Raw genomic sequence first — 72,089 nt, forward strand, 5'->3', positions numbered from 1 at the left:
AAACCCTTTCCAAGGAGTTGGGCCTACCTGTCTCCACTGTTGGGAGCATCATCCGTAAGTGGAAGGCTTATGGAACTACTGTTAGCCTTCCACGGCCAGGACAGCCTTTGAAAGTGTCCTCCCGTGCCGAGGCCAGGCTTGTCCGAAGAGTCAAGGCTAACCCAAGGACAACAAGGAAGGAGCTCCGGGAAGATCTCATGGCAGTGGGGACATTGGTTTCAGTCAATACCATAAGTAACGTACTCCACCGCAATGGTCTCCGTTCCAGACGAGCCCGTAAGGTACCTTTTACTTTCAAAGCGTCATGTCAAGGCTCGTCTACAGTTTGCTCATGATCACTTGGAGGACTCTGAGACAGACTGGTTCAAGGTTCTATGGTCTGATGAGACCAAGATCGAGATCTTTGGTGCCAACCACACACGTGACGTTTGGAGACTGGATGGCACTGCATACGACCCCAAGAATACCATCCCTACAGTCAAGCATGGTGGTGGCAGCATCATGCTGTGGGGCTGTTTCTCTGCCAAGGGGCCTGGCCATCTGGTCCGCATCCATGGGAAGATGGATAGCACGGCCTACCTGGAGATTTTGGCCAAGAACCTCCGCTCCTCCATCAAGGATCTTAAGATGGGTCGTAATTTCATCTTCCAACAAGACAACGACCCAAAGCACACAGCCAAGAAAACCAAGGCCTGGTTCAATAGGGAAAAAGTCAAGGTGTTGGAGTGGCCTAGTCAGTCTCCTGATCTTAACCCAATTGAAAACTTGTGGAAGGAGCTCAAGAATAAAGTCCACATGAGACACCCAAAGAACCTAGATAACTTGGAGAAGATCTGCATGGAGGAGTGGGCCAAGATAACTCCACAGACCTGTGCCGGCCTGATCTGGTCTTATAAAAGACGATTATTAGCTGTAATTGCAAACAAGGGTTATTCCACAAAATATTAAACATAGGGGTTGTATAATAATTGACCCACGCTTTTATGTTTAAAATTTAATAAAATTCTGAGCAACATAACTTTTTGGTTTGTAAGATTTATGCTTCTGTTCATAAAACCTATTCTCGTTTGCAGTTTGAAGGCTCTAACTTATTTGCATCTTATCAAACCAGCTAAATCTGCAGGGGGTTGAATACTACTTGTAGGCACTGTATATGATCATTTGATTTGTTGTGCACTTTATTACTGCTAAGAACTTACAGGCAGGTAGTTGCTAACTCTGCCCAGCAGTGATTTCTGCCGCTCAGAGCTGTCATGGACCGCTCCTGGTGGCGATTCTCCTGCTTCCTGTGACATCACGGCGATAGAGCAGCGCCTTCTCTTCTTCTCTGCTCTATCGACAGGGCCTCACTGACAACGTCATGCTGACTGACAAATAGGCAGCAGTTACCCTGCGTCAATCAGCATGACATTTGGAGTGACGCCCCGTTGATAGAGCAGAGTGGAAGAGAAGAAGTTGCTGTGTAGACATGATTTCGCCTGAAGGATGACAATGTCACCCCAGGTGTGGGAAAGACTAAGCGCAACACAAAGGGAAGAGGGAAAGGGAGCCCAGACTCTAGGAAAGGGGGAAGTGGAGACCTCCTAGGCTGATGTAGTGTCACCCTGTCTCTGTTAGAATCCTCCTGTTTAGTTTTTTCTATCTTGTGTTTGCGGTCACGTGACCATATGCCTATATATTCCAGCTCCGCCCTTCTGGCTTTGCTGGACTTCAGTGTTGTTTGACTGTCTCTCTAGCCAGGTGCTTCGGTGCCTATCTCTGTCTAGTTCGCTTGGTCCTCTGGGACCTCTAGTACTTTTTGTCAGTTTGTCTTTTGTGCTCTGCAACAACTTCTGTTTAGGAGGTGTCCCTGTTTTGTCCGAGTCCTTAGTTCATTTAGGGACCCCTCCCTTAATTCTATAGGTCTTCTTTCAGACTAGCCAAGGACTAAGGCGGGTCTGTTCACAAGGAACAGGCAGCCAGCTACATCGTAGGGATTCAGCTTAGTCTTACTGTAGGGACAGCTTTCCCCTATCTTTCCTTAGTTTATGTTGCAGACCATAACAGTCTCCACTAACGTCCCTATATTGGTTCTTCACCAATCGCCACACATGTACCTCGCCCTGTCTTTCCCTGGCGTTAGGCTCAGGCTAGGGAAGGGAGGGGATGAGCACTAGTCGATCCCCACTGACCACTAAAGACAACAAAGGAGGACAAACAAGGGAAAATCACTTAGCTTTAGTCGACTTCTGAGGATGTTGCAGACAATAACAGTAAGTCCAGCCCAAAAAAAACTAAAAGGAAAGAAATATTGGGATCAGTATGGCTTCCGTACAGGATTTGGCTCAACGCCTGCAGGGATTGTCTCTGGAGGTGGCCGAGCTTCAGCAACACATGAGTAGCTGTCCTGGAGTGCATTTTGTCGAACCCAAGGTAGGACTCCCTGATGGGTTTTTTTGGTAAACAACAAGATTTTTTTTCCTTTAAAAATGCTTGTTTGTTATATTTTCGTTTGAGACCAAGATCCTCTGGGAATGAATCACAGTGCATTGGTTTTATTATGTCACTTTTGCACAAAGAACCACAGGGGTGGGCCTTTTCTCTCCAGCCTAATGATCCGTGTTTAAGTTCTGTTGAAGAATTTTTTTCTGCTATGGGGCTATTATATGACGATCCTGATCGAATCTCATCTGCTGAATCAGAACTTAGACATTTGAATCAGGGGTCAGATGATGTTGAAAATTATTGAACACACTTCAGGAGATGGGCCTCAGAAGTTAAATGGAATGATTCTGCGCAGAGATGTTTGTTTCTTGCTGGTCTGAGTGAAAGGGTTAATGATTTGCTAATTGCATTCCCTGCACCAGAGACTCTGCAGGAAGCTATGCAGTTAGCTGTTCGTGTGGACAGGAGACTGAGGTCCAGGGTTAATGATGTAAAAACTCCTGTAACGTCAGGTCCTAGTTCCCCGAGAGTCTGCTCTGACAGCGGAGAACCAATGGAGGTTGGGGCGATGTCGCTCCGCTCTCAGGAAAGAGATCGGAGATTCGCCGAGGGTTGTGTCTTTATTGTAGTAAAGCTGACCATTTGATTAAGTATTGTGAGCGTCGCTTAAGTAAAGAAAAAAAAAGGTCAGTTACACCCGTATAGCTTGTTTACGCTCTGCAGGAGTGTTTCTTTCTGGGAGTACTACTCTACAGGGAGATTTGATTGAATTTCAGGTATTTGTGGATTGTGGTTCAACACTTAATGTGATTGATAAAGGGTTTTTGGAAAACCTTAAATTGAAATCCAAACCTTTGTCATCACCTATTTCTGTGGTTGCAATTGATAACACTCCTTTGAAATGTATTACTCACAAGACTGCTGCATTTCCTCTCACTATTAAAGGAGGTCACCAAGAAATTTTGGACTTGGTTGTTTTGGATAATTTGCCCTCTCCAGTTGTTCTAGGATTGCCTTGGTTAAGACTGCACAATCCTTTATTGGACTGGTCTACTAATGTGATTAAGTCTTGGAGTCCGAAGTGCTATGATAAATGTTGTAATGGTCGCATTGCGGCTGTGGAAAAAGGGGAATTACCGGTAAATTGCCATTAATTCCTGACTTGTTTAACCAGTTAGTGGGAGCCAAGTGGTTCTCCAAAATTGATCTCCGGGGGGCATACAATTTGTTACGTGTGAAGGAGGGTGATGAATGGAAAACTGCTTTTAACACTCCGGTAGGTCATTTTGAGAATCTGGTGATGCCTTTTGGTCTTACCAATGCACCTGCATTTTTTCAGAACCTTATTAATGACATTCTGAGACCTTTGATTGGTAAGAATGTGGTTGTGTATTTGGATGACATTTTGATTTATTCACCAGATCTCGAGTCCCATTGGCAGAGTGTACGTGAAGTTTTGCAGTTATTGAGTGATAATTCACTCTTTGCTAAGCTGGAGAAATGTGAGTTCGCTGTGCAGAAAATTAGTTTTTTGGGCTACATTGTCTCCAGCGAGGGCTTTGAGATGGACCCTGTGAAGGTTCAGGCTGTGCAGGAATGGCCTAGGCCTATTGGTTTGAAATCTATACAGAGATTTTTGGGTTTTGCCAATTATTACAGGAAATTCATTAAGAAATTTTCTGTAATTGTTAAACCTCTAACCGATCTCACCAGGAAAGGTGCGAATACGGCCCAGAGGACTACTGAGGCCATTGAAGCGTTTGAGTATCTCAAAGAGAGGTTCAGTTCTGCCCCTATCCTTATGCAGCCTGATGAGACCAAGCCTTTTTTGGTCAAGGTCGATGCTTCATCAGTGGGGGTCGGAGCAGTTTTGTCTCAGGAGAACAAGGGTGGAGTACATCTTTGTGCCTTCTTTTCGAAAAAAAATTCGGAAACCGAACTGAATTATGATGTTGGAAATCGGGAGTTGCTGGCTATTAAACTTGCGTTTGAACACTGGAGTCATTTTTTGGAAAGCTCTAGATTTCCTATTCAGGTTTTCACAGATCATAAGAATTTGATCTATCTGGATGCTGCCAAGCGCTTGAATGCCCGTCAAGCTAGGTGGGCACTTTTTTTTTCTTGGTTTCATTTTTCTGTTACCTATATCCCTGGTACTAACAATGTTAAAGCCGATGCTTTATCTCGCAGCTTCTCTCCTACAGTCGGTGCCGAGGAGGAGGAGAGCATTTTGCAGAAAGGAGTTGTGGTGGCGGCTTTGGATTCCGTTTTGGAGAATGGGATTCTGAATGCTCAAGATGATGCTCCATCTAACACTCCCCATGGGAGGTTGTTCGTGCCTAGAGCCTTTAGGAGAGATTTGTTTGTGGAGTGTCATGAGTCTCGGTTGGCAGGTCATCCAGGAGTTTCGGAGACTAAGAGACTTATCAGTCGCAGTTTTTGGTGGCCTGGATGGCAGAAGAAAGTCATCATGTGGGTGCATCAGTGTACTGTGTGTGTGCAAGGTCAAAGGCTTCACATACTCCTGCTGCGGGGTTGCTTTGCCCTCTGGAGATCCTAGTGCGCCTTGGACGCATCTCACTATGGATTTTATTACTGATCTTCCTGTGTCCGAGGGTTTTACTGTTATCTGGGTGGTCGTGGACCGTTTTAGTAAGATGTGTCATATGGTTCCATTCATTAAGTTGCCCTGCGCCAAGACACTCGCTAAGGCGTTTGTTAAGGAGATTGTCAAGCTCCATGGCGTTCCCACGGATATTGTTTTTGATAGAGGACCTCAGTTTGTGGCTCGCTTTTGGCGTGCTTTTTGTGTCAGGTTGGGAGTCCATTTGTCATTTTCGTCTGGCTATCATCCGGAGTCGAATGGACAGACTGAAAGAAAGAACCAGGATGTTGAACAGTTTTTGCGTTGTTTTGTGGCAGACAATCAAGAGGTGTGGTCTGAGTTTCTGCCTCTCGCAGAATTTGCTTTTAACAATCATACATCCTCCTCTGCTGGGTGTTCTCCTTTTTTTTGTTGTACTGGTAGACATCCGTCTTTTGGTTCGTTCTCCAAATTGGGGTCGGCGGTGCCGGAGGAGGAGAATTTTTCCGGTGATTTGGAGAGAGTTTGGACTAATGTACGTTGTAACCTGCAAGAGGCTAACAAGAAGTCCAAGAAGTATTTTGACAAGAAACGTAAAGAGGTTTTGTTTACTGTGGGTGACATGGTTTGGTTGTCCTCGAAGAACCTGCGGTTGAGGATTCCCTCTAAAAAACTGGATCCTAAGTTTGTGGGTCCATGTTAACCCGTCTGCTGTTAGGTTGGATGTCCCTACTTCCTGGAAGATTAATCCTATGTTTCATGTTTCCTCGTTGAAAAAGGCTGACGTATCTAATAGTGACGTCACTGTCACAGTTCCTCCTGTGGTGGAAGACGGCGAATATGAAATTTCTCGTATTTTGAATTCTAGATGACATAGAGGGAAATTACAGTATCTTGTCTCCTGGAAGGGTTTCGGTCCCGAAGACAACTCCTGGGTAAGGACGGATGATGTCTCTGCTTCTAGGCTTGTTAAGGCTTTCCACAGGAGCTTTCCTGATAGGCCTGGGCCTGGAGGATCCGGAGGATCCTCATAGAAGAGGGGGTACTGTTAGAACCCTCCTGTTAGTTTTTTCTATCTTGTGTTTGCGGTCACGTGACCATCTGCCTATATATTCCAGCTCCGCCCTTCTGGCTTTGCTGGACTTCAGTGTTGTTTGACTGTCTCTCTAGCCAGGTGCTTTGGTGCCTATCTCTGTCTAGTTCGCTTGGTCCTCTGGGACCTCTAGTACTATTTGCCAGTTTGACTTTTGTGCTCTGCAACAACTTTTGTTTAGGAGGTGTCCCTTTTTTGTCCCAGTCCTTAGTTCATTTAGGGACCCCTCCCTTAATTCTATAGGTCTTCATTCAGACTAGCCGAGGACTAAGGCGGGTCTGTTCACAAGGAACAGGCAGCCCGCTACATCGTAGGGATTCAGCTTAGTCTTACTGTAGGGACAGCTTTACCCTATCTTTCCTTAGTTTATGTTGCAGACCATAACAGTCTCCACTAACGTCCCTATATTGGTTCTTCACCAATCGCCACACACGTACCTCGCCCTGTCTTTCCCTGGCGTTAGGCTCAGGCTAGGGAAGGGAGGGGATGAGCACTAGTCGATCCCCACTGACCACTAAAGACAACAAAGGGGGACAAACAAAGGAAAATCACTTAGGTTTAGTCGACTCCAGACAAATGCGCACACGTCCTCTAGCACCAAAGAGGAAGAAGTACTGCTCTTGCTCAAGCGTTCACAAGGGATAATGAATATCACCAGCACCTCCCTCTTGCACACAGCAGGTATTTATACACCCAGGCCAGGGTGTTAATTAGCCAGAGGAAGGTAGCCCCTGGGTCCCAGAGATACAGCTTCTAAGAAGTTGTCTGTAATGCCAAATGAAGAGATCTCCTGCAACCAACTGCAGGGCGACTGTCCGTCACCTCCGACACACCCGTGACAGAGAATTACCGGCCAGAGCAGTCCCTGACCACTCTGAGCTGGCAGAGTTCGCCGCCAGGTAGAACAGGCAGATAGTTGGAAACTACCTGCCTGTAAGTTCTCAACCCCTGAGGGAAAAATAACATAAGTTCCGGATAACCTCTTTAATAAGAGCACAAAAATGGTAGACCTTTGGCCTCAGCTTCTATGAAAGCCAATCAGCATGTTGTGATCCCATTATGGAGGGAAGGAGGATCGGGGCAAAGGAAAGCTCAACTTCCCTATATCAGCTGCTTAGACCTCATCCAAGTAGCATAGCTACTGGTGGGGCAGAGGGGGCTTGGAGGGGCCCACCCAGAGCAACCGGTACTCCTAACTGTATCTGTATGTACAACACGCTGATACAGATAAACTCTACAGTAGAGCAGGGAGACATGGTCTACCTGCAATACCGCTTTCTGTTCTGTATGCCACAGTTCTCTTTAGGCTTGCAGCTGACAGAACGGCAGGATGACGCACTGGATGAAACTCGTGCAGAAACAGACGTAATTGTGCCAGGACTCTGACGCTCTGTGTGTGTCCGGCATGATGACATCACTGTGTTGATCCGCCATGGTCTGGAGTTAGGTGAGTATATGATTTTTTTTACTTTAATAATACCTGTAGGGGGACTGTGAGGCTTCATACAATGTGGGGGCATTATACTGAATATAGGGGCTTAGGCAGGGTATAACAATCACAGTAGCAGAGGGTGCGACCGCAACCCGGCCTGTGCGGGAGAGGGGCCCATCGACACCAGCGCCTATAACAGCTGGATATGCATCCAAGCACGCACATTGAGCTGGAGTACAGTACAGACCAAAAGTTTGGACACACCTTCTCATTTAAAGATTTTTCTGTATTTTCATGACTATGAAAATTGTACATTCACACTAAAGGCATCAAAACTATGAATTAACACATGTGGAATTATATACTTAACAAAAAAGTGTGAAACAACTGAAAATATGTCTTATATTCTAGGTTCTTCAAAGTAGCCACCTTTTCCTTTGATGAATGCTTTGCACACTCTTGGCATTCTCTTCAAGAGGTAGTCACCGGAAATGGTCTTCCAACAATCTTGAAGGAGTTCCCAGAGATGTTTAGCACTTGTTGGCCCTTTTGCCTTCACTCTGCAGTCCAGCTTACCCCAAACCATCTCGATTGGGTTCAGGTCTGGTGACTGTGGAAGCCAGGTCATCTGATGTAGCACCCCATCACTCTCCTTCTTGGTCAAATAGCCCTTACACAGCCTGGAGGTGTGTTTGGGGTCATTGTCCTGTTGAAAAATAAATGATGGTCCAACTAAACGCAAACCGGATGGAATAGCATGCCGCTGCAAGATCCCCAACAGTGTCACCAGCAAAGCACCCCCACACCATCACACCTCCTCCTCCATGCTTCATGGTGGGAACCAAGCATGTAGAGTCCATCCGTTCACCTTTTCTGCGTCACACAAAGACACGGTGGTTGGAACCAAAGATCTCAAATTTGGACTCATCAGACCAAAGCTCAGATTTCCACTGGTCTAATGTCCATTCCTTGTGTTCTTTAGCCCAAACTTGTCTCTTCTGCTTGTTGCCTGTCCTTAGCAGTGGTTTCCTAGCAGCTATTTTACCATGAAGGCCTGCTGCACACAGTCTCCTCTTAACAGTTGTTGTAGAGATGTGTCTGCTGCTAGAACTCTGTGTGGCATTGACCTGGTCTCTAATCTGAGCTGCTGTTAACCTGCGATTTCTGAGGCTGGTGACTCGGATAAACTTATCCTCAGAAGTAGAGGTGACTCTTGGTCTTCCTTTCCTGGGGCGGTCCTCATGTGAGCCAGTTTCTTTGTAGCGCTTGATGGTTTTTGCAACTGCACTTGGGGACACTTTCAAAGTTTTCCCAATTTTTCGCACTGACTGACCTTCACTTCTTAAAGTAATGATGGCCACTTGTTTTTCTTTACTTAGCTGCTTTTTTCTTGCCATAATACAAATTCTAACAGTCTATTCAGTAGGATTATCAGCTGTGTATCCACCAGACTTCTGCACAACACAACTGATGGTCCCAACCCCATTTATAAGGCAAGAAATCCCACTTTTTAAATCTGACAGGGCACACCTGTGAAGTGAAAACCATTTCCGGTGACTACCTCTTGAAGCTCATCAAGAGAATGCCAAGAGTGTGCAAAACAGTCATCAAAGCAAAAGGTGGCTACTTTGAAGAACCTAGAATATAAGACATATTTTCAGTTGTTTCACACTTTTTTGTTAAGTATATAATTCCACATGTGTTAATTCATAGTTTTGATGCCTTCAGTGTGAATGTACAATTTTCATAGTCATGAAAATACAGAAAAATCTTTAAATGAGAAGGTGAGTCCAAACTTTTGTTCTGTACTGTATATTGCGGTGCAGAGACCCGCTGGGTTTCTACACTGCAATACACGCCGCGGTCCATTCAGAGGCCGGCAGCTGACGTCGGCGTGCTTGTTACTAGCGGTATGTCAGTGGTTTTTCTGTTTTTAAGAAAACTGCAGTGTATTACTTTGTATTATTGTGGATGAGAATTTAACGACATCTCAATTTTGAGCTTTGGAGAAGAGCTACATCGGACATTGTCCATCACTGTGGATTTGCACATTTTGTTAATTTGTGCAGCAGTTTTTAAAAGTGGTTTTCAGCTCTAGGAAGACTTCTGGTGGTCCCAAACTTCTTCCATTTAAGGATTATGGAGGTCACTGTGCTTTTAGGAACCTTGAGTATTGCAGAAATTCTTTTGTAACCTTGGCCAGATCTGTGCCTTGCCACAATTCTGTCTCTGAGCTCCTTGGGCAGTTCCTTTGAGCTCATGATTCTCATTTGGTCTGACATGCACTGAGAGCTGTGAGGTCTTATATAGACAGGTGTGTGCCTTTCCAAATCAAGTCCTATCAGTTTAATTAAACACAGCTGGACTCCAATGAAGAAGTAGAACCATCTCAAGGAGGATCACAAGGAAATGGACAGTGACGCGCCCCTGGGCCTGTGTCGCGCTGCGTTGCGCACGCGGGAGCTTACCCGGAGCCGGATCTCTTGAGGGTTGTAGTCTCGTGGCGGCGACCCGGTCCGCGCCCAGGGAGTCAAACTGAGCGGCGATGTACTAGCAGTAGATGGTTGGTGACTACGCCACCCGTTGAATGCAGCTATGGAGCTGCCGCTGCAGGGCAGACCGCTGAGGCCGGTGGAAGGATGGTGCAGCGTGGATGGTATAACCCCCAACGGGAGGGGTATGGCCTCAGGGCAGCCGACGTGGATGATGGGGGTAGCAGGAACCACTCAGAGACGGTGCGGTGTAGTTCAGGGTCTTTACTGGTGACAAAGATAGACCCTCCCGGAGTACTTGCTAGTGATAGGGGCCTGGTCAGTCCTTGAGCAGATGGGATCTCCCCTGGCCAGGCGGAGTTGTAGGCCTTCCCAACTAACTGTACTCTTCTGGCTACCTTGCTAGAGGCGGGAATAAGTAGCCCACGTCCCTGAGTGTACCGTGTGGTGCTCACCCGTATGGCCGGTGACTCGGGGCCTTCTAATGGCTTCCGCTCCACGATGGCGGTGCTGGTCCCACGCGTGTGACCGTGCCTTCGGGCTTCTGGGCCAGAGGACCTGAAATCCTCTGCCGGACGGTTTCTGCTGCTGGGTAGGAGTTAGTCCCCACAGCCTCGGACTCCGGGTCCGGTAAGAAATCTTCTCAGTCAGGGCGAGCTCTGTAGCTGCCAGCCCCTGACTCGTTGTAACACTGCTCCCCACAGAGCTCCTGATGTTTCTTGCTATGCTGCTTCTCTTCTCTACTCTTGTTCTGTCTTCTTTCTCACTAACTCTGCCTCAGCCCCGGGTTTATATAGGGGAAGTCCTTCCCCTCCCAAGACTGGGCAGGAGGTGTGGCATGCACAGGATCCCTGACCAAAGGACCTCCCACCTGCTCTCAGACGTAATATCTCTATCACTGTGGCAACCAGACCCCTGGGGTGTCACATTCCCCCCTAGTGAAATTTAGTACTCCGGGACTAAACATATTTTTTTTTTTTTTTGAAAAACATAACAAGGTATAACAATAACAATACAATAAGAAAAACACATAAGATGGTTACGGCGTGTCCGCAACCGGGTGCAGTTTTGAAAAGCAAGGTGTCCATTTCACCAAAACAGGGAGACGTAACCAGGTAGGGGCCTGTCCTGCCCCGAGTCCTTAACAGTCTTTAGTCCATCCTGGGTTACGCTCCAACTATGTACAAGGATTCCCGGTAAATCCACCAAGGACTCCTAAAAAGAACTAGAAACACAAAATTATACACAAGCAACTATAAACAAGTAAACATTATAAGATAGCTTAAACATTTAGATCCTCCAACGTGCGGGTAGCTGGCCTCTAGTGGCCCTAGTGGACCTACGGAGCTGACTGTCTGGCCCTGAACTACAGGGTGTAGGAGCTGCCAAGGGTAAACTGGGCAGCTGTCCATGGGCCCTCTGGCTCACTAGGGGTATGGCATGCTCACTATAAGCAGAGGGTTGATTTTCCGGGTCTGCTTGTGTAGAGTCTTCTGCCTCCTGGACCGGCTGTTCTTCCAGCTCTACCGGTTGCTCCGTAGGTTCTTGGGATGATGGTTGGAGGAAGGTGAGTACGGGTACCACAACTGCACCATTGACTTGAGTCCAAGACCGAGGGAAGTCCCCGAGCACGGTACTAACCATATCTTCCCTTTCCTCTACGGGTCGATGGTCTTCTTGTTCCTCTTCAGGGTTCCTCAGTTGTTCGGGACACTTCTTCAGGTGGTCCCGGGATACAATGGCTGTGGTTTCCCCTCCGTCTTTACTGATGGTACAGACCTTCGGGTTTTCGTGGCTTGAGGGCAGTACGGTGTACGGGTCCTTCTCCCACTGGTCGTCCAACTTGTGGAGCCGTCTCTTCCTCTTCAAGACCTGCTCTCCGGGTACCAGGGGAACAGCGGGAGCATACTGGTTGTAAGTTTTCTCTTGTCTTTCCCTAGCCTGACAGAGACTTCGCTCCACGCTCTCCTGTACTCTCCGGTACTGCTGCTGCCTCTCTGTGTCCCAGTCTGTTTCTGGTGAAGTGTCCTCGGGTGTCAGGACTCCCATTTCCAGGTCAACAGGTAACTTACCAGGTCTTGCCCTCATTAGGTAAGCCGGGGTACAGTTGGTGGAACCTACCGGGATGTGGTTGTATAGGTCCACCAGATCGGGCAACTTTTCAGGCCACAGACTGCGTTCTTCCAGGGGCAATGTTTTTAGAAGATCCATTACCACCTGGTTCATTTTTTCACAAAGTCCATTAGTCTGCGGATGGTAGGGTGTCGTCCTTATCTTCCGGCAGCCATACAGATTGCAGAATTCCTGGAAGACCTCCGCTTCAAAGGCAGGTCCCTGGTCCGTCAGCACTTGGTCCGGGTACCCGTGTGGACGGCAAAAGTGCTGCTGGAAGGCTCTAGCTGCTGTTTGAGCCGTTAAGTCCTTGACGGGGACGACAACCAGAAACCGGGAGTAATGATCCACGATGGTTAACGCGTAGACGTAGCCACTTCTGCTTGGGGTCAGTTTTACATGATCCAAGGCTACCAGTTCCAACGGTTGCCGGGTGACGATGGACTGCAGGGGAGTCTTCTGGCTGGCGCGGTCCTTCCTTCTCAGGTTGCACGGGCCACAGTCTCTGCACCACTTTTCAATGGTTCCCCTCATGCCTACCCAGTGGAATCGCTCGCGCAGCAGGAACTCCAGCTTCTTCCACCCGAAGTGTCCAGCTCCGTCGTGGTATGCCTCCATCACCATGGCTGCGTCTCTTCGTGGCACCACTACTTGCCAGAGTAATTCATGCGTCCGGGAGTTAACCATTCTGCGGCACAACTTCCCTTTGTAAAGGAACAGTCGACTCTTCTCTGCCCATAGTTGTTTGGCTTCCTCCGGAGCGTCTGGTTCAAGGCGAGCCTCCGGCCGAGTCAGCATCTCCTTCACCAGTCGGACGGCAGGGTCGCTGTCTTGCGTTTCCGCCCAGTTGTAGTGAGGTAAGGGGTTCAACGTAGCAGCCTGCTTACTCCTTACCCGGTGGGAATACTGGATAGTCCCATGACGGTGGAACGCAGGGAGTTCAATTTCTTCCAGTCCCTCCGGATCTTCTCCTTCGTCCGGCAGGTTGGGCATCCTGGACAGGGCGTCCGCGTTAGTATTGGAGCGCCCTGCCCGGTATTTGATTATGAACTCGTAGTTGGACAGACGGGCCATCCACCTCTGCTCCAGGGCACCGAGTCTTGCCGTGTCCAGGTGTGTCAACGGGTTGTTATCCGTGTACACGGTGAACCGGGAAGAAGCAAGGTAATGCTTAAAGCGCTCAGTGACTGCCCATACCACGGCCAGGAACTCTAGCTTAAATGAGCTATAATTCTCGGGGTTCCTTTCGGTGGGTCGCAGTTTTCGGCTGGCGTAGGCGATTACTCGTTCTTTCCCCTGCTGGATCTGGGACAGTACGGCTCCTAGCCCGATGTTACTGGCGTCGGTGTAGAGGATGAAGGGCTGGCTATAATCCGGGTACGCCAAGATTTCATCCCCCGTGAGGGCCATCTTCAGCTGGCGGAAGGACTCTTCTTCTAGCTCTTCCCATTTGAAGGGCGGCTTCTGGTTCTTGGCCTTCCGGGACTGGCCTATCAGGAGGTCCTGCATAGGCGCTGCCTTTTTGGTGAAACCGGGAATAAACCTTCGGTAGTAGCCTACCAACCCGAGGAACTGCCGCACTTCTTTTACGCTGGAGGGGCTTGGCCATCCCTTAATTGCGGTGATCTTATCGGGGTCGGGAGCCACTCCGTCAGCGCTCACCACGTGTCCCAGGTACTGCACCTTTGGTTTCAGGAGGTGACACTTGGAGGGTTTCACCTTTAGGCCGTAACTCGCCAGAGCTTCGAACACCTCCGCCAGGTGTTTCAGGTGGTCCTCATAAGTTTTGGAGTATACGATGACATCGTCCAGGTACAACAGGACCGTCTCGAAGTTTCTGTGGCCCAAACAGCACTCCATTAATCGTTGGAAGGTTCCTGGGGCGTTGCAGAGTCCGAACGGCATGCAGGTGAACTCACTAAGTCCCATCGGGGTGGTGAATGCGGTCTTCTCCCGGTCCGCCTCTGCTACAGGAACCTGCCAGTACCCGCTAGTGAGATCCAAGGTAGAGAAGAAGTTAGCAGATCTTAAAGCAGCCAATGACTCCTCTATCCTTGGTAAGGGGTACGCATCCTTGTGTGCGATACGGTTGATTTTCCGGTAATCTACACACATCCTCATGGTGTTGTCTTTCTTTTTGACTAAAACTAGCGGGGCTGCCCAGGGGCTACAGCTATCCCGGATTACCCCAGCCTCCTTCATGTCTCTAAGCATCCCCTTGGCGTGTTGGTAATGTGCAGGGGGTACGGGTCGATACCTCTCTTTTATGGGAGGATGATCTCCCGTGGGGATGCGGTGTTCTACCCCCTTGACTCGCCCGAAGTCTAACGGGTGTTTACTAAACACTCTCTCATACTCTTGAACCACCCGGTAGACTCCCTGTTTCTGGTGGGAGGGAGTGGAGTCAGTTCCCAAGTGTAGTTGCTGACACCAATCCTCCATTACTTTCTTAGAGCCGTTACCTTCCTCCGGGTGAGATGGAGGCAAGGGTTCCACAGACTGTATAGAGTTTTGGTTGATGGTATATAATTTTGCTAGCGTGGCATACCGGGGCAGGTACACTTCCCTCTCCCCGATATTGATTATGCGAACGGGCACCCTCCCATGGCGTACATTGACCACCCCCCGTGCTGTCAAAATGGTGGGCCTACTGTCTGAGTAAACTGGTTCTACCATTGCCTGGTAATCTCTACCTCTCAGACCAATAGCTGCCCGGCACCAAATCATCATTTCGCTTTTTGGGGGCATGGCAATAGGGAAAGGGTCACACATTCTTACGCTACCAATCTCACCGCCGGAGAGTTCCACCTGTTGCCGTCGCATCAGTGCCCGGATCTCTTTCTGGAGCACTCGCTGCTCGCCGGAGCTGGCGTTCTTGGCAACCTGCTGTAGAAGGAAAATCACCTCTGCAAGACAATTCTCAATTACATTAGTTCCTAGAGTTATTTTTGGGTGTCTCTCATGTTTGTCAATGTCTACAATGATCAGTCCCTGTGCTGCCAGTTCGACTCTACCGATTTTGATGGTTACCTCTTTAAATCCGATCTGTGGCACGGGCTGGCCATTGCTGGCGATGATACTCAAGTCGTCGTCAGGGTAGCGGGTAATATCCGAGTCATTCCAGTACTGCTTAAAGAGCACGTACGGGATAGTGGTGACCTGTGACCCAGTGTCCAGTAGGGCACTCATGGGAATGCCATCCAGTACCACAGGCAAGACTGGACGTCCTCCCACATATCTGTCGCGCCAGTTCGATGGGCCTGGTGATCTTTTTCCTGGGGGTTGGCCCTCTACCCCAGGTTGTGCCCGTTTAAAGAACAGTACCTTTCCATATGTCCGGGTTGATTGCAGCGGCGGCAGATGGGTCGTCCGTCCTCGCTGTATCGGTCACTGGGTCTTCCTCTGGCCGGTGTGGTCCTCCTTGGTCGACGCCACGGGATGTCCTCCGGTCCGGATGCCAGCTGGATCTTCCCTGGGGTGGAAACCTGTAAAGACTGCACAGTTCGGGTTAGCGCAGCAACGCTCTTAGCTAGCTCTTGGACCTGATGGCGTAGGTCTGGAGCCGGGTCATTGTCCAAAGCCTGCGCATCAGCTCCCACAGGCCCTGCCGACAAGGGCGCCGCCTCCTGGTGGTAAGTGATAGCTGGGCGCCTGTGGGTCACAACGCCACCCGGTGCCGGTTCTCGGAGCACCCGGATGGCTCTGTCCTTGAACTGTGCAAAGTCCAGATGGGGATCCTGTAAGGCCATTGCCCGCAACTGGGTTCGGTGGGCATTGCAATATAAACCCTCTATAAATTGTTCAGTCAACAGCCTGTCCTCGTTTCCCACCCCATCAGGGTCGGTCTGCTTTATGGCCCTCAGGGCCTCTTGTAGGTTTAGTGCATAGTCCCTTATACTCTCATGCGCTCGCTGCTTGCACCCGTAGAATCTAAGCTTAATCTCGGCTGAGGTGCGGGTATCAAAGGTGTCCTTCAGCCGGGTTAGTATCCCTGCGACAGTCTTCCTCCCAGGTGGCCAGGATTTTACTTCCCTTTTGGCTGCCCCGGTTAGTTGGGCCACCAGGATGCTCACTTTTTGCTCTTCTGTGAGGGGGTACACCTGGAAGAGGCTATCCAGCTTTTCTCTAAAGTCATGCAGGGTATGTGACTCCCCTGAGTACTGGGGTAGCCAAGCTGCTCCCGGGATATAGGGCATGGTGAAGGGCATAACTGCAGCAGCGGTGGCGCTGGCGGGGGTTGAGGCAGTGAAGCTCTCCTCCGTATCCGACATCTTCCTCCCCCCTAGTGGACCGTGGCCTACCTCGCGATGATCCTGTTCCGTAGGCCGCGGCTCCGCAGTGGATCGTCAGGGTTGAGGACCTTCCGTCGCGCTCCGGTGACGTCGGCGTCTGCTGGGCTCCTTCCAGGACCTTACGCAACGTCCGGACGTGAGGCGGGGCTTCAGTTCTCGCGCGCTTTCGGAGTCCACGCCCCTCTTCTTCCCGCGCGGCGTCCTCAAGATGGCGTCCAATGGCGGGAAAACTCCACGGATGGCGGGAAGAAGGTCGAAGATGGCGCCGGATGGCGGGAAAACTTCGTGGATGGCGGGAAGAAGGTAGAAGATGGCGCCGGATGGCGGGAAACCTCCACGGATAGCGGGAATCTTCACCACTGGTAAGTTTGAACAGTCTTTGCTTTTCAGGCACGCAGTACCCGGTGGTTGCGGGCACGAAATCCTGCCAACTACGCCAAAGTTGACGCGCCCCTGGGCCTGTGTCGCGCTGCGTTGCGCACGCGGGAGCTTACCCGGAGCCGGATCTCTTGAGGGTTGTAGTCTCGTGGCGGCGACCCGGTCCGCGCCCAGGGAGTCAAACTGAGCGGCGATGTACTAGCAGTAGATGGTTGGTGACTACGCCACCCGTTGAATGCAGCTATGGAGCTGCCGCTGCAGGGCAGACCGCTGAGGCCGGTGGAAGGATGGTGCAGCGTGGATGGTATAACCCCCAACGGGAGGGGTATGGCCTCAGGGCAGCCGACGTGGATGATGGGGGTAGCAGGAACCACTCAGAGACGGTGCGGTGTAGTTCAGGGTCTTTACTGGTGACAAAGATAGACCCTCCCGGAGTACTTGCTAGTGATAGGGGCCTGGTCAGTCCTTGAGCAGATGGGATCTCCCCTGGCCAGGCGGAGTTGTAGGCCTTCCCAACTAACTGTACTCTTCTGGCTACCTTGCTAGAGGCGGGAATAAGTAGCCCACGTCCCTGAGTGTACCGTGTGGTGCTCACCCGTATGGCCGGTGACTCGGGGCCTTCTAATGGCTTCCGCTCCACGATGGCGGTGCTGGTCCCACGCGTGTGACCGTGCCTTCGGGCTTCTGGGCCAGAGGACCTGAAATCCTCTGCCGGACGGTTTCTGCTGCTGGGTAGGAGTTAGTCCCCACAGCCTCGGACTCCGGGTCCGGTAAGAAATCTTCTCAGTCAGGGCGAGCTCTGTAGCTGCCAGCCCCTGACTCGTTGTAACACTGCTCCCCACAGAGCTCCTGATGTTTCTTGCTATGCTGCTTCTCTTCTCTACACTTGTTCTGTCTTCTTTCTCACTAACTCTGCCTCAGCCCCGGGTTTATATAGGGGAAGTCCTTCCCCTCCCAAGACTGGGCGGGAGGTGTGGCATGCACAGGATCCCTGACCAAAGGACCTCCCACCTGCTCTCAGACGTAATATCTCTATCACTGTGGCAACCAGACCCCTGGGGTGTCACAACAGCATGTGACTTTGTCTGATCAAAGGTTCTGAATACTTATGACCATGTGATATTTCAGTTTTCCTTTTTTAATAAATTTGCAAAAATTTCTACATTTCTGTTTTTTTCAGTCAAGATGGGGTGCAAAGTGTACTTTAATGAGTAAAAAAATGAACTTTTTAGAATTTACCAAATGGCTGCAATGAAACAAAGAGCGAAAAATTGAAAGGGGTCTGAATACTTTCCATACCCACTGTACCATCAATAAAAATAGTGTAAAAAGATGATTACACACTGGTATGAAAAAGAGGGATTATTAGTGCCATATATTCAGTAAACTCCCAAATCCCTAATATCCATATTAGTTTTTTCATGCCACTCAAATTCAGCGCTAGAAAAAAAGGTGAGTATAAGTAAAATAATCTCATCCCCACCAAAAAGCGTGGTATACTAATATTCATATACCCAATATATCAAAAAGGGCAATATTATCCGGTGTACTTCTCGTCCCTTCCTTTCTTTGGACCCCCTATACACATTTTTACGATTATATATGTTTTTTGCAGTGTGCTGAATTTCAGTCCCAGTCTGGCCCTGAAAAGCTTAGTCTGTTGTACCTTCCTATATAGGCATCCAGCAAAAACAGTGGACACTACATGGTAAATGGTTTGTATAAATTGGAGCCTCTGGGTGATGTATGCCATAGTACACGTCAAGAAATAGCATCATCTGTGTAACACTAAATTGTTCTTAAGATATAAAAAAAAAATATCCCTAATAAATACATTTTCACCCTGTCCAGTCTTGCTGAGATGGAGCTGGGAGCAGTGGTTGTGACGCTCTTTAAGAGTTGTACAGGTATTATTTATGATCAGGTTTTATTGATGATACTTCATTAGGTTCAACACCAAAAGGCTGTTCTTCACATAACCTAAAAACATTACCACCCAATGTCGTCTGTAAGGAAATGTTGCCTCCCTCCCAGTGGTGTAAATGTGGGGAGGGCACAGTGACTGCAAGGACCCTGGGCGTTGGTGCAGCTGGCAGGATGGCATGTAGGGAGCGAGGATGTGGCACACTCAGGATGGAATCTTGGGAGCAGCAGGACTGATGAAGTGGAAGTCAACAGGGACTGAAGCAAGTTAAAGCACAGTGTGCACAGAAGGTGGAATATACCAATGTAAAGTGTTGAATCTCAATCCTAATACACAAGTGTGTGTCCTCATGGGCCTTAAATAGGATCATGGAGATGACATCACCGAACCACGCCGGGCAACCTGCAAAATTCATTGTGGAGCACAACAAGAGGGCAGCAGACTGACGTGAAGGAAGTGGAGCACAGGATAACCATGCATTGTAACACACAAATTTCCCAGGGTGCCAAATTATATGGGGATGCAAGAAAAAATAGCAGCAAATGAGATGACAAAAGCTGCATTGTCCTCTCCCAATAGTGTCACCTGTAAAACACAAACTAAAAAAAACACTAACTTTATAATAAACTTTAGGTTTCTACATACTTTTTCTAATCCTAAATATTGAGAAGATGGCCATAGGCATGAATAATGTTCATTTCTCACTAATTCCTCCAGCTGTATTAAATTAGAGGTATTCAGCCTAGTCCATGAGAAAAAGAAAAAGGTAGCACTCACCATCCTCTTAAAAAATCTTTATTTCATGTCCTTAAAAAACACTGCGGGAGAATCATGTGAAGACTGGATGGACGACAGCCGTTTCGCGCTAACTGCGCTTCAACGGGTCCTGTGTTGGGGAGGAGTGACGGGGATCCCATTTAAATAATTAATCTACCCACCTGATAGGGTTTGTCAAGTATATCCCCTGTCCATAGTGAGAACAAATACAAATTATGCCTCCATTACATTGTAACAAATTAAAACATAACATGTCAAAATATCCAATACCTGCAAAATCCTAAAAAGACAGTCATGTTGATTTTATTATTAAAACCTGTGGGACCCTGTGCCCGTGTGTGTAGAATCCACCTAGCTTCCCTCATCAGTAAGGGTATGTGCACACGGTCCGGACAGGCAGCGCTTTGGACGCAGCATACTTTATGCTGCGTCCAAAGCGCTGCGCTATATGAACGCAGGTGAATCCACATGTGTTCATTGAACCATGCGGATTTACTGCATTCAATACATTGTAGTGATCCAATTTCTTATGTGGAGACTAGCAACTCCGCAAGAGAAATTGACATGCTGCGGTCTGTAAAGATGCGCCACATGTCAGTTTCCGTGGGTGATCTGCAGGAGCACGGAGACGCATAGTGGACATGGGATTTCTACAAATCCCAACCACTATGCTCTAATGGCTGGCCGCTGCGGGTTTGACGCTGCATAAACACGCAGCTTCAAACCTGCTACGGCTCCTGATCGTGTGCACATACCCTAAGAGTTTGCGGAGATTACCTCCACGGGCTGGGAGTTGGACTCTTTTTGGTTCCACAAACCGCAGTACCTCGGGTTTCCCGGAATGCCTCTCCTATATATGTTCAATGAGCTTGTGTGAACCTTTACCTGTGGTGATTGAATTAAAATGTTCTACCTGAAATAGGCAAATTGCCTCTTCAGAGAAAAAGTGGACTTGCACTCTATAGCGCCCCCTATTGGAAGCAGCAATCCTACAAGTCACAATCAACGCTTTAACGAATCATGCAATATGACTTAGGATAAAAGCCAAACCAGTATCTCAATTTGCAGACACAGTGTTTTGGGCTGTTGGCCCTCGTCAGTGCAAAGTATGAGAACTGATTAGGCTAGATGAGAGGCTCTGGACTGAGGTCTAAGGGGTAACGTTTCTCCTTGTGGAGAGTGACATACCGGGCTCTGGCATGCCAAGGTAAGGAGGCTTATTCACCATGCAATGTTCCTCTGGGAAATTTAATATGCAAATTTCCTGTTCAGAGAAAAAGAGGACTTGAACTCTATAGCGCCACCTATTGGAAGCAGCAATCCTACAAGTCACAATCAACCCTTTAATGAGTCATGCAATATGACTTAGGATAAAAGCCAAATCAGAATCTCAATTTGCAGACACGGTTTTTCGGGCTGTTGGCCCTCGTCAGTGCAAAGTATGTTCTAACAAATGAACTAACCCAGGTAGAATTATTGGGAGGCAAAGAAAAACGGTATAAAGCAAAGACTAAGAGATTTATGTTTAGCTTCCGTTATGGATCCATGGATTGTCAGATAAGGACAGTGATAAATAAAAATTGGCACATTTTGGAAAGAGACAGAGAGATTGCAGACATAGTGGCACAAAAAACACTGACATCATGCAGGAGGAGTACCAGCATTAAAGATCTGTTGGTACATAATCGATTAAAAACAGAAAGAAAGAATTGGCTGCATAATTTGGGGCCGGATGGCAATCAGAAATGCGGCAAATGTAGTTTTGCTCATTCTATATGACATTACACATAGGGGATTTAGTCCATCAGGTTCAAACGTTTATCTCTTGTAGAACACGTTACGTGGTCGATATCATATTCTGCCCATGTAGTTTCTCTTACATCGGCAAATCCATACACCCACTATTTGTCCGGTTCCGTGAACATTTTAACTTAATCACCACAGGTAAAGATTCACACAAGCTCATTGAACATATATAGGAGAGGCATTCTATTTCTCATGGACTAGGCTGACTGCACTTTCTGCACCCGAGTCCCCATTATTCTAATGCAATCCACCTGTCCAATATAAGCATTCTTTGGGAACTTGAACCAGTGTCTGGTGCCAGCTTTTTTCCTCTTTTTGGCGACCACATTAGAAATATTGCCATCTTAAGGCTATGTGCCCACGTTGCATTTATGAAGCAGAAAATTTCTGCTGCATAAATGCAAGTCCTCTCCCGGAAAAACGCATGTGGCATTCCGCACGCGTTTATCGCGCATTTTTCGCGCGTTTATCACGCGTTTTCCACATGCGGAATTGCCTTGCATTTTTTATGCATTGGACTAAGGCAATTCCGCTTGCGGAAACGCAAAATTAAATGACATGCTGCGGATTTTTGAACGTGGCATAAACGCTGCGGAAAAATCCGCAACATGTGCATAGAACTTGCGGAATCCCATTGGGGACCATGGGGTGCGGATATACATGCGTTTTTCAAGCGTTTACGCTGCGGAAATTCCGCAGCATATACGCTTGAAAAATGCTACGTGGGCACACAGCCTAAACCTATACCGCACATCTGCAGGATATACATCCAGTGTGTAACAGATGCGGTTCCCACTAGCCCCGTTTGTTGATTCACAATGGCAGCTTTCCTTTTAAGGGTGAATGACAAGAACAATTGTTCTCCTGAGGTGGGACCTTCACCTCTCAGCCATTTATGTTATATCCTGTGGAAATGAACAAGCTGTGATCTGATTATCATCTAGGACAGGAGTCTCAAACTCTGCTAAGTATATGGGCCACACATAGAAAAAATGTGAATTTGAAGGGCCACATTCTTAGCAGGATGATATGAAATTTTTAATGATACCATATTGTTTTTTCTATACACCTTTTGGATCATTTTTGTCTTTTTTATTTTATTCTTTTAAATGGCATTCATTTTATGGGCTATGGTACAGTTTTATAGTTTTTACAAGTTTACAGTTTTACAGTTTTTCCAATTTTTATTTCCTTTTTATCTCCTAATTGGCCACATACAGTGGTTTTTTTTATTACAATTAGCACCATATAATAATTCTGACCAACTTCTTAAAGTAATGTCCCCATCTTGTAGTAGTTTCCCCATCTTGTAGTAATGTGCCCATCCCCATCTTGTAGTAATGTGCCCATCCCGGTCCTCATCTTGTAGTAATTTGCCCATCCTAGTCCTCATCTTGTAGTAATGTGCCCATCCCGGTCCCCATCTTGTAGTAATGTGCCCATCCCGGTCCCCATCTTGTAGTAATGTGTCCATCCTGGTCCCCATCTTGTAGTAATGTGCCCATCCCAGTCCCCATCTTGTAGCAATGTGCCCATCATGGTCCCCATCTTGTAGTAATGTGCCCATCCTGGTCCTCATCTTGTAGTAATGTGCCCATCCCGGTCCCCATCTTGTAGTAATGTGCCCATCCCGGTCCCCATCTTGTAGTAATGTGCCCATCCCGGTCCCCATCTTGTAGTAATGTGCCCATCCCGGTCCCCATCTTGTAGCAATGTGCCCATCATGGTCCCCATCTTGTAGCAATGTGCCCATCCTGGTTCTCATCTTGTAGTAATGGTCCATCCTGGTGTCACGGGTGTGTCAGAAGTGACAGACAGTCACCATGCAGTTGGTTGCAGGAGATCTCTTCATTTGACATTACAGACAACTTCTTAGAATCTGTATCTCTAGGACCCAGCGGCTACCTTCCTCTGGCTAATTAACACCCTTGCCTGGGTGTATAAATACCTGCTGTGTGCAAGAGGGAGGTGCCAGCGATATTTATTATGCCTTGTGAAGGCTTGACCAAGAGCAGTACTTCTTCCCCTCAGGTGCCAGAGGATGTGTGCGCATTTGTCTGGAGTCGACTAAAGCTAAGCGATTTTCCCTTGTTTGTCCCCTCTTGTTGTCTTTAGTGTTCAGTGGGGATAGACTAGCGCTCATCCCCTCCCTTCCCTAGCCTGAGCCTAACTCCAGGGAAAGACAGGGTGAGGTACGTGTATATATATATAGGGACTTTAGTGGAGACAGGGTGACACTAGATCAGCCTAGGAGGTCTCCTCTCCTCCCTTAACCTAGAGTCTGGGCTCCCTTTCCCTCTTCCCTTTGTGTTGCACTTAGTCTTTCCCACACCTTGCGTGACTACCGATCCCCATCTTGTAGTAATGGCCAATGCTGGTCCCTAACTTGTAGAACATTCAACTGAAAAGAATCACTGACTTCGGCAGGCCTCAGGAGCAGGCTGCAATCATTATGGGAGCTCAGGGGCTGCATGCATCCCTCGGGCCACGTTTTTGAGACCCCTGATCTAGGGGCAGAAATTTTTGCCACTTTAGGTGACAATTGTCAACCACAGAGCATTATACTGGGTTAGGAGCATATGGAGTTAGATGCAACGTTAACTTGATTTATACATGTCTACATTGTGTCTTATGTCAAATTCATCAGGTCCGGACGTGGAATTAACCAAAAAGTCTGTGTGATCTTGTCATAGAGAATCTCAGAAACTTTACTGTCACTTTAAATTGGTAAAAAAAAATATTATCCATTGACTTTAGCTAAATAGATACATTTACATCTATGTATTTTCTCTTTTGCTCATATCCATTATTCATTATGTCACTGTGTCCCTATGACTAATAGTATTAATGCATTTCACTCTGGTGACCTCATAGCATAAGAGAGTCGATGCTGAAAGCACCAATAAAATGCATTTAGTGAGCACTTCGAAACATCATAGATGCTAAATAGGTATAATAACCTGTCAGGACAGTGGGGGAGGAGAGCGGGCAATGGCTTGGCTTTGTATGGGGAAGAAATAAAGGAACAGATACATTTAATAACTTATCTTCATTGTAATCAGCAATTTATTGTTATATATAATAAATATACAAACAAACCTAAAAAATATAAAAACTGACCATTTGCACCTGTCAGTGTTCCTTCTCTTTAGGTTGTCCTCCTTTCTCCCGATGTTCATTGTACTTGTTTTTTGTCTAACATTATGCAATGACATGGATTCTTTAGCTTGAATCAAAATTGATTGACATTTACAATACAATTGTCTCTAGGACCAAACTTACAATTAAGCGTACACAAAGTAATGTCATAATACAGGAGTAACAAGCACCACAACAATGACATGGTGCATAGATAAATACAGTGAAGTCATTGGAAAGGGTTGCAGAACACAATGATGCCACAATTATGAGAAAAGAGTCTCTGATACAATATGGCAGCGCAGGGATGTCAGAGAATAGGAGTAATATAATCAGTATAATACAATAATGCACATTGTGATGTCACAGTACATGGGAAATAGACACTGTACAGTGATAGGATGCATTATTGCCCACAGTGATGTCTCGGGTAATGGTAAAAGGGGTGATACAGGACTGTGATATAATGACCTGACCTTAGCTCTTTTCGCTGCTTATATCTGGCGGCCGCCCGAGCTTATAACAGTTGATCAGTGGTTGTGCCCGCTATCGGCTGCAATATAAGTTGTGGTAATGACCACAGTGATGCCACAGCAGAGGGATAATAACCACAGCATCATAACAAAAGGATACTGTACACAGTGATTTCACTGTAAAAAAGTAACGAAGATGGTGATTTTAAAACAACACAGACATTGGTTGAAGGGAAAATTTGCCTTTTTAATTTCAGGGGACTTTTGAACGGAGGGGCACAGAAGAAGAAGTAAAACTGTTCCAGAAACAGTGGAGTAGCGCTGCCTGGAGGAGGTGCTCACTCAGTTTGAAAAAAAAAATGCAGTGAAATGTCTCCTTTAATCCTTGTCTTTGCCCTTGTGTTCGATTGCATGTTAAATAAAGATGATATATTACCATATTTTATGTACATGGGTGTACACATAGTGTTTTTTTTTAATGTGCCTCTTCCTCCATTCTGGTATATATCCCTTATCCTGGGCCCCATCCTGGTATATATGTCCCTTATTCTGGTATATATCCCCCATCGTGGTAAATATGTCCCTTAGTCTGGTATATATATCCCCCATCCTGGTATATATATCCCCTATGCTGCTGCTGTTCTTTAATGCATAGAAAAAAAAATTCAATTATACTCACCTTCCTTCCTCTCCGCCGCCATGCAGCGTCTTCTTCTGAAGCCGGCAGCTGACTTCAGTGTGCAAGCGACAGGAGCTTATGACGTCATTGCCATACGCCTCCAGTCACGTGCACGCAGACATCAGCTGGTGGCCTCTGATTGGCTGGCAGTGAGTATTGCTGCTCGCGGACCCGACTGGTCTCTGCGCTGCAATACACTTCAGTTGAATGTGCGTCCAAGGATGCACATCCAGATGAAGTTTGCACTGGTGTCGGCGGTCCCCCATCTGCATTATCATTACGCCCCTGATTCAGCTGACAGCTCTTTGCAGAGCTCCATTGCATTCTCCAATAGAAAGCCGTTACCAGACTCTTCTAGAAGTGGCTTATATCCTGGAGAACAAAAAGACCCGCTTTCAGAAATCCGACATGCTTCATCCTCATTGAACCTGAAATCATCTGTCGGGGTAGATGGGGGAATCAGCAGGCTCTAAAACACATTAGAGTGTTGTGCGTTCCCACAGATATTGGCGGTTGCTGTCTACGTTAGTCTAATGTGTATGGGGGTCTTTAGACAGGAAAATTGGTTGTGATCCCCAATAGGGACTAGGACTAATGTGGATGGGACCGTACAGCCCTGCAAAATATGGCACCATATAAGCAGCAACAAATAATTGCTTAAACAGAAATGTTTGAACCACTTGCCTGTTATTTCAGTAGCTTACATTTTGATGCTTAAATAGGAAAATATAAGTGTTTAGTAATTATATCCAGAATCGAAAACATTTACAAGTTACTATGTCTGTAGAATAACAAAGGCTTAGAAGAAGAGATACAATGTAACAATAAGTGTGTCACAATGTAACAAATAAAGTGTCAGTACAGAGGATGCCATTGATTTGCTGCTCTATCATGCAGCCTTTCTTGTTTTCACCCTGCGAGTGGGGGTGGGTATTTTGAAAGGCATTGCAGATAAATGATTTATATCCTAGATGCCAAATAGATAAAAATTACAGTAATTTGCATCTTGCAGCAATTAACGCTCACAGCACAATAAATACAGGAAGGTTAATTGTTTAGATTCCACTCCTCAACATTACAATAGCAGAAGCAGCATTCAAAACCTTTACATTACTACCATCCCCCAACTCCCCCCAAACTGCCTTCACTGTTATGTATTCATTGAGAATACAAATCAGTCTTCACTTTCTGTCCCATATAGGATACAAGCCCACAGGACCTTTCCACTGTGAACCTCCGCAATGGAAAGTCAACAGCAAAGTGAAAAACAATAGGATCTGCAACGATATCCGCAGTATAAATTTGCATAAAATCTGAAGCTCAGGTCAATTTGCAGATTTTGTTAGCGGCGTATTAATGAGCTTTTGTGAAATCTCATTCACAACATTGTTACTATAATAAACAGAAGATTTTCTGCACAAATCCACAGCAGAAAATCCGCTGAGTATATGCCCCATTATGTACCCATAAGGTGTCCATTTTCGATGTATGTGTTGTATCCATGTTTTCCACGGATAGACTGCAAACCCATTATTGTCTATGAGGTTGTTCACATATCCATTTTTTTTTTGCTGACTTTTTTGGAAAGATGTGCTTCAATCAGCAAAGATTTTTATGCTGACATAAACGAACCAATAAACCGACGAACTAGTGTTGTGTTCATTCATTGACTGAGAGTTGGCAGATTTACACTGGCTAAAAATCGAGAGAGCGTTCTTATGAACTTTAGTTTGGCGATTATCAGCCTGTGTAAATTGACCTTTAAGCAGCACCCTTTCCTGACCAATGGGGGGCAGTATTTTGAAAGATCTTCTGTAAATATCTCCACTTCTCTTATCATTTAGGTGACACCATTTAACTTTTCTCTCTTGGTTAGTTAAAAAGACTAGAAGCACTCCTATCTATAGCAGCAGAAGAGCATATCAGTACTAGAGATGAGCAAACCTTAAAAGGTTAGATTCGTTTCAGATCGGCGAACTTCCCGATATTCGCCGAACAATTCGTCGAACAGTTCGTCTAACATATCAGAATCCAATTGCATTCAATAGGGGGCAAAACCAAATGCATAGACAACACCTTCAAAGGGTCCCAAAAGCTGCAAAAATAGCTCAAATTTGGGGCAAACACTAGGAAAAGTGGCATCAAGTGACCCACAGTGCACATTTTAAAATTGGACAGCAGCACTCAGCCATAGGCCATGCATGAGGTATCAGGGTCTGGGCCAGCATTTACAGCTTTGAATTTATCTTCAAATGAAGACGAGGTGGGTGAGGGATCGGTGTAGGCCTGCTGTGCTGAGAGCCCTGATACCACATGTAACAGCTCAAGCTGATTTTCTGCTCAGCCACATTCAGATGGCACAAACCTCAGTTTCATAGAGTAGTATTGGTACAAAAACTTAAGGATAGTAACACGGGTAGTTGACTGAAAGTAAGTGGAGACCTGCCGGTCTGGGAGCCCTACTTCTACAGTCAACGCACATGAAGGAGACCCAACCACGAATCTCCACATTTCAAAAAATTAGGAGCAGACACCACCAAAGTGGCATCAACTTCACTAGAGTAGAAATAGTATAATGGGGACCGACACCTCTTCCAATACAGCTAACCGAGCACATGGAGACCCAATCAGGAGTCTCCACTTTTCAAAAAATTAGGCGCAGACACCACCAAAGTGGCATCAATATCACTAGAGTACAACTATTATAATGGGGCACTGAAACCCCTTCCACTACAGCCAACTCAGCAGATGGAAACCCAATCAGGAGTCTTCACATTTCCAAAAATGAAGGGCAGACATCATCAAAGTGGCATCAATTTCACCAGAGTAGAATTGGTATAATGGGGCACTGACACTCCTTCCACTACAGCCAACCCAGCACATGGAAACCCCATCACGAGTCTCCACATTTATAAAAATTAGGGGCAGACACCAGCAAAGTGGCATCAATTTCACCAGAGTAGAACTAGTATAATGGGGCACTGACACTTCTTCCACTACAGCCAACCCAGCAGATGGAGACTCAATCAGGAGTCTCCACATTTCAAAAAATTAAGGGCAGACACCAGCAAAGTGGCATCAATTTCACCAGAGTAGAACTAGTATAATAGGGCACCGACACCTCTTCCACTACAGCCAACCTAGCAGATGGAGACCCATTCAGGAGTCTCCACATTTCCAAAAATTAAGGGCAGACACAAGGAAAGTGGCATCAATTTCACCAGAGTAGAACTAGTATAATGGGGCATTGACACCCCTTCCACTACAGCCAACCCAGCAGTTGGAGACCCAATCAGGAGTCTCCAAATTTCAAAAAATTAAGGGCAGACACCAGCAAAGTGTCATCAATTTCACCAGAGTAGAACTAGTATAATGGGGCACTGACACCTCTTCCACTACAGCCAACTCAGCAGATGGAAACCCAATCAGGAGTCTTCACATTTCCAAAAATGAATGGCAGACATCATCAAAGTGGCATCAATTTCACCAGAGTAGAATTGGTATAATGGGGCACTGACACCCCTTCCACTACAGCCAACCCAGCACATGGAAACCCCATCACGAATCTCCACATTTATAAAAATTAGGGGCAGACACCAGCAAAGTGGCATCAATTTCACCAGAGTAGAACTAGTATAATGGGGCACTGACACTTCTTCCACTACAGCCAACCCAGCAGATGGAGACTCAATCAGGAGTCTCCACATTTCAAAAAATTAAGGGCAGACACCAGCAAAGTGGCATCAATTTCACCAGAGTAGAACTAGTATAATAGGGCACCGACACCTCTTCCACTACAGCCAACCTAGCAGATGGAGACCCAATCAGGAGTCTCCACATTTCCAAAAATTAAGGGCAGACACAAGGAAAGTGGCATCAATTTCACCAGAGTAGAACTAGTATAATGGGGCATTGACACCCCTTCCACTACAGCCAACCCAGCAGATGGAGACTCAATCAGGAGTCTCCACATTTCAAAAAATTAAGGGCAGACACCAGCAAAGTGGCATCAATTTCACCAGAGTAGAACTAGTATAATAGGGCACCGACACCTCTTCCACTACAGCCAACCTAGCAGATGGAGACACAATCAGGAGTCTCCACATTTCCAAAAATTAAGGGCAGACACAAGGAAAGTGGCATCAATTTCACCAGAGTAGAACTAGTATAATGGGGCATTGACACCCCTTCCACTACAGCCAACCCAGCAGTTGGAGACCCAATCAGGAGTCTCCAAATTTCAAAAAATTAAGGGCAGACACCAGCAAAGTGTCATCAATTTCACCAGAGTAGAACTAGTATAATGGGGCACTGACACCTCTTCCACTACAGCCAACTCAGCAGATGGAAACCCAATCAGGAGTCTTCACATTTCCAAAAATGAAGGGCAGACATCATCAAAGTGGCATCAATTTCACCAGAGTAGAATTGGTATAATGGGGCACTGACACCCCTTCCACTACAGCCAACCCAGCACATGGAAACCCCATCACGAGTCTCCACATTTATAAAAATTAGGGGCAGACACCAGCAAAGTGGCATCAATTTCACCAGAGTAGAACTAGTATAATGGGGCACTGACACTTCTTCCACTACAGCCAACCCAGCAGATGGAGACTCAATCAGGAGTCTCCACATTTCAAAAAATTAAGGGCAGACACCAGCAAAGTGGCATCAATTTCACCAGAGTAGAACTAGTATAATAGGGCACCGACACCTCTTCCACTACAGCCAACCTAGCAGATGGAGACCCAATCAGGAGTCTCCACATTTCCAAAAATTAAGGGCAGACACAAGGAAAGTGGCATCAATTTCACCAGAGTAAAACTAGTATAATGGGGCATTGACACCCCTTCCACTACAGCCAACCCAGCAGTTGGAGACCCAATCAGGAGTCTCCAAATTTCAAAAAATTAAGGGCAGACACCAGCAAAGTGTCATCAATTTCACCAGAGTAGAACTAGTATAATGGGGCACTGACACCTCTTCCACTACAGCCAACCCAGCAGATGGAGACCCAATCAGGAGTCTCCACATTTCCAAAAATTATTGTTAACATCTGCTGCAGCAGCAGCAACAGCAGGCACAGAAGCCACAACAAAGATATTACAGACTGCAATAACATGAGATCAATGCAGCACACTAAAAACTACACCATTGCCTAGTCTGCACAAACTGTGATTGGGGTGCAAAAGTCCTTGGAGATCCATGACTTGTTCATCTTTTTGAAAGTTAGGCGGTCTACACTTTCAGGGGACAGCCAGATGCGCTTATCCGTCAGGACACCACCAGCAGCGCTGAAGACACGTTCTGAGAGAACGCCGGCTGCCGGGCATGATAAAACCTCCAAGGCGTGACAGGCGAGCTCAGGCCACTCTTCCATTTTTGAAGACCAAAATGTGAAAGGGTCCAAACCCTCCCTGATGGTATTGATATTTAGCTCAAGATACTCCTGCACCATCCTCTCCAGTTGTTCACCACGTGTCAGACTTGTACTCTGTTGTGCTGGTGCATGAGCTGGTCTAAAAAATGTGTGAAACAACTCACAGAATTTGCTTCTGCCACTTACACTACTGCTGCTAATGATTTTGCGTTGACAAATTGATGTTACCGAGGCTGGAAGTCTACAACTGTGATGCACACTGTGTGCCTCACTGCTGTCTTGGGGAAAACCTCTCTTAAGGTTGTCTAAAAGCGTGTTTCGATACTCTAGCATGCGCAGGTCCCGTTCCAGGGCGGGAAGCATCTGGCAAATTTACTCTTGTGCCGTGGCTCCAACAGAGTGGCAACCCAGTAGTCAGCACTATTTTGAATCCTAACAATACGGGGATCGTGTTGCAGGTAGTGCAGCAAGGCGCTCATGTGTTGGGCTCTTCCATGAGGTCCTAGCCTATGGTGTGTTGGTGGCTGGGTAACACTGATGCCTATTTCCTCCATCCCCTACCGCCAACCACGGACAACAGAGAGGGGATCATTATCCTCTTCATCTCCTGACTGTTGCTCGCCCATCACCTCTTCCTACTCATCCTCCTCCATTTGTTCCTCGGCTCCTACACCTTCACAAACAGTTTGTCTGGTAACACGAGCCCCCCTCGATCGCTGTAATACACCCTGCCTTGGCACCCACCTGTTTGATGACAGTGTGGAACTTAGAGACATTATTATCCATTCCGCATCCTCCTCTGTTTCCTTCTCTTTCTCTGGGACCACCACCTCCTCCTGCAGACTATTCAAAGGTGCTCCAGCATGTAGATGACCGGAATAGTGATGCTGATGACGGCATCGTCAGTGCTAACCATCTTAGTAATCATTTCAAAACTGTGCAGAAGGGTGCAGAGGTCCTTAATCTTTTCCCACTCCCCAAACGTGATTTGCACCACGTCCGTACTGCGTTGACCCAGGCTATACGACATGACATACTACGTCAGGGCTCGTTGCTGCTGCCACAGTCGCTGCAACATGTGCAGAGTGGAATTCCACCGTGTCGGCATATCGCATATAAACTGGTTAACTGGTATGGACAAAGACTTCTCTATCGATGCATGTCGATGACCTGCACAGCAACCGTGCTTTCTGCAGCAACACATCCAGGCTGGGATAGTGGGGGAGAAATTGATCTACCACCAGGTTGAGGATGTGAGCCATGCAAGGCACGTGTATGAGGTTGTCCCGGCATAGGGCAGCCACCAGGTTTTCATTGTTATCGCACATGGCCTTCCCTGGCTCCAGGTTCAATGGAGACAGCCATTGCTCAGCCTAGCCTGGATAGCTGTCCACAACTCTTGACCTGTGTGACTGTGATCTCCAAGATTAATTTTAACACTTGCTGATTGCGGTGAGCCCTGGAGGAGTATGGAGGTGGTGGGGATTAGCTCTGCACTGTTGGAACACATGTCTCTTTAAGGCGGAGGTAGAGGGAGCAGGTGGAGGGCCTAGAGGAGGTGGAGGAGGCAGAAGCAGTGGAGGAAGTGTTCGATACAGAGGTTTGTCCCGCAATCCTTGGGGATTCCCTTCCCCATCTGTCCCACAGCCACCAGGGTCACCCAGTGCCCAGTTAGTTAGATGTAATGCCCCTGGCCATGCTTACTCATCCAGGTGTCTATGGTGAAATGCACCCTGGCAGACATAGATTTAGTCAAGGAACGGGTGATGTTGTCTGCGACATGCTGGTGTAGCGTAGGCACAGCTTTCTTAGAGAAGCAATGGCGATTGGGCAACTGGTAGTGGGGGACTGCAATGGCCATTAGCTTTCGGAAACCATCTGTATCCACCAGGCGGAAAGGCAGCATTTCCGTGGCCAACAGATTGGAGATGGTGGAGTTCAACCTGTTAGTGTCATGGGGTTACCGTGACAGTTTGGAGCCAGAAGACCTCAGCTTCAGATGGCTTCTACTCCAGCTTCGAGAAGAAGCACTTCTCTGTCATTTTAAATGTGTGTTTATTTCTTCCGGCAGAACTGGGGTTAAGCGGTCATGTTTGAATTCCCTGTGCTCACAACTGAGCTCGGTTAGCCACTCCTTTTCCCTTTATAATCTGGGCTCTGATACAAATCCTTGTCAAAGCTAGCTTTTGCTGCATGGCTAACGGAGGGATGTTATGGGTCCGGATGGTGGAGCCACTGTGCCTTTCCATATTACAGCGCTAAAAATCCAGCTATTTAAAACTGAGGTTTGTCCGTCACACGGATCACATATAATTGCGCTGAAAATCCTGCCATTTCTGGCCTCCATTGAAATTTTGTTGCAGTGTGTCAGCGAAGTTATTGACACGAGGTCGCTGTTAAAAATAGTTACCTACAGGCCAGCTATTTAAAACTGTGGTTTGTCCGTCACACGGATCACATATAATTGCACTCAAAATTCTGCCATTTCTGGCCTCCATTGAAATTTTGTTGTAGTGTGTCAGCGAAGCTATTGACATCAGTTTGCGGTCAAAAATAGTTACCTACTGGCCAGCTATTTAAAACTGTGGTTTGTCTGTCACACGGATTGCATATAAGTTCGCTCCAAATTCAGCCATTTGTAGTGAGCGTGGAAGATATTGTCCTCCATTTAAAATGGGCAAGGCGCGTGGCAAGGGATGGGGAACTGGACGTGATGGTGATGGTGCATGCAGAGGCCGAGGCCGTGGGCAAGCTGAAATTGTGCCACAACAAACACCCACATCTTCTCGCCCGACCTTCCTGTCCCAATTACTAGGGGACCGCAGCACACCACTATTGAGCTCAGAGCAGTGTCAAAAGGTTGTTGGTTGGATAGCGGATAATGCTTCCAGTCACTGTGCCAGCACCACCCTGTCTTCCACACGGTCAAGTCTCAGTAGCCATGAGTCTGGACTGCATATTCCTCACCCTGATCCTGCTTCCTCCCACCATGCCGAGTGCCCAGAGACAACTGATCTCACACTTGGACACTCCGAAGAGCCGTTCACCTGTCCATTTATAGATTCGGGCCTCTCGCCTGGTCCATTTGAAGCGGGGCAAAAGGAGATTGCATGTAGCGATGCCCAAATATTTGAGCAGCCACGATCATACGAAGGCGACGGTGGGAAAGTGTCACAAGAGGGATGATATAGTAACTGACCCAACCTGACAGGAGGACATGCAGAGCGAGGACAGCAGCACACAGGGGGAGGGAGGAAGAGCACCCCAACAGGCAGGAAGAAGCAGTGTGGTGGCCGCAGACAGAAGGCAGGCAACCGTTCCCCGTAACACCAACACGAAGTTGCCAGTACAACTGTTAGGCCTTCCCGAGTCTAGTTGTTTTTTAAAGACTCTGCCGATAACCCCAAAAAGGCCATTTGCACCACCAGCCAGGCCAGCATCAACTACCAGCCTAACCACCACCAGCATGATCAGGCACAAGGCAACGAAGCACCCGACTTTGTGGGCCGAACCCCAGGGTCCTGAGACAGTGTCTGCGGGTGACACCACTGCTTCTTCTGCTGTTGTGCATGCAAGCCAATCCCCTGTCCATAGTGCATGTGAATATGCCTCCTGCCCTGCACCTGTCGTTGCACACTCTCAACTAGCACCATCAGCAAGCATGTCCTTGTCCCAGTGCAGCGTTTAGTTGTCCATACCCAAGTCCTTGGAACGCAAGCGCCAATACGCAGCCAACGCCCCACAGGCCACACTACTAAATTCCCACATTTTGCGACTGCTTGCGCTCGAAATGTTGCCTTTTAGGCTCATGGAGACGTAAGCTTTCTGCAACCTGATGACGACGGCCGTCCCTCGGTACTCGGTCCCCTGCTGCCACTATTTCTCCCGGTGTGCCAGTCCCGCATTACACGAGCACGTGTCCCACAACATTAGCCATGCCCTCAACAATGCAGTTACTGGGAAAGTCCACCTAACCACGTGACAAGTGCTTGTGGGCAGGGACGGTACATCTTGCTAACGGCACACTGGGTTAACATAGTGGAAGACGGGACCCAGTCGGACCTTGGGACGGAACACATCCTCCTGAGGATTGCGGGCCTTAGGGTAATCAGATTTGTCCCCACAGCTCCTGCACCTCATCCTCCTCAGCCTCCTCCTCCTCTTCAGCCTCCATCTCCGAAATGACCACATCAGTCACAAGCTGGAAGCACTGCCTCAGCCAAACGGCAACAGGCTGTGCTGAAGCTAATATGCTTAGGTGACAAACCACAACAATGCTGAAGAGTTGTGGACAGCTCTGAAAGAGCAGGCAGATCTGTGGCTGACACCGCTGAACCTACAGCCAGGCATGGTCGTGTGTGACAATGGCTGGAACCTGGTCATGGCTCTGAGGTGAGGCGAGCTCACACATGTACCATGCCTGACCCAATTGCTTAACCTCGTGGCTCAGCAGTTTCTCAAAACCTACCCGGAGCTGCCGAATCTGCTTGTCAAAGTACGTCGCCTGTGTGCCCATTTTAGAAAGTCAGCTCCAGTTTCCGCCGCCCTTGCCGTGCTTCAGCAGCATTTGCAGCTTCCGGCTCACTGACTGGTGTGTGATGTCCCCACACGTTGGAACTCTACACTGCAGACATTGGGAAGGATTTGTGAGCAGAAGAGGGCAGTTGTTGAGCACTAGTGTCAAGGTAAAATATATATATTATAGAAAATCAATTAGTTTCTTTTAATAGATTACCTAATCAGTGTGAATCAATATACCGATGATGGAATAATCTATGTGTATGTATGTATGCAAATGTGTATATGCACATGGATTATGTTAATAGTTAATAAATATATAACTAACAGCTTCTGTTCTTATTTGTAGACATGCGCAACTAAATGATTTCCTGGGAATGACGTATGCAACAGAGAGATTCATGTCGAGTTGGCAAAGATGGCGCTGAGAGACGACCTCACCCCCTCCCATCGGAATTCCTAAGGCGTTACTCAGACCAAGAGAAACATAGATGAACAAATTACAGTGTGCCGAGTTATCAGAAAAGAGCAATAAATTTAACTAATCCCACCTAGAAGGAGACTACTATATAACCCCATGTCTATGTAATAAAGTATGGCATTTGCGTGGTTCAGTCTCTGAGTGAAGTTTTTCAACCAGATTAGCAGATTTGGTTAATTAGCTTCTCTGCATGCACTCGGACATCTTTAATTTGGAGGAGAGCAGTTACCTAGTGTATCTTAAATTGGTGAAACCTCCACAAATGGTGCCGTGACTCGGATCACACTCGAGGGGACTCTTAAGTTTCGGGGTGCCCATCACCGAACCACCTACGGACGAGCCGGGACTGCTCAAAGCGAGAGCCTGATCAACTCTCATCACTGAATACGGTAAGTCTGCAGATTTAATGAATCCATAGTGGTTACTCGTATTTTGAGCGGTCTCTGGTGAGTTTGTGGTGTCTAGATTGGCCCTTAGGGACAGCCCGTGCGACTGGGTGGGTCCCCGCTGTGTGATTCCAAGAACTCTGGTGTGTAGTCGCTCCTGGCTAACTGCTGCTCTGTGGTATCTTAGGCGTCCCGTTCCATTAGAACGATCTTTGTACGCAGGGGCGTACAAGTATACACTTGAAAATTTAGGAAAATTTCTTTGTTTATAACGCAGGAACACGGGGAGTGATGTTCTTGCTGATAAGTCGTGTATTAAGTCGTCATTAGGACGCGGGCGCGCGGGGCAGACCAATCCTCTATTAAGTCGTGTATTAAGTCGTGGGACACACGGGGAGGGAAGTTACTGATAAGTCGTGTTAAGTCATTATTAAGGCGCGGGCACGCAAGGTTAACTTATCCTCTATTAAGACGTGGAATACGCGGTGAGCCGACTGCATCGTAAAGCCGTATATTAAGACGTCACTAGGACGCGGGTGCGCGGGGTGTTCAGTGCTTCATTAAGTCGTAAAAGAATCAATTCAGTACTTGGTAGGGAGTGTAGGGACTTGTTACAATTCTACTTGTGTATCAGCTGCCTGGTCTGATCATAAGTCTAGGGGGACAGGACACCTGGAGCCAAAATCATGAAAAAACTAAAGACATTGTTTGTGTCGCAGGGCAGGGGCGGACCGACCGCCCGTGCAGCCGATTCATTGAACGGGGGCCCCCGAGGGAGAGGGGGCCCCTCCAGCCTCCAGCAGGGCCGCCATCAGGGCATGACTGCCCTGACTCCAGCATGGGGCCCGGCCGGTCGGGGCCCCCTCGGAGCCCCCCTCTTGTGCGTCTCCTCATGGGGCCCCCCCCGCAGGACCCCCCGCCGCCCCCAGCCCCATGCTGAGCGCAGGGACATCTCCGGTCATGTGACGGTGCCGGCACAATGCTTACCCCTCCCCGTGCCTCCGCAGCATCTTCTGCGTCCTCTGACTGTGACGTCTCAGGTCAGGGGGCGCGGTGATATGTTTACACCTCGCGCGATCTCTCCTGAGCTGTCACAGCGGGAAGACGCGGGCGATGCTGGAGTCCGGATCAGCATCAGGTGAGAAGCGAGGTGAGTATTTGATTTTTTTTTTTTATTTATGGAGGCATGGGGCATTATATGGTGGGGGGAGAGTGGGTGTGACATCCTGCATGGGGCATTATATGGGGGGGGTGACATACTGCATGGGGCATTATATGGGGGGGTGACATGCTGCATGGGGCATTATAAGAGGGGAAGGGGGGAAGTGACGTCCTGCATGGGGCATTATAAGGGAGGGGGGTGACATCCTGCATGGGGCATTATATGGGGGGGGTGACATCCTGCATGGGGCATTATAAGAAGGGAAGGGGGGAAGTGATGTCCTGCATGGGGCATTATAAGTGAGGGGGGGGTGTGACATCCTGCATGGGGCATTATATGGGGGGTGACATACTGCATGGGGCATTATATGGGGGGGAGTGACATACTGCATGGGGCATTATATGGGGGGGTGACATACTGCATGGGGCATTATAAGAGGGGAAGGGGGGAAGTGACATCCTGCATGGGGCATTATAAGGGAGGGGGGTGTGACATCCTGCATGGGACATTATAAGGGAGGGGGTGTGACATCCTGCATGGGGCATTATAAGGGAGGGGGTGTGTGACATCCTGCATGGGGCATTATAAGGGAGGGGAGGTGACATCCTCCATGGGGCATTATAAGGGATGGGGGGGTGACATCCTGCATGGGGCATTATAAGGGAGGGGGGGTGACATCCTGCATGGAGCATTATAAGGGAGGGGAGGTGACATCCTCCATGGGGCATTATAAGGGATGGGGTGTGACATCCTGCATGGGGCATTATAAGGGAGGGGGCGCGTGACATCCTGCATGGGGCATTATAAGGGAGGGGTGTGACATCCTGTATGGGGCATTATAAGAGGGGGAGGGGGGAATTGACATCCTGCATGTGGCATTATAAGGAGGGTGGGTGTGTGACATACTGCATGGGGCATTGTCAGGAGGGGGGGTGTGTGAGCTCCTGCATGGGGCATTATAAGGGAGGGGGTGGTCTGACATACTGCATGGGGCATTGAAAAGGGGGGAAGTGACATCCTGCAAGAGGCATTATATGGGGGGGGTGACATCCTGCATGGGGCATTTTATGGGGGGTAGAGGTGACATCCTGCATAGGGCATTAAAAGGGGGGTGTCATCCTGCATAGGTCATTATAAGGGGGAAACAGCCTGCATGGAGCGTTACATGGGGGCCAATATTCTGTATGGAGTATTATATGGGGGTCAGTATTCCGTATGGAGCGTTATATGGGGGACAGTATCCTGTATGGAGCGTTATATGGGGACCAGTATCCTGTATGGAGCATTATATGGGGACCAGTATCCTGTATGGAGCATTATATGGGGACCAGTATCCTGTATGGAGCATTATAAGGGGGTCAGTATCCTGTATGGAGCATTATATATGGTGTATATGGTATATTGTATATGGTATATATTATATATGGTGACAGCCATACTTGTCACCAGGAATGGATGGCAGGTTAACACCAAGACCACATGTCTTCAGGACTGGAAGTGAACCTACGTTAAGCCCAACAGAAATCCGGAGGTTCAGCTCTGAGGCTCACTCTGCAGAGGCATTGAGGGGATCAGACAGTCAGCTCTGTCCTAGACTCCCTCCAAAGTCCAGCAAGTCATTGTATGTCAAGCAGCCACAGTCCCCTACAATCTGGCATAACTCCGAAGCCAACTATTGTGAACTGCACCCTACTACTATAGAGGACGTTGGGTGGACAAAGACACATTCGTCACACAGCAGCTTTCTGGAAAGTCAGAAAACGGATGAGGAGGAGACTTTCTCTCTTAGTAACTCAGAACTGAACTTCCCCACATTGGAGGACAGTATATCTCAGTGCTCACAACCCGAACATACTGATACGGGGGACGAGATAGAGTTTGTTAGGCCGGTGTATGAGAACGTATCCTCTTTTAATCCAAATGACTTTGAATCTATTTTACTCCCCTCTGAAAATAAACCCTTAGAAACAGCCCTACTGAAACGGGCCAAGGAACTATTCACAAACAATGACCCAAGGACTATTGCCAAGCACATCCTCCGCATGGACTGTAAGGTTACTAGGATACTTGATGTCTCGTCAGAGATGGAAAAGATGATGGGAGTGGGCTGTGGATTGGAGATGATTACTCTACCGCATGGCCACCAACTGCGCCTGGATCTAATCGAAAGGCACACAACTATGGCAATAGGGATCGCAGTGGATATTTTGGGATGTACGGGTAATTTAGAAGAAAGAGTTGCAACACTGAACAAGGTCATCCAACTTGCGGTAGAACTCAAGGATTTGGGAGACTACTTTGCATTCACTTCCATTATGAAAGCACTGGACATGCCTCAGATTGCAAGACTGGAACATACGTGGACAATTCTGAGGCATCAATACACACAGACAGCGATCACTTATGAAAAGCAGTTGAAGCCCTTTAGCAAAGCTTTGTATGAAGGAGCAGGTACGGCACTTGGCCCACAGGATAATTTGACAATCCCACTTGTGCTGCCTATACTACTGTTGCTGGAGCGCCAATCTGCCATATTTGAAGGAATGGACTGGTGGGAGAACCACAACCGAGGATGTGAAATAATGTTTGGTCATCTGGAATCGGCACGGATAATTGCCCAGAATGCAGCTTTGTATCAAAGCAATGCACAGCGGCTCTTGGAAGGATTTAAGCCAGATGAAGAGATGAGCGAAGTGTTCAAGACAGAATTTCAAATGAGACTTTTATGGGGAAGCAAAGGAGCCCAAGTCAACCAGGCTGAAAGATACCAAAAATTCAGCCAGATCTTAACAGCCTTGTCCCGAAAATTATAACCACCACCATCATCATCATCTTGAAACAAAACTGCGTCCGATCTGTGCTGTATAAAGTAGAGACTGATTTCAGACATTAGCATTTTGAGCTGTTTTTTGGAACGGCTTGCTGTATATGTATATTTTGTCATTTTGTTTTTAAAGAAACCTATAACAGCAAATTATTTATCTAATATTACTATCACTTTGATCTCCGCTACTAATTGTGTAGTAGCATGATGGACAATTGCAGTTCTTACCGTAAATGCATAATAGTTATAAAAACATATCAAATTCTCACTTTTCACAACAACCAATTAGTCTTTTTAAAAAAAATGCAGAAGGCCCAAAAGTGCACGTTATTCGTGGATGAAATGAGTTCTGTAAATATAATGGTCATTAACATACATGTCACCCAGATGAGCCAAAACGAAACCATGGCGAATAATGAAATGTTTTGATTTTTATTCCATGAAAATATTCATCAACAAATGCATTTAAGAAAAAAAAAATATGCACGGGAAACAAAACTAATGCACTGGGACAAAATAAAACCATTATTAAGACCACTCTCTGAATTATTCACAAGTATGTACCTAGATTAGATGGTTGGTGGGCTCTGCCGAAAGCAGCTGGTCCGGACAACTTTATTCCAATACGCAAAAGGGCCAAGCAAAACACTAATACCCAGCGGATTTGACTAGGTAAAATCTCCAGCAGAATATAATAGTAGGCATGCAGATGTAGGTTTTCATAAGTTTGTTTGCACAGAAATTGACCAGTGATGAGTATTTTAAAACTCACAACATCTCAATTTCTTTTGCTAATTTCACAGAGTATCCAACACTGGAGCTACTGCAACCCCTCAACCTACTGTCTCCGCCCCATTCCTGTAGACTGTAAGCCCACAAGGGCAGGGTCCTCTTCCCTCCGTACCAGTCGATCATTGTTAGTTTGTTTACTGTAAGTGATATCTGTATTTGGTATGTAACCCCTTATGTACAGCACCATGGAATCAATGGCGCTATATAAATTAATAATAATAATAATAATTATACGGTGCCCATAATACTGTATGGAGGACTATACTGTCCGGTCTGCACTGTGCGCTGTGAGGATTCGCCGGTTTCTGAGCTATTGTAGAATTTACAATAGATATCGCTCATGTAATGGGGCATTATAAGGGGGAACAGCCTTCTTGGAGCGTTATATGAGGGCCAATATTCTGTATGGAGCTTTATATGGGGGTCAGTATTCTGCATGGAGCGTTATATGGGGGACAGTATTCTGTATGGAGCGTTATATGGGGGCTAGTATTCTGTATGCAGTGTTATATGGGGACCAGTATCCTGTATGGAGCGTTATATGGGGACCAGTATCCTGTATGGAGCATTATATGGGGACCAGTATCCTGTATGGAGCATTATAAGGGGTCAGTATCCTGTATGGAGCATTATATGGTGCCCATAATACTGTATGGAGGACTATACTGTCTGGTCTGCACTGTGCGCTGTGAGGATTCACCGGTTTCTGAGCTATTGCAAAATTTACAATAGATATCGCTCATGTAATGTAGTAAGTGAAATCCTTGGCCTTGTACTATATATATATATATATTTCTCTGTGGTATCTGTGCATCATGAATCATGGTATGTGTTAAAGGGGCCCACTGAAACTCTGTCGCCCAGGGCCCACAAAAACCTGGAACCGGCCCTGGGGGTAAGTACAGTATAACAAGTTTTATTTTTTTTAAATACAATTAATTAACTAGGAGTGGGGGGAATCAGAGATGCACGGGGGGATGAGAGATGCACGGGGGGGGGGCCCTTCATGCCCCCTATGAAGGGCAGGGGGGGGCAAAAAAAATTCTTGCACAGGGGCCCACTACAGTCTGTGTCCGCCCCTGTCGCAGGGGTCACTCGATCAGGAGCGACAGGACCCCAAACATATAGTTGCTAGAAGAGAACGAAGGAAATATGTAGAGAAAAACAAAAAAGTAATGTCATTGTGTGGGTTGTACCCGGGGGGTAGATTACAGTACGAGATGTTGAATGCAGCAATTTGTCAAAACGGGAACACTGGAAGATAATGGGTTGTTGCAAAGTGAATACATGTGGAAAAAGGCTGCGCTGAGTTTATCGAAAGAAGGGAAAAAGTATGTGCAGAAACTTAAATAGTTAACTAAAATATGCGAGCTACCAGATAAGGGCTGGTTACAGTCGCTAGAATGGCAAGAAAATATGAGGAAGAAAAAGGACAAGCTAGAAGATAAAGGATTGTTACAAACAGCTTTGGCTTGGAATAGAACAGCAGAGAATTTGTCAAAAGAAAGGTGGGCGGAGGAAGAAAATACAGACAATAAGGGAAAGACGCCATGTTATGTGTATCACAAAGATACTGCTCTCCAGCCACCGCCCGATAATGGCGGACGGGGGGGATGGACTTGTACAAATTGCAGTCAGCAGAATCCTGATAATAGAGATACTTGTCTTGCATGCGGGGCACCACGTCCCAGACCTCACACTGTTCCTCCCCTCCACACCATGTCTCCGCCACCACCCTATAATGGCGGCACAATGAATTGTTGGGGGTGTTCTAATTGTGGCCAGCAGAATCCATTGTCAACAGATTATTGTGTTGCATGTCACGTGCCCCGTCCAGGAGGCCCACCCCTTGCTACTACCCAAGCCACTCCTAGTGCCCCATCCTCATCTGTTATACCTATGTCCACCCAAAGTTTCAACCCTTCCTGCAGCGGCCATATTGCTACACCCATTGCATCACCTCCGGCTTCTGACCAGATGTCCCTTTCGGTGGTGGCCATCTTGGCGCACCCTTCCTGTAGTGTGCTTCTTTCCGGTGGCGGCCATCTTGGTGCACCCGGAATACAGGTCACAGTACACACTACACCCGGAACATCAACAGCAACATTTACTCCTATATCAGTGTGTCCGGTTGTCACTCCGGATGGTGCGTACTATGTCCCAAAAGACTATGTCCCTCTCTATCCTCATTTGCCAGCGAAACTCTATTTAATAGTACGGAGTTCCGGCAGGCCCTTAACCGAAGGAGAAATACTATTGAACCGGAGGAGCCGTGGGATGAAGAGGCGGCAGCACCACCACCACCATCAGTGTCCACACCAATAAGCAATCCAGAAGGTAAACCGGCTCGTGTGACATTTCGTACACCAGTATCAGAATTCCCTGTGCCACCCTTTCAGATGAAGAATACCCACAGGTGTGGATTTGGAAGTCATCAACAATACTAACAGCAGGTCTGGGGGATCTGGTAACACAGTGGGTGGATGCAATAGTTAATGCAACAAACCCTAGATTACAACATAGGGGAGGAGTGGCTGAGACTATTATGCAAGCCGGAGGTAATGCTATTCAGGAAGACTGTAACAGCATTGTACATTCTTCAGGACCGGTCGAGGAAACAGACCTGGTAGCCACCAGACCAGGGAGATTACCATGCAGGCTTATCATTCATACAGTAGGTCCAGTGTATGATGAAGATCATCATGATCAGTGTGTGACACAACTTAGAGCTACAATCAACAATATTCTGAACTATGTTGGAACAAGGAACCTTACTTCTATTGCTCTTCCTGCTATAAGTTCTGGAATGTATGGATTTCCTATGCAAGCCTTTGCCCAAGCGATAGTCCAAGCTATACGGGAGTATAGAAGATTAACTATGTTGGAGGAGATAAGACTAATCAGCAATGACTATCATAAATCTCAAATTCTCACCCGAGCTGTGGAAAGTGCCACAGCTAGATCAGACTCACTCAGCCGCCAGATGACCTCAGAAGATAACCCGAATGAACTATTTCCTGGACAAACTAACTCACCTCCTGTTGCTATGTTGCCAGTATCTCCCTCAACATCTTCTCCAGAATCTCCAGTGCCAGATTACCATAATAGATATGTGGCATTCACACCTTCGCAAGTTTATGGAGTGATTAGACAACTACCTGACCCAGACAGACACCTTATGGCGTTCTACAGAAGAATCAGACAAATTCAACAAACTTATTCAGCCACTTGGAAAGATCTTCATGAAATCACTAGCATTAAAGTGAGAGATGCCTTCTGGCCAATAATTCAAGTAGCTCTGAATGACAGCCAAGCGACAGACAAGGAGACTTACCAATCAGGAGGAGCTTTTTGTCAACAACTTCAGCAATGGGCCAAGGAGCAGCTCACAGACTCATCTACCAGTGTATCGGACTGGACTCAAGAATCAGGGGAGAATGTCAACAAAAATTTACACCAGAATCTATACTCTGTTCAAGGATCAAGGGTTCGATGAAGGTGAGAGGATCCAACAGAATCTGCGAGTCACTTCATTTGTTAGGGGACTCAGAGAGGAAATCTCAGCGAAACTTACCGACTCGAGGCCAGAATACGTGGACATGTCGCCGCGAAAGGTACTCCTCATTGCTAAAGCTATAGAGAAACAATTGAATGCTGTACCAAGGCCTACTCCAAGGCCTACTCCAGAGCCTACTCCAGCACCTACACTGACTCCTGGTCCTGCTCCTGCTCCAGCTGCTCTAGCAGTCTATCAACCTGCAGATAATCAACAAGAACAGTTGTCATATCCCCCAGGATACCCACAACAACTATACCCCTCAACCCCATGATGGATGGGTCCTCAACAAATGTACAGGACTGAGTTTAAGACTAAGAGAACCAATCTGTTACTGTTGTAACCAACCAGGTCATTTCAGAAGAGAATGTCCAGAGAATAGAGGGGATCCTTTCTATGGCTCGATGCCACTCTCCTACAACCCGCAATTTAAAAGAAGAGATTCTCCACGCTACCAAGGAAATCCACTGTACTCCCACCAAGAGTATAGACAGCCATCACGGCAGCCACCACAGAGAGAGTATGAGACAATGCCAAGAGAACCTGTGCAGAATTACAGAGACCAGCCACCGCAACAGATGTACCAAAATAACAGGGACCCACCACGCCGGTTTGCGGGGGAAGATTAGAATTACCCCGCATAGGACAGTGGCAAACCCGTGCTCACCTTGACCTTAGTTGAAAACGTCCCCACTAAATCTGGATTGTTTTCTACTGTCAAAATTGATGTAGAGGACAGAACTTTACCTTTCCTAGTAGACACGGGTGCAGCCAGATCAGTAATACGGTCAAGAGATTTTCCCTATGAATCGCTTATATCTGATGATTTCCTTTCATGTGTGGAAGTGGATGGTAAACCACACTCATCCCGACTAACATTTCCATTGCCTATTGGCAAAGAACAGAAACTGCTGGCCATATTGCTTGTTTCAGACACCTGCCCGCTTAATTTGTTGGGAGCAGATAAACTCCAAAAGTTAAATGCTCAGATATCATATGATGAGAATGGAATGCATCTAGACGTCTCTACTCCATTATCATTAGAGGAACAAACAAAGGTATATGCCCTCCCATTGTGTGTTATCCAATATGCAACAACAACTGCCATACCACAGCATTATCTTGACTGCATACCACCTGAACTCTGGTCTCAAGGTCCTGATGATATAGGCCAGCTGCCTGTCCCGCCAGTTCAAGTTTTCCTGAAAGAAGGTGCACGGATTCCCAGACTCCCACAGTACCCACTGAAAGCAGCCCAAGAAGCGTCATTAGATGCCCAGATCCAAGAATTACTCAAGAAAGGAGCATAAATTCCCTGTGTTTCTCTTGCTAATACTCCATTGTTTCCAGTGAAGAAGAAAACTGCAAGAGGAGAACCGGATAAATTCAGGATGGTGCAAGATCTGATAGCTGTAAATGCAGTTACAATCCTGGAGACCCCAGTGGTGCCAAATCCACATACATTACTCAGTGAAATTCCCCCTGAGTCAACGCATTTTACAGTAATCGACTTGGCAAACGCCTTCTTCAGTGTGCCTCTGCATCCAGACTGTCAGTATCTTTTTGCTTTTACACACAGAGGAGTACAGTACACCTGGACCGTTATGCCTCGAGGAGCTCAGAACTCTCCTCATCAGTTCACACTGTCTCCAACCCTGGAAGAGTGAGAACCCTGAAGTCACATTGACACAATATGTCGATGATCTACTCCTCTGTTGTCCCGACGACCAAACTTGCCACAGGTTTAGTTATTCTTTGCTCCAATTTCTGGCCACCATCGGATGCAAAGTTACTCTGTGAAAGCTACAATCGTGTTGTACCAAAGTTGTGTTTTTGGGTCATTGCATATCCCAAGGTACCAAGCATCTCACTGAAGAGCGGAAAACTGCCATCCGTGATATCCCGTACCCGAGAACTGTCAAACAACTCCAAGCTTTCCTGGGAATGGTCACATACTGCAGGCAGTGGATCCCTAATGCGTCAGCTCTCATGCAACCTCTATATGATCAGGTCCACTCTTCTGAGCTTGACCTGCATTTTGACCAAGAAGCTGAAGATGCAATGGACCGGTTGAAAGAACTTATCATTTCAGCCCCTGCACTATGGATTCCCAAGTATGAATTTCCATTCTTTCTATTTGTTTCTGAAGCGTGTGGCCATGCCTCAGGAGTTCTGGCACAAAAACATGGAGGCCACATGAGACCCATCGGATATTATTCCAGTAAATTGGATCCAGTGGCGCAAACAGCTCCAATATATCTCAAAGCAGTGCTGGCAGCTGCAGAACTCCTCCACAGAACAGCAGATGTTGTACTTGGCCATCCTACAACTATATTAGCCCCTCATGATTTGAAAGCTATCCTTGCACAAACCCAGCACAACCATCTATCCATGCAATGTCATGTCAGAATCCAATGTGAGCTTCTTTTACCAGAAAATATAGCTCTTCGGTGATGTACCGTCTTGAACCCCTCCACTCTGCTTCCTCTGTCATGGGGGGGGGACTGCCCTGAAGACTTAGGGGGGTCCTCAGAAGACCATGAATACCCTGATTCGAGTGACCATGATTGCCTTGAGGTCATGAAGGCAGAAACCTCTCACCTACCTACTGTCTCTGAACAGCCACTGCCTGAAGCGGATCTGATACTGTATACTGATGGGTTCAGATACGCAGATGAATATGGAACTTACCATGCCGGATATGCGGTGGTGTCCCCACCAACGGTTGTTTCTGCTGGACCACTGCCATCTTATATGTCAGCTCAAGAGGCCGAACTTTATGCTCTGACCGAAACCTGCAAGTGCGCTGAGAGTCAAGTGGCAAATATCTACATGGACTCGAGGTACAGATTCGGGATTGCCCACGACTTTGGCCTGATATGGGCCCTGAGGGGCTACAAGACAGCCAGTGGAGCTTCAATCCGGAATGCAGCGGCAGTGAGAAGTCTGCTAGAAGCTCTGAAGTTACCTAGGCAAGTGGCTGTGATCAAAATTAAGGTTCATGGGAAACTGAATTCGGAGGAAGCCAAGGGGAATCATCTGGCTGACATTACAGCAAAAGCAGCAGCTATGGAACCAATATTACCAGAGGAAGCAGAGGTGTCGGGGGGGGTACGGAGGTGTTTGTGCTCACCAGAAGACAGAGACAACGAGGGGATGAGGAAGAAACAGGAATGAGAAATTTGGGGTTGGAAGAAGAAGAGGAGGTAGATGAAGAGGAGCAAAGACTGGAAGAGAATCCGACACACAGGACTTAAGTGGACCGGCAGAATGCAGTAACAGAAGAAGAAAAACAAGGATGGATTGGACGGGGAGGAACGTTTTGTAAAGATGGAATCTGGAGAGTGGGAAGAAGAATATGTCTGCCAAGAGCACTGTATCCTGCAGTGGTTCAGTGGGCTCATGGAAAGGTACATAGAGGGAAGAATCAGATGATTTCAGCTATCAATAAACTCTATATCGCACCCAAGATCTCAGCTCTTGCTACAAACTATACTAGGAGCTGTGAGATTTGTAACACTTGTAATCCCGGAAGAACAGAACATGTGCCAAAGAAGAAACTGGCAAAGTCACAGTATCCTTTCCAGAGAATCCAAATTGATCATATGCAATTACCCGAGGGTGGAATATATGAATATGTTCTGGTGGTGGTGGATATGTTTTCCGGCTGGACAGAAGCATACCCAGTAACCAACATGACTGCTAGAACTACAGTGAAAAGGCTTCTGGCAAAACTTATCTGCAGATTTGGGATTCCAGAAGTGATTGAAAGTGATCAAGGACCCGTCTTCACTGCAGAAGTTACCAAATCAATCTGGGAGACGATTGGGGTGGATTTGGGCCTGCATACTCCTTATCATCCTCAAAGTAGCGGCAAAGTTGAAAGGATGAATGGCACTTTAAAAAACAAAATTCTTAAAGCCAGTAAAGAATTGTCACTTCCATGGCCGGAGGTGCTGCCTATTTCCCTATACTCAGTCCAAAATACCCTGAGACAACCCACAGGGCTCACACCATATGAGATCTTGTTTGGGGGGCCACCTAGAATGGGTCGATATTACCCACAGCAGCTTAGTTCAGGGAATGATAAGCTTGTGAATTTTGTTGTCGGACTTGCTAAAGAGTTAAAGCTAGCACATGCTACAGTGTACTCTTCTATTCCAGACTCAGATCTTGAACCAGGCACTCACAGCATCCAGCCTGGAGATTTTGTCTGGATAAAGAATCACATGCGAGGCACACTGGATGCCAGATTTGAAGGGCCCTACCAAGTGTTGCTTACATCACCTACGGCTGTGAAGGTCGAAGGCCGAACATCATGGGTCCACGCATCCCATTGCAAGAAGGAGGTCTCAGACCCACAACCCTGATGTTCCTTTGTCTGATGACAGTAGCTGGGGGGGGGAGCCTTTGTTACGGTAGCACGTGCATTCCAAGCAATTATTACTAAAGAGAATGATATTCCAGTTTTCTGGAACAACACTTCCTTGAATGTGGTGACATGAAGATTAGGATTAGACTAGAGGGCAAATGGACTGGAGAATGTGCCTTAACTAAAGCAATAATGTCTGTTTACCTTATATCTGAGTCCCAGGAATCCAAAAAGGAAATAAAGGCTGCGTTTGCAGGTACATACAGGGCCAAAAGAGAAATTAACCCCAAAGGCAGTTTTGACCCACATACAGTATATATATATATATATATATATATATATATATGTATGTATATATATATATATATATATATATATATATATATATATATATATATATATATATAGATGTTCTCGGAGTGCTTAGGGGGGTGCCAGACGAATTCAAGGCCCGAGACCAAGTGAAGGCGGGATTTGAGTCCATAATACCCATAATAACCGTTAACAAGAACGTAGATTGGATAAATTACATATATTATAACCAACAAAGATTTGTCAATTACACCAAAGATGCCTTGCAATGGATAGCTGACCAACTAGCACCCACATCTACCATGGCCTTCCAAAACAGAATAGCTCTGGATATGTTACTTGCAGAAAAAGGAGGGGTATGCAAAATGATAGGTGAGCATTGTTGTAGTGATATCTCAGACAATACCGGCCCCACAGGGAAAGTTACTAAGGCTCTTCAAAATCTATGAACAAACAGTTCCCCTTAGAACAAAAGTGTTGTACCAGAGAGATTACCGGAAGTAAATTAGTTTGTAAAGTTAATATCCATATTTCTGTGTTAGTGGTGGCCCTCGATTATCCAGTCACTAGATCTTTTAGGGTCTCCATCCCTTTCCTGTAGGTCTTCTTATGAGTTAGATTTAGGAACGTCGGTGGGTCCGTCTAAAAGGGACGGGGTGCCCGTCACATCATAGGGTTCCAGAATAGCCTTAACATAGGGTCAATTCTTCTCCCCCTCTGATTTTTAGCATATGGATATTAAAAGCAAATAATTGATTTTAGGGGGGTCTGTCAAGGTAAAATATATATATTATAGAAAATCAATTAGTTTCTTTTAATAGATTACCTAATCAGTGTGAATCAATATACCGATGATGGAATAATCTATGTGTATGTACGTATGCAAATGTGTATATGCACATGGATTATGTTAATAGTTAATAAATATATAACTAACAGCTTCTGTTCTTATTTGTAGACATGAACAACTAAATGATTTCCTGGGAATGACGTATGCATGTGCATGGCTGATAACAGAGAGATTCATGTCGAGTTGGCAAAGATGGCGCTGAGAGACGAACTCACCCCCTCCCATCGGAATTCCTAAGGCGTTACTCAGACCAAGAGATACATAGATGAACAAATTACAGTGTGCCCAGTTATCAGAAAAGAGCAATACATTTTACTAATCCCACCTAGAAGGAGAATGCTATATAACCCCATGTCTACGTAATAAAGTATGCCATTTGCGTGGTTCAGTCTCTGAGTGAAGTTTTTCACCCAGAATAGCAGATTTGGTTAATTAGCTTCTCTGCATGCACTCGGACATCTTTAATTTGGAGGAGAGCAGTTACCTAGTGTATCTTAAATTGGTGAAACCTCCACACCAGCATCAACAAGGCCGTCGGTATTCAGTTCAGACTCCACACATAAGACCTCAGGATTGGACATGGATGTCAGACATATGTACCATCCTCCAAAACTTTGAGGACTCCACCAAGATGGTGAGCGGCGATGATGCCATAATTAGCATCACCATCCCGCTTCTCTGTCTTCTGAAACGCTCTCTGCTCACAATCAAAGAGGATGAATTGCACGCGGAGCACGATGAGATGGAGCAAGGAACCATACAGGGTGATTACACACAGCCCAGCCTCATCTCATCCCAACGTGGATTGGGTGACAGTGAGGAAGAGGAGGAAGAACTGGAGCTAGTTTCATGCGCTATAGACGGTACTACCTGCACAACTGTCATACCTTCTGTTCAGCGTGGAAGAACTGAGGACAGGGAGGAGGAGGAGGAGAGCATGGTCAGCCGTCCTCTTGGTGAGGACACGGAAGTCTTGACTGTTAGCAGTCTGGCACGCATGGCTGAGTTTATGTTACGCTGCTTTTCCCGTTACCCTCGCGTTCTCAAATTTTTGGGTGACAGTCATTACTGGTTGGTGACACTTCTAGACATACGCTACAAGGAGAACTTTCTATCTCTTATTCCTGAGGAGGACAGGTCTACAAAAATGGGGCTGTACCAGAAGGCCCTTGTTGCGGAACTATTAAAAAAATTCCCATCTGAAAACACTGGCGGCAGAGGTCACAGTTCGCTGGACAACCAAGGAGTACAGGCGAGAGAGACACAACTCCAATCCAGCAGAAGCAGGGGAACACTGTCAAAGTTCTAGGAGAGTTTTCTCAGCCCCTCCCATTGCACAGGCCCTGAGGCACTCTCACAAGGAGTGCAAAGTTTGGGAAGATGCTGAGGGAGTACCTTGCCGACCGCACCAACGTCCTCCGTGATTCCTCTGTGCCTTATAATTATTGGGTATCCAAGCTGGACATGTGGAATGCACTGGCTCTCTATGCCTTGGAGGTCCTGGCCTGCCCTCCCGCTAGCGTTTTATCAGAGCGGGTTTTTAGTGCCGCTGGTGTAATTATAACTGATTAGTGCATCCGCCTGTCAACTGAAAATGCTGACAGGCTGACTCTTATAAAAATGAACAAGGGCTGGATTGGGCCAGACTTCTCAACACCACCGAATGATAGCAGCGTAACTTAAACTCAAATCCAGTGTCTTTTTTTGGGAGGTGTATTCCCATGCACCTCTTCACACCCACACATGGGTATACGCTTCCTGATTTTGGCTATTTCCTCTTGTCCTCCTCCTTCTCTTCATCCTTATCCTCCACTACCATTTCACCAGGGTGACCGTGGTCCGTGATGCAACACCCACATAATTCTTTTAAAGGGTGTTTATGATGCCCGTAAAAAAATTTTTTATACAGTATGTTCATGTATACCCCCCAGGGGTAAATGTTTGTCAGCTCATACACTTAGTGCATGGGCATTACAAGTATAGGAGTACCGCTCCTTTCTAATGGGAACATTTTTTTATGAGGCCCTCCTCCACGTCTTTTCCAAGGGGTATTGGAGTGCCTCCCAATTTTTGGCAGCCCTTGCATTCACTGCATAGGCCAACACTATGGGAGACCCACTTCCTAATAATGGTAACATTTTTTCATGAGGCCCTCTACGTCTCTTCCAAAGGGCATTGGAGTTCCTCCCGATTTTTGGCAGCCCTTTTATTCACTGCATAGGCCAACACTATGGGAGACCCACTTCCTAATAATGGCAACATTTTTTCATGAGGCCCTCCACGTCTCTTCCAAGGGGCATTGAAGTGCCTCCCAATTTTTGGCAGCCCTTGTGTAGCATCGGCGTCCACCGACCCAGCCAAAGTAGCCTTCATCATGTCCCATCTCACGGGGGAGGCGCTGGCTTGGCTAAATCCTCTATGGGAGAGAGGAGACCCCCTGGTGTCCAATCTGCCAGCCTTTCTCTCGGCCTTCCGGAAGGTCTTCGACGAGCCAGGACGGAGGACCTCATCCGCCTCATCTCTGCTACGCCTCCGCCAAGGAAGTCTCACCGTGGACCAATATGCCATACGGCTCCGTACCCTTGCTTCGGAGCTTGCCTGGGATAACGACGCCCTGGTATCCGTCTTCTGGGAGGGTCTGTCCGGCCGTATTAAAGATGAACTCGCCGGTCGGGACATTCCTACCACTCTCGACGACTTGATTAAACTTGCCACCCTGATTGACATCCGGTTCCAGGAGCGCACCAAAGAGGTCACCCGTGAGAGGAGGTTTCCACGCCTTGCCCTTACCTTCCAGAGATCCGTCACTTCCTCCGTTACTCCTCCGGCGCACTCACCCGAGCCTATGCAGGTCGACCAGACCAAGATGGTCAAGACCCGTCAGGAATTACGCCGTGCCGAGGGGAGCTGCTTCTACTGTGGCAGTAAGGAGCACCGGATCCGTTCCTGCCCAGAGAGGTCGGGAAACGCCTGTGTCTAGGATCGCTCAGAGAGGTCACCCTAGACAGAAATAAACCCTCTCCATCTCTAATGCTGTCGGTCTCTATCATCTGCGGGGAAAACCGTTATTTTGAACTGGCTCAACTTGACTCTGGAGCTGCCGGAAATCTCATTTCTCAGTCCCTGGTAGAGAAATACCGCATTCCCACCAAACCTCTGGCTGTACCCTTATCTGTCGCCGCCATGGATGGGGGCCTCTTACCACATCCCATCCAACTCATCACCGAATCCATAACTCTGCAGGTGGGAATGCTGCACTCTGAGAGCATCTGCTTCCATGTTCTGCCTGGACTCTCTCACGCCCTCTTGCTAGGCCTACCTTGGCTCCAGAAACACGCACCCCTGCTTGATTGGCAGACCGGAGAAGTTCTTCGCTGGGGACAGGACTGCCATAAGACTTGTTTAGTTCCCGTTCATCCTGCTCGTCCTTCTCCTACCCCAGCCAATCTACCCGGCCTGCCGGCTCCCTATTGGTCTTTTGCAGACGTCTTTAATAAAAGAGAAGCAGAGACATTACCCCCTCATAGACCATACGACTGCCCAATTGACCTGATGCCCGGCGCTACTCCTCCCCGTGGGCGTATTTACCCTTTGTCCGCTGCTGAGACCCGGTCCATGTCTGAATGTATTGAGGAGAATTTGGCCCGGGGATTTATCCGGAAATCTACCTCCCCGGCGGGAGCAGGCTTCTTCTTCGTCAAAAAGAAGGACGGCTCACTCCGTCCCTGCATAGACTATAGAGGCCTTAACCAGATCACAGTGAAGAATAAATACCCCCTTCCGCTCATTCCTGAATTATTTGACCGTCTGAGGGGTGCTAGAATCTTCACCAAGCTGGACCTCCGTGGGGCGTATAATCTAGTCCGTATCTGTCAGGGGGATGAATGGAAGACGGCATTCAACACCCGGGATGGCCACTATGAATATCTTGTAATGCCCTTCGGTCTCTGTAACGCTCCTGCCGTCTTTCAAGAGTTGGTCAATGACATCTTCCGTGACCTTCTCTACTCCTGCGTGGTGGTGTACCTGGACGACATCTTGGTCTTCTCTCCGGATCTTCTCACTCACCGGAGGGACGTTCATCAGGTCCTGCTCAGGCTCAGGCAGAACCACCTCTACGCTAAATATGAGAAGTGCCTCTTTTAGCAGACCTCGCTTCTGTTTCTGGGCTACGTAATCTCTCAGACCGGCCTACAAATGGACCCTGAGAAACTGTCTGCCATCGAGAAGTGGCCCTGACCAGAGGGGTTGAAGGCTATTCAGCGGTTATTGGGCTTCGCCAACTACTACCGCCTCTTCATTCCGCACTTTTCTTCCCGGACTGCCCCTATCTCGGCGCTCACCCGTAAGGGCGCTAATTCCAGAGAATGGTCTCTCGAAGCAGAGGAGGCCTTCCTTTCCTTAAAACGAGCTTTTTCCTCCACCCCTGTGCTGCATCGTCCGGACGGCAACAAACAATTCTTTCTAGAAGTCGACGCTTCCTCCTCGGAAGCCGGAGCAGTACTTACCCAAAAGTCGTCTTCCGGAAGAATGGTAACTTGCGGCTTCTTCTCCAAACTCTTCTCCTCTTCTGAGCGCAATTATTCTATAGGAGACCGAGAATTGTTGGCCATTAAGTTGGCACTGGAGGAGTGGCGTTACCTGCTCGAGGGAGCTCTTCACCCGGTAATAATTTACACGGACCACAAGAACTTGGCTTACCTCCAGAGTGTCCAGAGACTTAACCCGCGCCAAGCCCGGTGGTCCTTGTTCTTCGCCCGCTTTAATTTCATTCTTCATTTTCGCCCGGCTGACAAAAACATCAAAGCTGATGCCTTATCCCAATCCTTTTTGGTCTCTGATCTTGAGGAGGAGCCTAAACACATCATCGACCCCGCCAAAGTAATGCAGGTGGCCCCCGTGAATCTAAATCGTCTTCCACCTGGTAAGACGTTCGTAACTGTTCCTGATCGTGAGAAGGTTCTACACTGGGGACACTCGTCCAAGCTAGCTGGCCACGCTGGTCAGAAAAAGACCCTCCAGCTTATTTCCCAGCATTACTGGTGGCCTACCCTGCACAAGGACGTAATAGACTTTGTTTCAGCCTGTGTGTCCTGCGCCCGCAACAAGGTTCCGAGACATCTGACAGCCGGCCGTCTCCTTCCTCTTCCTGTACCTGCTGCCCCGTGGCAGCATATAGCTATGGACTTTATAACGGACCTCCCTGTCTCTGCCGGTTGTACGGTCATATGGGTGGTCGCTGACCGCTTTTCCATAATGGCTCACTTTATTCCCCTGCCGGGTCTCCCGTCTGCATCAGAGTTAGCTAAAGACTTTATCCATCATGTCTTCCGTCTTCATGGTCTTCCTCTCCACATCGTATCCGACCGAGGGGTTCAGTTCACCTCTCGTTTTTGGCGAGCCATGTGTAAACTGCTGGGGGTCACCTTGGACTTTTCTTCTGCTTATCACCCACAGTCCAATGGCCAAGTAGAACGGATCAACCAAATTTTAACCAGTTACCTCCGGCACTTTGTTAATGCTCACCATTCCGACTGGGTGGACCTTTTACCGTGGGCCGAATTTTCTTACAATAATCACGAGAGCGAAATTTCCTCCAAATCCCCGTTTTTTGTAGTCTTCGGTGAGCATCCTCGGATCCCATTTCCCGTCTCCGCCTCGGTGGACAATCCGGCTGCGGAATCTCTCGTTAACGAATTTTCCTCCATTTGGGAAAGTACCAGATCCGCACTTCTTCAGTCATCCGAGCGGATGAAAAAACAGGCTGACAAGAGACGTCTGGATCCACCACAATTCCGTCCTGGAGATAAGGTCTGGCTCTCGTCCAAATATGTCCGGCTCAAGATTCCTTCCTACAAGTTAGGGCCTCAGTTCATTGGCCCACTGGAAGTTATCAAACAAATCAACCCGGTGGCCTATAAATTGAAACTCCCGGCCAATTTGCGGATTCCTAACTCCTTCCATGTATCTCTACTCAAACCCGTGATACTTAACTCTTTTTCCAAGTCTACAGGTACGCCTCCTGCTCCGGTTTCCGCTGAAAACGAGTTTGAGGTAGAGAACATTCTGGCCACAAAAAGGGTAAGAGGAAGAACCTTTTTTCTAGTGGATTGGAAGGGGTTTGGTCCTGAGGAGAGAACATGGGAGCCCCGGGAGAACATCCATGCCCCACTCATCCTTGATAAATTTCTGTCTGGCCTAAAAAAGGGGGGGCCTAAAGGGGGGGGTACTGTAGCATCGGCGTCCCTGCCTCCTGCTAGGCAGGGACGCCGTTCCCCTCACCTCTCCGCTCCGTGCCCGGCGTCTTCCTCCCGCTCTGCTGGCAGCGCGCGCTGCTTTCCGGCCTCTGTGCTTAGGGCGCGCGCGCGCGCGCTCCCCCTCTCTTAAAGGGGCCGCGTGCGCCGTCCTAAGGAATCCCCGGCCAATGGCCGGAGGACCTCACCATATATAAGGCACCTCCTCCAAAATGGAGGTGCCTGAGCAATGTTGTTGCAAAGCCTTTCAACTCTGCTTCAGCCCTCAGGTCCCGTTACCAGTTACCTGCCAGTCACCTGCCAGATTCCTGCTTGATACCTGCCTGATACCTGCCTGATATCTGCTTACCTGCTTGCTATCCTGTGGTCCGACAGTCTGCCTACCAGCACCTGCCAGTCTGTCTATGGATCAGTCCGCCTGCGGACCAGGAAGTACCTGCCAGATACCTGCCTGATACCTGCCTGCCTGTCCAGAGATTCTTACTCGCTCACCTGGGAGCGCTCACCTGCTACCTGCCTGCTAGCCTACCTGGAGGCTTAGCCGTCACTTGCTGTGACCACCTGCCTGTCCAGAGACTCTTGCCTGCTCACCTGGTAGCGCTCACCTGCTACCTGTCTGCTAGCCTACCTGGAGGCTTAGCCGTCACTTGCCGTGACCACCTGCCTGTCCAGAGACTCTTGCCCGCTCACATGGGAGCGCTCACCTGCTACCTGCCTGCTAGCCTACCTGGAGGCCCTGCCGTCACTTGCCGTGACCACCTGCCCGTCTAGAGACTCTTTCCCTGCTGTCACTTGCCGTGACCACCTGCCCGTCTAGAGACTCTTACCCTGCTGTCACTTGCCGTGACCATCCGCCTGTCAAGAGACTGTCCCCGTCACTTGCCGTGACTTCCTGCCCCTTCTACCCAGAGACTGTCCCTGTCACTTGCCGTGACTACCTGCCCGCCTTCCCTGGGAGCCACCCGCTTCCTTACAAGGACTGCCCCTTTGTATAGTTGCTCAGAGGTTCCACCTCCCAGACCCGTTACACCTTGCATTCACTGCATAGGCCAACACTATGGGAGACCCATTTCCTAATAATGGGAACATTTTTTCATGAGGCCCTCTACGTCTCTTCCAAGGGGCATTGAAGTGCCTCCCAATTTTTGGCAACCCTTGCATTCACTGCATAGGCAAACACAATGGGAGACCCACTTCCTAATAATGGGAACATTGCTTTCAGGAGGCCCTCCTCTACGTCTCTTCAAAGGGGCATTGGAGTTTGGAGTAGGTCCAAATTTTTGGCAGCCCTTGCATTCACTGCATAGGCAAACACAATGGGAGACCCACTTCCTAATAATGGGAACATTGTTTTCAGGAGGCCCTCCTCTAACTCTCTTCAAAGGGGTATTGTGGTGAATCAACAAAGCTGATGGCTCTCTAAGAATAGGTAGGGCCGACTGCTGGCCCTTTAAGAATAGTAAAGGCCGCCTGATGGCCCTATAAAAATAGGCTTTGTGACTTTCAGAGTCCCTCCTTCATAAATGAAACAGGATGTGTCTGATCATGTCTCACACACCACATGGACAGATAAGGTTGTAAATGTTAAAATGACATTTCCCGGTGAATGCATTTGTCACGGTTGAAAGCAATGCAAAAGTGCAAAAACGCTACGTGTGAACATAGCCCAAGGTGTGGAGGAGTATTTTTGTTTTTGGTTACTTATTTTGCCTTATATACAAGTCATTACCCTGGAAAGGATGTTCCTTAACATATTTCCCAGGAAAATCCATTTTGGTTTCGTTTTTGTATGTTTTATTGTGAGTTCGTAAAAGTGGCGTAATACCTCTGACAACATTGTTCACAGCAGTGACCTGGGAGTCAGAAATGCTTCCAGGGGTCTTCCCCATGCTGTTCCCATGTCATTTGAGCACTGTTCCCATCGATTTGGGCAATTTTTAGACCCTCTGCAGACCGCCGGGGGGAGCCGCCTGAAAAGTGCTCGAGTTTCCCATAGACTTACATTGGGCTCGTTGATCGGGTCGAGCACCCGAGTATTCCAATGTGCTAGACCCGAGCAACGAGCACCCGAGCATTTTAGTGCTCGCCCATCACTACACCCCGGTGCTTTCCTCTGTTATATGTGAGTGAATATTTTGTGTGCCTGGAGTTTTCTGTCTACCCCTGTGTGTTTAACCCTGTTTGTCGGGTTGGTGTACTATGGTGCACAGTAGCGCCCCCTTCTCTGGGTGGGGGGAGTGAACAGACGGAGGGCTTACTCATGAGTTAGGGTGAGGGTGGAGGCCCCGGCATCCTCACCTTCAAAGGTATCCCGGGGAATAGGGCAAGCTAGGGTGCCCCCTAGTGTTAGGGACAGGGTAGGAGCCCCTGGTCCCTGGTCACCCGACAGCTGTGTCATGACAGTTAGCTTTGTCATGTGTAGGATGAAACAATGTTTTACGTGACCACAACTGCGGGACTGAGGGCTGGCTGCTGTGCTGAGAGAGGGTTGAGTAAGGTGAACACAACAAACTGCTGGACCATGAGTGAGGTGCAGATGGAGATGTTATGGTGGATTGAGAAAGATGTGGTGTGCTCAGTGAAACAAAAACAGCAGCCATGCCTACTTCCGTTTCAGCTGACAGGCTCTCACTCAGCCTGACTGTAGTGGGGAAACAAGTGGAGGTTCTGTGGCCAGTGACCTGTGTGACAACACTTGGCACGTGAGTGAGGAGGAAGAAGCAGCAGATGCGGTTAATGCGGTGGCCGATGGTTTGTGAGGCCCACTGGTCTGCATTTTATCGCAGTGAAATTGCCAGACTAACACAAGCTGATCGCACATGTGACAGTTCATGCATGTAGTTGTCAAATTATTGCAATTTTTCCCTCTACTGAGTCGTTTTTTGCAAAGTTGGCAGATAACGTGAGTTGGTTCATCCTTTGCCGTCTCAAAAAAGGCCCAGGTTAGGCAACCCTTGCCGCCCCTGCGAGCTGCAGACCCAAGCCGCTGATGGCCACAGCCATAGTTGTCGCTGAGGATGCAGTGCTCATCAAGGTTGCATCACTGTCTGTGCGGTAGGCCGCAATGTAACCTCATCGTTTTCCTCCTCCTCTGCTGAGCTACTCAGCTATGTGCCTCTGGGTTCACACCAAGTGGGATCTACAACCTCATCATCATCCTCTCTGTTCTCCCACTCCTCGCCCTGAAAGTCACCCTCCTCCTCTTCCTGCCCTGACAGCACAGTACAGTCCAAGGGCGCCTCAGGTATCTGAGTTTCACCAGGATCAACTCCCCCTACGTGGGTAATGTATGTTGACAAGGGTCGGGATTCTGCTCAGACCCTACTTCATCCTGCCGGGATCCAACAGAAAAAGATTTTGGGCATCGGTGCAGATGCTTTCCTCCTCTTAAGTCTGTGAATCTTTGGAGCAGACGTCTGATGCCCATGAAATAGAATATGTGAACAGTTCTGCAGACTCGCCCATCTGTGGTTACCTACAGTCAGCTGGGCGGTTGGAGAGTTGTGATGTGGGGGGAAACAAGGGTAATTGAGGTGCCACCTCTGAGGACTGTACTGTGTGGGATGTTGAGGTGGAGGAAGATGAGGAGAGGCCACTTGATGCAGCGCTTGCCATCCAGTGGAGCACATGCTCTTTCTGGCCCTCATCTACAAGGCGTCCTGCTGTCCTGGCTGCGTCCTGGCTGCCAAAGAAAGGGAGTGGAGTAGCCCATCCAGTAACAGAAGTTGTCAGTTGGATTTGGATAGGACGTGATGATGTTGGTTCGGTGGAGCTTTCACTAACATTAAAACCTACCCCACGTACACCTTGAACACCAAGCCTATTCACCCTTCCACCATGACCTCGCTTTTTCGCACACATGTTGGATACACCCTTCCCCTCTTTTAACCACCTGTTTAACAAGCCTGTGCCCAGACCTGTGAATCGCCTGTCAGTATATTACCAATCAGTATTTATTTGCTCAGATAGTGTTGCTGGAGCAAGCTATTAGCAACCAAAAATTAGATTTTATACTGTGAAGCCCTGTATACAGCTGAATCTCAGCACAAAAAAATTGCAAACTGAGATGTGGCCTGCTGTATATATCACGGCAGTAACAGAAGAAATTAGATTTTTTACTATGGACGAGGCCTGTATACAGCAGAATATCTGCGCCAATAAATTACAAGCTTAGATGTGGCCTGCTATATCACGTTAGTAACAGACGAAATTAGATTTTTTACTGTGGACGAGGCCTGTATACAGTAGAATGTCTGTATCAATAAATTACAAGTTGAGATGTGGCCTGCTGTATGTATCAAAGTAGTAACAGAAGAAATTTGATTTTTTTTACTGTGGACAAGCTCTGGATACAGATGAATCTCAGCACAAAAAAATTACAAGGTGAGATGTGCCCTGCTGTATGTATCATGGTAGTTAAAGTAGAAATTAGATTTTTTACTGTGGACGAGGTCTGTATACAGCAGAATAAATGCGCCAAATATTACAAGCTGAGATGTGGCCTGCTGTATGTATCGCGGTAGTAACAGAAGAAATTGGATTTTTTTTACTGTTGATGAGCTCTGGATACAGATGAATCTCAGCGCAAAAAAATTACAAGCTGAGATGTGGCTTGCTTTATGTATCACAGTAGTAACAAACGAATTTAGATTTTTTACTGTGGACGAGGCCTGTATACAGCTGAATCTCTGCATCAATAAATTACAAGTTGAGATGTGGCCTGCGGTATGTATCACGATAGTAACAAAATAAATAATTTTTTTTTTACTGTGGATAAGCTCTGAATACAGTAGAATCTCAGCGTAAAAAAATTACACACTGAGATGTGGCCTGCTATATGCATCACAGTAGTAACAGAAGAAATTTTTTTTTTTTACTGTGGACAAGGCCTGTATACAGCAGAATCTCTGCATCAATAAATTACAAGTTGAGATGTGGCCTGCTGTACATATCATAGTAGTAACAAAAGAAATTAGATTTTTTTACTGTGGACAAGCTCTGGATACAGCTGAATCTCAGCGCAAAAAAATTACAAGCTGAGATGTGCCTGCTGTATGTATCACGGTAGTAACAGAAGAAATTTTTTTTTTTTACTGTGGATGAGCTCTGGATACATCTGAATATCAGTGCAAAAAAAGTTACAAGCTAAGATGTGGCCTGCTGTATGCATCACAGTAGTAACAGAACAAATTTGATTTTTTACTGTGGACAAGGCCTGTATACAGCAGAATATATGCGCCAAAAAATTACAAGCTGAGATGTGGTCTGCTGTATGTATCACAGTCGAAACAGAAGAAATTAGATTTTTTACTGTAGACGAGGCCTGTATACAGCAGAATATATGCACCAAAAAATTACAAGCTGAGATGTGGCCTGCTGTATGTATCAGAGTAGTAACAGAAGAAATTATATTTCTTTTTACTGTGGACGAGGCCTGTATATAGCTATTACAATACTGGCATAGTACTGCTGGAAACCAGTGGACGAAGGAGCAAGAGCAGAACAGCAAGCAGTAGTAGAAGTTCTTGTAGTTAGCAAAAGGAGTTGTAGGAAACAATCCGTAGATAGGTGAGAACAATCTAGGTAAGAATGTTCAGGAGCTTGGAGACTGGAAACTAGGCTAACTGCTAGACACAATACTCAAGCAATGAGTGAGAGATCCATGCAGCTTTAAGTAGGCCCAAACAGGAAACAAGATGGATCCCACAGGTTCAGAATCTGCCATCTTAGTAAAGGGCAATTGCAGAACACCACAGCAGCCTACAGTGGTAAGGAGTGGGATTGCAGCACAATTATTAAGGTGAACAATAGGAGCCACTAGTGGTCAAACTGTAGAAGGACAACTGGAATTCTGACAACAGCAGAATATATGCGCCAAAAAATTACAAGCTGAAATGTGGCCTGCTATATGTATCATGGTAGTAATAGAAAAAAATAGATTTTTTTACTGTGGAGCCCTGGATACAGCTGATTTTCAGCGCAAAAGAATTACAAGCTCAGATGTGGCCTACTTTATGACACACAGTATGAACAGAAAAAATTACAGTTTCAAAGGTGTACTCCTGCATGGAACACAATATCAGCACAACAGAGTTCTATGCTGAAATGTGGCCTGCTGTCTCTGTCTGGACCACACTAATAGCAAAAACTGTTGATCTGCTGTAAGGTCGATTTCACAGCCACACAGGATCCTATCTATCTAAACTATCTGACTTAGAAGCAACCGTCAAGCTAACTATCTCGATATCTCAGTATCCAGGAGCAGCAGTAGGAGCAGCCTTTCTGCGCTGTTACACTGACAGACTGGCGCTAAAACAACGTCCGCTCTTTATATGGAGAGGAACATGTCACTTCAGCAGCCAATCTCACAAGCCCTTTGTCTGGATGTTGTGGATAGTTCCTGTGCCCTGATTGGCTTTCCAGAATCTGCACACATTAAGAAAAAAAAATTAAGATTAACAGCCCGCTGCTACTCTGACCTCTCCCCACCCCTCCCTTCATCAAACAAGTTCCCAACCCTCATCGTACAGCACCACTATCCTAGCCAAAGTGATAAAAATACTGTAGTGGAAACTAGATCATTTCCTGCACTTTTACCGATTTTTGCAGATTTAGAATCCGAATGTGCAACGTTTGTGCCGAATTTTGAAATTGGCGAACGTTTTCCGAACATGTTCGCTCATCTCTAGTAAGGACTCCTTGTGCCAATGGTTCAGGGGTTATCATACATTGTACTAAGGACGTCATCTCTTCTCAAAGGACCAGGTAATCTCTGCTGCTAGGACCAGATATATCTGTAATATAGTGTCAGATAAAGGTTCTGCACCTGGAGATATTAGTGAAATGTCTTCTAGGCTGCTGTCTGTCCCCTGTGGATGGCATAGATTTTACTGTTCAATCATCTATCTCTCTCCTCTCTGAAGAGCTCCCCCTTTCTCCATGGTACAACTATGCGCCGATAATGGTTTCCTACTGCCAGGGACCATTGTGGTTTCTGTACATAATAAGAATCAGGTTAGATTGATCATTGAAATTAAATTATTATCATTATTTGTAGCAATTCTGGCAGAATTTAACTTTAAAATGATATTACCTGAAAAGACATTGATGTGTGTAAACAGGTCTGACCCCCGTTACTATAAAATCAGCAGACTTATTGCTCACTTTTAACTTCCCGATTCTTGTCCCCCCCTACATCATCTATCAGCAGAGAGTCGGAGACCCCATACATCATATACTGTATATCAGATGGTTGGCAGTTCCCACCAAAATTTGGATGTTTCGGACGACAATCACCTCATATGTATGAGGGCTTTTAGCTCTGACTGTCCTGGTTGTATCAAACAGAAGTAGGACAAGTTCTCTTGGTCCCCAAGGTGGAGGTTTTAGAATGTGCCCCACCATCCTCAGTCACAGAAGTTCAGCAATTGTGCCCAGGATAACTGCCCATCTTTTTTTCTGCATTTGTTCCTTGAAGTTGGACACCAACCAAATTTATGGCTAGACCATCAATATCTGTTCCCATAAGACCCCTTTAATCATTTAAACCAAAGGCAGATATTTAGAAGTAATGTCCATTGGACGACAATAATATGCGGCTTTTAGATCTATGAAGTAACTGAAGATTTATCAAGATTTATAGATTTATGAAGTAACTGAAAGCCACATATCAGCAGCATAGCCTATAATAGCCTACCAGGATTGTCTGCAAGTGAACTGCAACTATTGGTGATGTCACAGTAACTTACCTGACTATGATGATACCATACAGTGTGAATAAATTAGTTGTGATGTCACTAGGTTTTATCATGCTTATTATCACAAAGGCTCACAGTTTTTATCTGGCTTATACCCACTGCAGCTACCTGACCGAAAGACATGTATGGTGTCATAACAGCTTACCTAACTGAAAGCTACTAGTGATGTCACAGCTGCCTGTTAGTCAGAACCTTTTTTTTTTAATAAATCCTTATGGCGTTTTTTAATTTTACATAACCAAGAAAAGCAACATGAAACGATACATAAAATGAATATACATTAACACTTATCAATGATCTCCATTCAATAAACTTAAGATATCATGTATGGCTATTTGCTAAATAATAAAATCTCTGAAGTGATAACAGTCAGATAACTTATTACATTTTCAGCCTTCCTAGTTTACCTTGTAAGTCTTCCAAGAGATACCATTCAGTGTGTATAAAAGGTTGCAGCACCTATTTTATCTCTGAAGAATTATTATATGGCAGAATAAACTTTCTCTATTTTCTAAAAAAAAGTTTAGTTAGCTTTCCCTTCCCAATAATGAAATATCGATAGCACAGGGTTTAATTGCAATCCTATATGCCATGTTTTCTATAATGGATTGGATTTGAGTCCAGAAATTTTGGGCTACATTACAATGCCATAATCCATGTAAGAAATCCATTTTAGATGTCTTACACATGGGGCAGTGTGAAATTCTGTCAGGTTGAAGCGTGCTGGGTGGTAAGTTAAAACCATAAATGGCTCTGTGGATTATACGATATTGCATATCCTTCCAGTTTTCATTGTTGGTAAACTTTCTTACCAAACTTTCAATATCTATTCTCCCACATCTCATCTCTCCCATTTGTTTTATCCAAGCCTCAAAAACTGAATCCTGACATGATGGAACCACACTTCTCATTTTAACTATATTTCGTGGAAATTGACACACAATTTCTGTCCATAAGGATAACGTGGTCTAAGTCATTACAACCCACCTCATAATGAACATTTTGTAAAAACTGCATAATATATTTCTTAATTTGGGCATATTGTATAGTTTGAAAATGTGACAGTTCATATTTATCTATAAGCTCCTTACAAGATTGCTATGTCTTATCTGTATCATGTAAAACGTCTTTAACTGTACAAATCCTTTTTTTAGGCCATTCCTTAAAGAGGCTATTCTCCTTTTCCAAACATTTTATTAATTATTTTAAACAAACACAAAGAGAAAAGGAGGAGAAAGGAAGAAGGGAGAATTGGATAAAGGGTAGGTATAGATTAGTGTTGAGCCACCCCCGTAGTGTTTGAGTTCGGTTCGGTTCGTCGAACACCCGTGTGTTCGCCGAACTGTTCGTCGAACTGTTCGTCGAACACCTTCGAACACCGTTAAAACCAATGGCAGGCAAACAAAAACACATAGAAACACATAGAAAACACCTTCAAAGGTGTCCAAAAGCTGACAAACTGCTCAGAAGACACAACTAACACATGGAAAAGTGACAAGTACATATAGTCATGTGAAAAGAAAAGAGGTGGAGGAGTAAAAGGAGGGGGAGACACAGATATAGGCATGTCATGCCCTTCTAAAATCCAAAAAGTGAGAAGCCGACACGTTCAGTCCGCTCCTGCCCGTGCCACCTCCGTGTCGCCGGGTTTGTGCCAGAGCCGCGGTGAGCCCTGACGGCCAGCCCCCCTCTCCCAATACTGGTGCCTGTCCGCTGGTGGGTCGAGCGAGCCCCCCTGTGGTGGAGGCAGCTCTAAGCTTTTTAATTTAAATTGTCTCTCTAATTTGAATGAATACACTTTAAATCCATTTACAAGGATCTATTGGAGGGCAAGTCTCATGCCAGCAGCCGCGTAATTCCAGCTCCAGTAGCGTCCACTAAAGCTGCTGCAGTTAAAAAGCTTTTATAAGGATCGAGCTCGGCTGTCCACCGCAAGGCATCCTACTGCCAGTCCCAGCCCCTATGCCTTGGGGTGCCTCCTGATGCTCTTCACTGAGTATCCCGTGGTCCCGAAGCATTTCCTTTGAAAAAATTAAGTGTCCAAACTACAGGTGGTGTAGCTTGCTTAACAGCCGGGATAATCCGCTGACTAGCAGACACTGCTACTAGGCACAAAGTATTTCCTGGGCTAGATGCAGTTAAAAATTTGTAATTAGATACTCTCGTTGGATGCTGAGAAAGCATTCCATAGAGTCTCCTGGTACGCCATATATGATTCTCTTAAAAAGCTTGGGGTAGGGGTCTAGGGGACCCTTTTATAGCCAAAATCACGGCCCTGTATCACAATACGTCACCTAGGCTGAAGATAAATGGAACTGTAGCACCCTGAGGGCTCGGTTGCTACAGAGGTATTGCACCTCACCCAGAGGTGTGATATCTCACTCTCAGGTAAGGATGGAGTGTGGATCAGGACCCGACACCTGCATGCATTACACCACATTGCCGTGGGGCAGGGCAACCAATATGCCTCTGAGATGGGCACGACAGTCCCTGTCCCTGGCTGGAGTGGGGGGGGGGAACACTGAGGAAGGGGAACCCTGTAGTGCAGGAGCAGGGAGGAAGCAGTTCCTGGGTGCATTGAGAAGGGAGTATAAAAGGTGGACACCATCTTAGTTCAGTGCAGAGAAGTCTGAGCAGAAGTGGCAGGGAGCAGGGGCTCTGCATGAGCTCTGCTCCGGAGGCGGGCCTAGTAACAGAGGCCCAGGCCTGGAAGAGGGAGAAGGAAGGAAGAGGAGCGGAGAAGGCTCCAGGAACGAGGAATGAAGGGATCCCAGGGGTGCGGACGGGCGAGTCGCCACCGCACGCCCGAATCCACCTGCGTGGAGGGGTCAGGCCAAAGGGGGAGACCGGTCCCCGAAACTAGTGGAGGCAGGAAACGACCCTCAGCTAGAAACCGGAGGCTCTGACATTTTATGTGGCGCAGCCCCTCGCTACACCCGCTAGGAAGGCACCACATAGGGTCAGGGAAACTGGCGCCAAGTTTACCAAGAGGAGGCCCGAGGCAGCCGGACAGAAGGGTTGGTAAGAAAGGCCAGACAAAGGACACACAAAGGGGGTCCTGTGAAGTGCTCCAAAGTTATCTGGGAGTTGTCTGAGCCCCTCACCTGGTGAGCACAGTACGACGTGGGCAGCCGTTACCTGCAGACGTGGTCTGGATAATAAGAACTGTGAGTAAAGGCCCTGGACTGCATCACTGACTTAGTGTCGTTACTGCTGCTGCCCTGCACCATCACCCCCATCCTCCGCATACACTGCCCTGAGGCTAGACTCCTCCCGTGGGGAGTTATGCTACGCTCTGCTGCACCCACAACACCAGCCTCAGCGGTCTGCCCTGCAGCGGCGGTTCACTCTGACCGCAATCCATGGGTGGCGTAGTCGGACATTTAAACATCAAAACCACATAAATAGTTCCGCCACTGGTTTGACCACCCTGAGCCATGGAACCGGGTCGCCGCCACGAAGACTACAACCACCAGCATCCACCAAAAAGGGTCCGGCTCCGGGTGTCCCAAGGCCCAGGGGGTGCATCAGAACATTTTCATCACCTTTCACAATCACCAATGGGACAAGGCAGGGATGTCCTCTGTCCCCTCTCTTATACATCCTAGTGACGGAGCACCTGCTCTCATCAATTCCCCATAACCCCAATATTAGGTGGATTGAGGTGGGAGGCACCGAGTACAAGTGCTCTCTATTTGCTGATGATGTCCTAGTATATATCACTCAATCACATATATCCATCCATGCTGTTATGGCTGAAATAGATCACTTTGTTACATGGTCAAATTTTAAAATCAATGCAGCGAAGTCTGAGGCCCTCGATGTCTCCCTCCCCAAATCCATATAGGATTCCATTCAGTCCAACTTTCCCTTTGCCTGGCCCTCACAGGGTATCAAATACTTAGGAATTCCTATTCATAGAGACCTCTCCCATCTATGTTATCTTAATTTTGGGCCCTTTATTGAACAACTCCATACAGACCACGGTTGGCAAGTTAGAACTGTAAGATTCACTACGTGAACCACTGGTGTTTTGTGGAAAAGCACATGTACACTGTGTTCCAAATTATTATGCAAAAAGTGTTTAGGAGTGATAAGGGAAGAATTTGTTTGTTTGTCAGTTAAACTCATTGATGGTGATGTGTGTCAGGGCTCTTTATATCACTGTAAGCAATTGCAGACACCTGTGCTAATTAGTTTGGCAGGTGTGTCCAATGAAAGGCAAGACTACTTAAGAAGGCTGTCTCACATTATTAAGCAGCCTACATTTTCTGCCAAAATGGGAAAGAAAAAGGATGTGTCGGCTGCTGAGAAGCAACAAATTGTGGAGTGTTTAGGTCAAGGCATGACTACAATCAACATTGTGCGATGATCAGGATGAAGTGTCTTGGCAATCAAGAAGTATGTAGCTGATTCACAGTACACACGTGTGCGTGCTGATAAGGGCAAATTGAGGACTCTTTCCTACAGGCAATTACGTCAGGTTAAAAGAGCAGCGGCAAAAAAGCCTTGTCATAGCAGCAGACAAGTTTTTGAAGCTGCTGGTGCCTCCAACGTTCCCCGAACAACAAGATGCAGGGTCCTTCAGAGGTTTACAGCTGTGCATACGCCATCCTGTCGACCTCCTCTATCCACTTCACACAAGCAGAAACGGCTCCAGTGGGCTAAACATTACATGAAGACTGATTTCAAAACTGTTTTGTTCACGGATGAGTGCCGTGCAGCGCTCGATGGTCCAGATGGATGGAGTGGAGGATGGCTGGTTGATGGACACCCCACGCAAACACGGCTACAGCGCCAACAAGGAGGAGGTGGAGTAATGTTTTGGGCTGGAATCATGGGGAGAGAGATTGTCGGCCCCTTTAGGATCCCTGAAGGCGCTAAAGATGAACTCCATAATGTATGTGGATTTTCTCAAACAGCACTTCCTGCCATGGTTCAAGAAGAAGAACCGTGTATTTCACAGCAAGATAATTTTTTTGCATGATAATGCACCATCTCATGCTGCACATAAAACATCTGCATCTCTGGCTGATATGGGCATAAAAGGGGACAAACTTATGGTGTGACCCCCATGCTCCCCTGACCGCTACCCCATTCAGAACCTCTGGAGCATCATCAAAAGGAGTGTCTATGATGGCGGGAGGCAGTTCACATCTAAGCAACACCTCTGGGAGGGTATTCTGTCCTCATGCAAAACAATTGAAGCAGAAACCATCCAAAACCTGACAAATTCAATGGACGAGAGAGTTCAGAAGCTCCTTTCGAACAAGGGGTCCTATGTAAAAATGTAACATCACCTAGAATAAACTTTTGAGTTGAAAACTGTTTGATTTCAGTTTCTAATAACCTGCTAATGCTTATAATTTCAAAAATGACCATTTTTTTGGTCTTTATTAAAATGAAAAGGTTGATCGAAAAGTTTGGGGGATCTAAGAGTGTGGCAACCCAGTAGTCATGATTACTTCGAATTCTGACAATATGAGGGTCATGTTGCAGGTAGTGCAGCAAGAAGGCACTTATGTGTCTTGCGCATCTCGGAGCCCCAAAATTATTTTCCGGGCTAGATGCAGCTAAAAATTATTATTAATTTTAAATCTGGTGGAGCTTAGTATAGATGGCCTAATAGGATCAGTGCTGCACACTGCTACAAAGCCCAAATTATTTTCCAGCCAAGATACAGATAAACATGATTAGTAATTTTAAATCTGGTGGAGCTTATTATAGATGGCCTAATAGAATCAGTGCTGCACACTGCTACAAAGCCCAAATTATTTTCAAGCCAAGATACAGATAAACATGATTAGTAATTTGAAAGCTTAAAACGGTTGGTAGGGTGATTTTAACCAATCATCAAGCTTTTACTCTCCCCAGGATGACACAGGGGTAGAAAAGTCGTTTCGGATCCATGATTTGTTCATCTTTATGAACGTGAGTCTGTCTACATTATCAGTGGAGAGCCGCGTGCGCTTATCTGTCAGCACACCACCAGCAGCGCTGAACACACGTTCAGACAGAACGCTGGCTGCGGGGCATGACAAGATCTCCAAGGCGTAAGTGGCTAGCTCCGGCCATTTATCCAGATTGGAAGCCCAAAAAGAGCAAGGGTCCAGTGACACAGTCATGGCTTCAATGTTTACTTGGAGATACTCCTGTACCATCGTCTCTAGGCGTTGACTATGTGTCAGACTTCTTGTCTCCTGTGGCCTTGCAAAGGATGGGCTAAAAAAGTGGTGAAATGATTCCGCAAAATTGATGTTACCAGCAGATACTGTGGTTCTGTTACGGTTTGAGTGCTGAACACTTGACGGTCCCACGGTTGGCAAGTTGGAACTGTGAGATTCACTACGTGCACCACTGGTGTTTTGTGGAAAAGCACATGTAAGATTCTGCAACAGTCTCTGCTGATACTCCTGCATGCGTGCATCCCTTTCTATGGCAGGAATAATTTCGGCAAATTTACTTTTGTACCGGGGATCTAACAGTGTGGCAACCCAGTAGTCAGGATTATTTCTAATTCTCACAATTCGAGGGTCATGTTGCAGGTAGTGCAGCAAGAAGGCACTCATGTGTGTTGCGCATCCAGGAGCACCAAGTCCCTGTTGTGTTGGTGGCGAGGTAACAATCATGCTTCCTTCCTCTGTCCTCTCCCCCCAACCTCGCACAACAGAAATGTGATCAAGGTCTCCCTCATCTGATGAGTCTTCCATCAGTTCGTCCTCCACTTCTTCCTGGGCTCCTGCACCTTCCTCACTAGTTTGGCTGCTACCATGCGCCCTGGTAAAACCATCTCCCCCACCCTCACATGCCTGCCGCCTTGGTGCTGCCGACCGTCTGGACCTTGCAGATGTTAGCCCTTCCGCATACAACTCCTCCTCCTCTACTTCCTCCACCTCCTCTTGTGCCACCACCTGACTTCGAATTCTGTTTAACATGTGCTCCAGCATGTAAATCACCGGAATAGTCATGCTGATAATGGCATCGTCAGCACTAAACATCTTCGTCGCCATTTCAAAACTGTGCAGAAGGGTGCATAGGTCCCTGATCTGAGACCACTCCTCCAGCGTGATTTGCCCCACCTCTGGATCTCGTTGGCCCAGGCTATACGTCAGAACGTATTGCACCAGGGCTTGTCGGTGCTGCCACAGTCGCTGCAACATGTGCAGAGTTGAATTCCACCGGGTAGGCACATCGCATTTTAGCCGGTGAAGTGGCAGGCCCAACGACTTCTGTAGAGATGTAAGTCGCTGAGCTGCGGGATGCGAACGGCGGAAGTGAGCACACAGCGACCGTGCCCTCTGCAGAAGGCCATCTAGTCTGGGATAATGGGCTAAAAATTGCTGGACAACCAGGTTCAACACGTGAGCCATACAAGGCACGTGTGTGACATTGCCCCGGCGAAGGGCCGCACCCAGGTTTGCAGCATTGTCGCACACGGCCTTCCCTGGTTTCAGGTCCAGTGGAGACAACCATTCATGAAATTGGTTCTCCAGAGCTGACCACAACTCCTCAGCTGTGTGACTCACATTTCCCAGACATTTCAAAGTAAAAACCGCCTGATGACGTTGAGCCCTACTGCCAGCATAGTAAGGAGGTGTGCAGGATCCCTTCTGCGCAGTTAGAAAGCTTGTGGCATGACCAGACAGGCTTTGGGTGCAGGTGGAAGACCGAGAGGAGGTTGAGGAGGCAGAAGCAGTGGAGGAACTTTGACATAAAGAGGATTGACGCACAACTCGTGGGGACGGCAAGACTTGGACAGCAGCCCCTTGTCCTGCTGTCACCATAGTTACTCAGTGCCCCATCAGCGACATGTATCGCCCCTGTCCATGCCTACTCGT

At 47.1% G+C, this 72,089-nt stretch overlaps 1 protein-coding gene across 1 annotated transcript; it reads left to right on the forward strand.

The window, feature by feature from the left end:
- Nucleotides 1–25,624: 25,624 nt before the first annotated feature.
- LOC141264628 (breast cancer anti-estrogen resistance protein 3 homolog) lies at nt 25,625–40,351 on the forward strand. Its single transcript, XM_073676905.1, has 2 exons — nt 25,625–26,050; nt 38,968–40,351. Exons 1-2 carry the CDS (start codon nt 25,625–25,627, stop codon nt 40,345–40,347), a joined length of 1,806 nt encoding a protein of 601 aa, XP_073533006.1. The 3' UTR covers nt 40,348–40,351.
- The last annotated feature ends 31,738 nt before the right edge of the window (nt 40,352–72,089 follow it).

Source organism: Phyllobates terribilis, unplaced genomic scaffold (assembly GCF_046119375.1).
Source record: "Phyllobates terribilis strain yellow unplaced genomic scaffold, ASM4611937v1 Scaffold_4__5_contigs__length_816908805, whole genome shotgun sequence".
Lineage (NCBI taxonomy): Eukaryota > Metazoa > Chordata > Amphibia > Anura > Dendrobatidae > Phyllobates > Phyllobates terribilis.

Bases quoted from the DNA above. Each gene is read 5' to 3' on its own strand.
- LOC141264628 (XM_073676905.1), top strand. From the start codon at position 25,625: ATGCAGCGTCTTCTTCTGAAGCCGGCAGCTGACTTCAGTGTGCAAGCG. The intron at 26,051-38,967 runs GTAGATGGGGGA...ATATGGTGACAG, and splicing joins ACCTGAAATCATCTGTCGGG to CCATACTTGTCACCAGGAAT.